This window comes from Dermacentor andersoni, chromosome 5 (genome assembly GCF_023375885.2).
Source record: "Dermacentor andersoni chromosome 5, qqDerAnde1_hic_scaffold, whole genome shotgun sequence".
Taxonomy (NCBI): Eukaryota; Metazoa; Arthropoda; class Arachnida; order Ixodida; family Ixodidae; genus Dermacentor; species Dermacentor andersoni.
In genome coordinates this window covers 141,031,399-141,103,487 of record NC_092818.1, presented here as the reverse complement: position 1 = coordinate 141,103,487, position 72,089 = coordinate 141,031,399, and the positions used below count along the sequence as shown (strand labels likewise).

General features: G+C 44.0%; 1 protein-coding gene across 2 annotated transcripts; it reads left to right on the top strand.

The window, feature by feature from the left end:
- The first annotated feature begins 19,638 nt into the window (after positions 1-19,638).
- Positions 19,639-57,986, top strand: LOC126531273 (uncharacterized). Of its 2 annotated transcripts, XM_055071062.1 has the most exons (7): positions 19,639-21,373; positions 22,681-22,769; positions 30,389-30,625; positions 35,736-36,544; positions 43,258-43,568; positions 47,062-47,211; positions 48,906-57,986. In XM_055071062.1, the coding sequence occupies exons 1-7, from the start codon at positions 20,471-20,473 to the stop codon at positions 49,134-49,136; spliced, it is 2,730 nt and encodes a 909-aa protein (XP_054927037.1). In that variant the 5' UTR covers positions 19,639-20,470; the 3' UTR covers positions 49,137-57,986. The 2 variants fall into 2 exon arrangements, with proteins under 2 accessions (XP_054927037.1, XP_054927038.1); XM_055071063.1 differs by lacking the exon at positions 30,389-30,625.
- Positions 57,987-72,089: the final 14,103 nt, after the last annotated feature.

The window sequence follows — 72,089 nt, the reverse complement described above, 5'->3', positions numbered from 1 at the left end:
CTGCTTTCTGTATTTTTTATGCGCACCAAATACTACCACGTCTGCAGCGTATGTACAACTTCTTTTACATTGTATGGCCAAATCAACCTTTAAAACCTTGATTCAGCCTGCACCACTCAAGGTCAAGAAAGAGGTGACAACAGTGCGTATACTGCAATGAGACTGTCTGTCTGATGTTCACTACAGGCGCTGCTGTTGTTCCACCGCAGTCAAGCAGAGCTTGTTGGGGAAGTCATACGCTACATATATATATGCACACGTCGTCTATAGGGTGTGGCGCCTTGCTTTCCACACACCAGTGGTGGGTCCCGCGAAGAGGGAGAAGGAGAGAGAAGGACGCACGTGTCGTAAGCGAAGCGGAAGGCATTTTGAATGCAGCCGCCGCCAAGCACCGCAGCGCGCAGAAATCGACAGTGCGGTGCAGGTCAAACTCTCACGGGGACATATCCGGCCTCCTCCGACTGGCAGGAAACGCTAGGAAATAAGAAGAAAAGAAAAGTAATTCGGCACGTCGGGCTCGCTTATTGCGTGATGCACACGTACTGGGAGATGAGCTGTAACCCCCGATTCTGATTCAGTTTCCCCGCCGCGGCGATTTGTTTAAGCACCGCTGCAGTCCGTATTTGCATATTCGCAGAGCTGTGCAATCAGTGTGTACACGTAATGCTCGCGCTTTATATATATATATATATATATATATATATATATATATATAACCCTTCTTAACGTTAGGCTCCAGTACGACATATTGCTGTGAAGTAGATAAATTCCGCGGCGTGGCATTGCAAGGTGAGGTTGAACACACTTTGATAAAAAATTACCTTAGGGTGCTACTGGTTCAAGATACCGGTTTTACCACACTCGTAGCCCGTGCGCGGGCCGCTGCTATGACCGTGCAGTTCCAGCCGCCTTGCCAGTCCGCTTGCGTATGTGACATACGTGAGGTCTGTCTGGAAAGTTCGTGTTAAATATAAAAGCTGTTAGAAATTACCGAGAATAATATTTTGTTTTTAAAATAGTTGCCATCTGAGTCTTTGCAGGAAATCCAGCGGTTCTGCAGCAAAATAAGATTATACAATAGAACTCTTGATTTGTAAGGCTGCGCCTGTCTGGTCGTGACCTTTCTTTCATTTCCTTTTTTTTCAATTTTCTTTTTAATTCCGCGCTCGATAGAAACTCATTACGGCGAAAGAGGATATTGAATTAAGAAAACAGTGAGGAGGATTAAACGGGGCCTGACGGAGGTAACCCGATTAAATGTGAGATTTGGAGCATTATCTAAGTGCCACTGGATGACACGGGGCATTTCATGGGACTGAGACTTCCACAAATCTCACAGCAGAAGTTAACAAGATGCAGATACCTTAATTATTATTATTATTCATTTTTAACAACAAAAAAAACGCCCACTACTGCCACCAATGTCAAGAAATTGGCGACTTGGAACACTTGTTTGAATGCTTTATTTAGACAATACATTGTCTGGGATGTAGGGGCTAAAGGCAGATGCAACTGCATGACAGAGGCCCCCTATCGTTCGATCCGGCTGCCGCGGCATGAACATCGAAGAACTTGACATCCTGCAACCTTCCTACACGCTTGTGTGCGACATATAATGTTCCTCGGAGGTCCGAAGATAGCGCGTAAAGAAGACTCACGCCTTCTGCTCGCATGTCTACTCGACACTGACTACTGTGCACTGTTGCGAATTGTTTTTTTTTATCTCTTCTTTTTTTTTCTCTTTTTTTTTCATGAAAATACGGCACCACCAACGTAAGGCGAATGTACTGTCGGCTTTAAGAGATTATGGAACACGGGATTTGCGAGAGAAAGGAAAAGCCCGATTCCCGTCTAACCAGGGTACGCGTGGCCTGGAACTCAGACTTTCAGTCTGTACTTCAGTAACGCAGTGTTTTGTGTGTGTTGGTATGACATGATGAGGCTTATGGCGCACGAGGACACAGGGAGATGTGGTACACGCAGGTGCTGATTTATACAACAGTGTTTATTTATAGTCGGTAGTAAGGTTTTTGCGACCGACACCGTAATCTATTCAATTGGAGGCCTCAAAGGAGTAGAAAATCACATTTGTCGTGGAAACCGTGAGCCACGCTCTTTTGTTGCCGGCTGTAGATTTGAGTATAGCGAATTCCGCGGGGATTTAGGCATCACGCCTGCAAACTCTGAGGGGAGTGGCATTTGTATATGTATTTCGGAGGTCAGAGCAGACTATGCTCAAGCGGACGGAGACCTTGTGCACTTTGCAAGGAGACGATTTCTCACAGTTTCGCGATTCACTCAGTGCGAGCAGCCTACCACTGTCTCAGTAATTGAGTTCACAGCTGGAGGACTCGTTCAATATCAACAGATATTTTTTTTCCTCCTATACCTTCCTACCAGGAGGCCAGGTACGTCGATCCCGAAGATTGTGCACCCTATGGTGCAACGTGGTGCAATTCTCGCGTGTCGTCTTGTGGCCGCCGTTGAAGCCGCCCTCCAGACAGGATTGTCGCGCGCGAGCCATGCTTAGTCCAAGCGAACTCGCTCAATTTCCCAAAAGTGTGCCATAAGGCGGCTTTGCCTCAACATCTCTATATTTGTGGCGATGCACCCTGTACAGGTGTATAATGCGGTGTGGTTAATTCTTTACTATATTGGTGCTAATTACGCCCGTACTGCTGATTGTACCTATTATGCGACTTATTCTCGCTTGTGTCGTTGAGAGATACATTTTGATTCCTCTTGCGACTCGCTATGTCGGTCTAGAGGCGCAAGAGGGCAGTTTTTTTTTTCTTCTGTGGAAGTGGTTACAAGATACCACGTCCTAGATACACCAATCCCTATGAAGTCAGTTAAGACGACCTTGTCTCCAAAAATTGCGGCAGAACCCATTTCACGATTAATGTCAACGTTAATGCGATTAGCATTGGAGCAATCTTGCGACATACGGTATTGCCACCTCCAAAGCACGTCATGTATGAGGCGTGTATGGAGCCGGGCTCCTCTCTCGCGCTTCCCATTAGAGGCGTTGCGCTATCTAGAGCTGCCGCCTCGAAGCCCGCTCATGGCACATATGTGAATATATATACAAAATTGTCTGAATATATATGACACGGCTTAGATTCTGCCCAACATGGATAACTATTAAAGGATTTTTTTTTTGTAATTGAAAACCGGCTCATACGCAGCGGCGCGTAATCAGAGAACGAAGTTAGCATCGATGAGGTTCATCAATGAGCTGTGCATGCCCAGTGGTACATGCACCATGTAACCGAAGTTTTTCCGACCATCGCTTTCTTGTCCTGTCCGCTCAGCACGTCAGCCCGATTCTCTACCAATTAGACCATGGACTACACACTGACCCAAATTGGCGGGAAAACGGTCAGAGACATGATACCGCAAAGTGCGTTAAAGTATCCTAAGAAAGCTAATCCCATTAAAAGTATTTTACCACACTGAAAGCTGTCTTTTCAAGGCCGTGGTCCAAGTATCGCCCCAAGTGACAATGGATGATTGCCCATAGCCCCAAGTTTGAAGCGAAGCTGTTGCCTTTGCTGGGAATTCAGGGGGCATTCCAGAAAAACTAGGGCTATGTCTCCGTCCGCCACACCACACGCCCTACACAACACGGAGCTTGCACAATGTATCTTCCAAATTTCGCGGTATTTTCACATATACATTGAATTTCAGCCCAGGGTCTACGGTATGCAGAAGGGATCTTTCGAACGCTTCATGAAACTATGCCGCAGACGATATCGCTGAGAAATTTCGTCATATGTTTCTAACCTCGTTGTTTAACAGCGGAATGATGTATTCTTCTCCATGGTCGTGTGCACGTTTTACCAATTCGTCCACTCGTTCGTTTCCAATTACACTAGCATGACTAGGAGCCCAGTGAAGTGCAGTTTCATGTCCTCGGGATCCTGCAACGTGCGTCAGATCAGCAGTTCTCGCGATTACCTTGCTGTGTGCACTTTTTTGCCCGAACGTTGCGAAGCAGCTCAAGTGCCTGCTGAATCTGCGCAAACTACCCGTTTATTTGAAGCTGACTAGCTGCAATAAAGCTTGTCGCTTGCAAAATCGCGTACTGTTCTGCGGTCGTTGGTGTGGTAACGCGACAGTGTTTAAACGTGTTTGTACTCTTAGAGAGATAAAAAAAAGATTAATGATCGGAAAGGTGGAGAGTCCGGCCTGAGAACCTTGTCTCGTGCCTGTAATTCCACAACTGGGTTAAAGGGTTATAGAGAGACACAAGCAAAAGCACGAGCCATCTGTGTGCACGGGTCACCTGTGTGCACTCGCTTTGCGCCGGCACGTTGGTAATACATTTGAAGCTACGCTAACTGTACCGCAACGATTGGTGAAACTTCACACTTTCTTTTATTCCTATCGTTCAATGAATCATTCAATGAATTAACAAGATCATGTGGCGACGCCACAAATGGAGCTGTAAATTGCTTTTCTCCCCTAACCGAAGTATAGGTCTGCATCTCCATAACGTTAACAGCGTCGGCGGGCAGGTGCAAGGAACACACATAGATGCACACACACACACACACACACACACACACACACACACACACACACACACACACACACACACACACACACACACACACACACACACACACACACACACAGGCACAATACATGAAGTCATGCAAAAGTGTGAAAAATGTACGGGCTGGCCTTAACGAGCTGAAAGTAGACCAGCGCGCGTATATGGTAGCCGCGTAGGTGTGTATACACGGCACCGGCGACCCGTCCGCTGCTCCTGCTGTCGTTGAAGGGGCGTCGGGGAAAAGGCCCGAGCGGAGGCGGACCAGACAGCCTCCGGTGCTGCGAGCCACTTTATGAAGTGTATACGGCGGCCGGCGCCAATGACGAGCCTGACCACGCATCGCTGCGATGACCTCGAAGCGCGCCTGGCTCCCCTTCGGCCTCTGCAACACTTCGCGCCGACCGCTTACGTAACGGTGGCCGTTGCAGACTCGTATGCGGGTCGCCTCCGCGATTAACGGCTGCTGGAGGGAAGTCACGGTGGGGATACGCACTCACGGAAAGGCGAGATTTCGAACTGTCCGACCAGCAAGAATGCGCGTTACGCGTCAGACGAGAAGCACCTGCAGCGCACGTATAGCGCAGTATAGATGTGGCGTGTATCCTATGTTATCTTACCGCGTATATTCACTGCACTTTACGACATGCCGCACCACTTCAGCTATCTGTGAGTGAGTGTTGACTTGCAGTCAGCGAGCACAAGTCCTAAAGTATACCAGTATACCCTGTTTGGTTGGCACTTAGTGTAAGAGTGGGTGTTCGTTTCTTACACCTGTTTGTCTTTTTACTTTTCTGAGACTATCAAACATTTTTAAAGCGAAGTTCGCCTATTTTGCCGAGTCTGCCCTAGCTGCCCGGCTGGTGTGTGTGTGTATATATATATATAATATAAACCCTTGTAGCTGACCATGCATGCAAACTTCTGATGTGCCTAATAAAAATACAAGCTCCTACATAAAGCCTGAACATATTATGTCGCCTCACAGGCATCTCTGGCACACCAACCTGTTATTGGAATGTATAATCATACTTAACGAATTCTTTCGTTCATTCTTGGCCAATCATGTCCTAGTGGGCAAGGATGTCCCACTAGGATTCCTACATAAAACCTGAACATTTAATCTGTTCAGTGAATGTCAAACTACAACGTCAAACGCACACTTGAAAGATGCCTAGCGCTGTCCGCTGAAGGTCTCCTGATTGCTACACCTCACCCCCCCAATTCGTGCTTAATAAGTGCACTGCTGTGAGCAAGCAGGGGGATCACCTAACACGAGAAATAATTGGAGGGGAGAAGACTGCTCAGCTGGGTGATACCTGTGTTAGCACCCCGTCGATAGCCTTACCGATTAAAGAGCTGAAACTCCTATGACATGTCATGGGCAGCTTTGCATTTTGGCCTTTGAGTGATGCATCGCCAAGATTGCGCTAATACCGTGTGATTATGGGTGCACCTGTATGGCTGAGCGCCGTTTTTCGAACGAACTGTACTGAGAGTCAGCGCTGCGTGTGTCTACTTCTGTCCATGCTGTCTGTACTTCGCGCTGCACCCACAGTCATGTAATGTCGACTCACAGATTTCTCTAATGCGCAACGATCCCTTAATAGATTGGTATAGTTATATTTCACGATTCATTTGACTTGCTTTATTTATTTATTTTTTTATTCAGCCATTCGCAATGTGTGACTAGCGGTGCGCCCATTGTTGACCAATTCTCCAGAATGGGCATGCCTCACCGTGACACAAGAGGTACAGAATCCCTGAATGTTGCTTAATATATGTGTCGTACTTCTGTGTACATACACCTGTTATCGCCATTCTTCCCTCGACAAGCATCATTCATCGCCTTCGTCCTCGCCACGTCGCTGCGCAGACGTCTCACACTCTGCATCCACCTGATTTGGAATTTGCATTTCGCCACTGCAGCATATCAACGATGGAGTGCATATCGACCAAAATTGCATGACAGCAAAGTTATGATTTTTGTGGTGGAGAAACGTAAGCGTTGCATGAGATTACAGGTTGCGTATAGGGTGAAGGTAAACAAAATTGTACGCATCGCCATTAGTTTTAGACAATTTTATTAAACACGCTTTACTATAAAGCTTCGCTTTTCATAGATTCCAGCATGTACATTGAACTTTCATAACCTTTTTTTTTTTCTTCGTCTTGTGGTTTGGGCTTAACAAGACCCGGTAGTGGAATAACAGTCGGTTGGGCGTGGTTTCGGAACTTCAGTGTCGCGACTATACGAGCGTAATTAATGCATGTGAAACAAAGGGGTCATGATTTCGCGAAGTTTTTTGTTCGTAAGTGCTGTTTACCATTGGTTTGCCATCTTCGGTAACAATATGCCCAGCGTGCTGATAAGCTGGAATTTGTTGTTACAGACTCTTCTAGCGAAAATACTTTTCTGTGAGTACAGACCAAGTATAGTGCTGTGAGTGTCATTGCGCCCTTTTCTTATTCTTTTACGCTACTTTGTCTTCTTATAACCGCGCTGCACTAATTTTTTTTTTGTTGGCTAATAATGTAGGGTAATAAAAGAAAATTTCCCCTCGACCTACCGTTTTCTCATTCTTTTTCTCAGTATTCTATATCAACTGTGATGGTTTCTTCGTCGCTAAAGCAAATAGCTTTTGTCACGGCAGCCGCTATCGTGAAGGGAGTATTTTTATCAGCTGAAAAAGAAATGTCTCTAAAGCATCATTTTTATCATAGGGGTACACCCACATGATAAGAGGTCTAGACTCTGCAGGCGTGACCGCGGCGATTCGGCCGCATGTCGCTGCTATATCAGCTTCCACAAGCAGAAAAGTCACGCCAGTCAGGCATACATTGTGTTCGAGTTGCGCCCGTACAGAAGCGAAGGATGCCGTGAGCGTCGCGACACTTGCTTAATAAAGAAAGGCTAGCCCTGTTTCCCCTCGCAACCAAATCCAACCTTCATTGTCTTTCTGCTGACATATAACTCTCGTTTTATGCTCCTGCGTAAACAACCGCGCCCCAGTCTACCCCTTTGAGAAACCATGGGGGCAATGTCCGCGACCTCTGCCGTCTCTATAGGATATACGACTGTAACGAACTACGACCGGCTGTCGATAAGACACAGAGAAAAGCTTCAAGTAGACGAAAACATGGTTCCACTGCTTGAGTAATGAATCACAGACCCGCCGTGGTTGTTTAGGGGTTTTGGCGTTGCGCTGCTAAGAACAAGGTCGAGGGATCGAATCCCGGCCGCAGCGGCCGCATTTCGATGGGGACGGAATGCAAAAGCTCTCGTGTACCGTGTATTTGGTGCGCGTTAAAGAACTCAAGAGGATTAAAAATTAACCCGCAGTTCCCGATACGGCGTGCCTCATAAACAGATCGCGGTTTCGGCTCGTAAAACCCCGTAATTAAAGAAAAGAAAAGACGCACGTTTCAGAAAGGACGCGTACTGTATATTGAGGGGGTTACTCTTTTTGGTAAAAGCGATGCTGATCGCCACTACAGCCGTTGTCTGACAAATGAGAAAGTGTGCCCAACGCGAGATTTCTTAAAGTAAAATTCTGTTGTTACTCGAGAGTTGTTGTCATTTTATATTTTGAGCTTTCCGGCATGTCGTAGTGTCTGGTCGCGAGTCCTGAAACAGGTATAAGCTGACTTTAAACCCGTGAACTCTGTACACATCCGTCCCAGCATCCGGCCCGTCACTCATTCGTCTATAGAAGAATATCAGTGTGTTGGTCTACAGTCGAACATCATATTTTTTTCATCACTAATACTATACATTTTCTTTTATTCTTGCTGCGCTGTCAGTCCTCTTCGAGCGTATGTGATTACTTTATCAAACGATAAAAAGCACAACGACGACCTGGATTACCTCTAGACGTTCGTCATAACACTGAAGCGCAGCCTTGAGAGATTTTTCATGGGAAACACATTCGGCCCCGCGAGCACGTGCATGACCGATAGTGGCACAAGTGTGGACAGAATAGATACGACGAACGACATGTCGCACGAACTTCCACATCCAAGTTATGTTTGCATCAGGTTACAACAGCTTTCAAGAGTTTCCAAAAGTGTCAAGCAGTCGGAGAAGCCACCTTTCCGACGCGCCAGATGTCGTGTGTCGTGCTCCACATCCTCGCGCCCCGTGCGCCTCCGGCTTGCATATGTGACAGTACGTCGTATATGTGTATGTTGCATATGTATATGTGTGTATGTTGTATATATGTTGTATATGTGACAGTGACGGTGTCGTGCATGGCGAGCGAGGGGCAGACGGTAGCGGCGCGCTGTGCTTGCGCTGATCTATACAGACGTCACAAGCGGGACCCCATTTCCAGCATTGCTTTGCATGGTGTTAAAGACAGACAAGCGTATTATCAAGCGTGGGCTGCCCTCCTTTTTTTTTCTCTCTCCTCCTTTGTTTTTGCGGTATAGCGATTTGTAGACGGGCGAAGGCGCCCCGTGCATGGACCCAGCTCCAAAGCACACCGTGTTATGCGCGGGATGTCACCGAGAGTTAGATAAAAGAAGATAAAAATTTTTACGGCACTCGTAACAGTCTTCCCTCCGAGATGAGCTGCGCGGACGGGCGATGACACGCTGATGTCAGTACAGGGACGTCTGAACGATGGATCAAACAGAATATCACTTTGCGTAACTATGTTACTGCTGGTGCCACTTTACATATACTTAAGAGGCACTAACTTAATGCGTAAATGCGTACAAACGCTTAAGCTCTTCTCCTGCCTCACCGACCTTCTCGGACCAGATGTCTCACCCCGACACTCCTCGCAAAAGCAAATCAGTGTGCCTCCTTCTGGTGAATACAAGGAGCATTCGCTGACGACGAATGAATAAACAACCCAAAAGCAGTTATAAAACAAACAAAGAAACGTATTTATACACGCGTAATATACTTCTTATAATAGGCAAGAACTATTTAAATTTATTCTCCTCTCGGCATAAAACTTCGCCCAGCGTGAGATATTGTCATTTCAAGTGCATCCATGCAGCCACATACGTGTGTAGGATTCAAAATTTGCACTGCAAGAACAGCGAACTCTATTTCATTGTATCTCGGCAGAAAGTCAGCTGACGGCGCCAAAAATTAAACAGTCTCACAACTAAATCTCAGTAGTTACCCTGGTAAGGGTTGCTACCCAAACCGCGCAATGGGACCCGTTCGTTAGGAATCGAATTGTAGATAACGAGCAACCCATCTCACTCGCAAACATACAGGGACGGTAGAATGGAGCGATTCCTCTCGCTCGATTATATTTCTTTATCTTCCGCCGATGACGACCGGCCGATCGTAAAAGCTAGTAAAAACACGTAAGCGGGGCACCGTTCGGACCACTGACGATGTGCGAAAAATGATAAAAAGTGTAATAGAATCGTTACACTATCCCGGCCCTGGGACCCGCGTTCTCAGCTGATCAATTTCGACGGATGCTTCATCTTTCAACCTATGCTGTCCATATTTAACCTTACCCCCGTGAGCAGTAGTAGGAGAAACACGCTCTGCCGGCAGACCTATCCTTCTTTCTACTCATTAAAATATCCTCCTCTATCTTAATGTTCTGTATGCCTAGTACACGAAGACGCCTCAGTGGAGCTTAAAATGGCTTAGAATGGCTAAGCCATTCGACGGGCCACAGACAGCGGTATCCCCGAATATTGATCTTCTGAGATAACAGCCCTTGGTTTCAATATGCGACGAACGAGCCGCTCATGACAGAAAGTGAAGTCAATCGCACGCTTCAAAGCGCGGTATGTGCGCCTTCGTGCTCTGGTCGAGCAACCCAGTTTCGCATCTACGAGCGAGAGAGCGCGTTCGCCGGGCCCACGCATGCCGTATTGCAGTAGAAAGAAAGAACGAAAGAAAGAAAGAAAGAAAGAAAGAAAGAAAGAAAGTAAGAAAGAAAGAAAGAAAGAAAGAAAGAAAGAAAGAAAGAAAGTAAGAAAGAAAGAAAGAAAGAAAGAAAGAGAAGGCGATTGTGCGTAGTACGTCCGGCCTCCGACGACCACGGGAGCGGGCTATACAGCGTCGCCATGCCTGTAGACTCTGTTCGGTGCAGTGAAACGGATTCGACGGTGGTGTGCCATCCTGTACCACAGCAAGCGTGTGACACATGGCTCGAATGAACAGGGCAGGAACTTAGTCCTCGAAAGATTATCTGGGAAGTGCTTCCGAAAGATTTAATTGCTCATGAGGACGCCCTAGAGGTCACCCTACGTGGTCGCCACAGAGACTCGCGAGTAGTGAATCGACAGCGCAAGAGTAGAACGTATTTCTCCGAATAACGCAGTTTTCACATTAAGTCAATCTCATGAAACATTGGGCACGGTCCTCTGCGTGCCGTTTCGATAATAAGCGCAGCCGGGGGTTAATTTACCTACCGCAGAGCACCAAGCTCCCCCATCAAGCATCTTCGTTCCTTCCGTCGCGTGCAAGTGACCGCACACAGCCTACACGCTACCCCGCTGCTGTGGCGGTTCAGTCGGGTCCTGCGAGCTGCTGAGTATGAGGTTGCGGTTTCCATTCCCGGACGCTGAAGCCACCTTCCAATGAGGGCTCGGCGTATGCCAAGACGCTCAGTGAACGCGAACGGCTATGGCTATTATGGTTGGCAGGTGCACTCTATTATGTGCAACTCGACAGCGGAAGACGACAGACGCGGGCCAAGACGACTCGACAGCAAGCGCAACGCTTGACGACGTCGTCTCTTCCAAAGACCTCCGCAAGTTTCATCGAAAGCGAATTCCGTCTGCTCCTCCTCATCGGAAGCAGGCCAAAGCCACTGAGCAATCGTCGCGGCAATAAAGGTTCCGCCATACTGCAGCGAACTATTGACGGATGGAAGTGCAGCTACACGCCCATATAGCGGCTGCAAGGTGACCGGAAAAGTGTCGCTGCTAGAATACGGGGTCGGTGGTTTGCAGCCCGCGAACTACCCACGGAGGTTATCGTGAAGACATGCGTGGGATTCTCGACTCGAGCGTTCGAAAGGCCCTTCTGTTAACCCTCCCCGGTCCACTGATTTCGGCAGGGACCATAATTCATCACGAGGTATACTCGACGTTAAACTGAACAGGAAATAACTGAGCAGGACGCCTGTTACTAGTACGAGATTCATTCATAATTCATAAAAGGGGAGACATTGAAGAATAAAATGACTATAGGCCCTTTAGCTTGCTTTCAGAATTGTACAAAATATGCACCAAGGTAATCTCCAATAGAATCAGGGCATCGCTTGACTTCTGTCAAGCCAAAGGACAGACTGGATTCACGAAGGGGTATTCTACAATGGTCCAAATTCATGTAATAAATCACTTAATTAAGAAATTTGGGGACCCTGCAACCAACGTCTCTATATGGCTTTCATAGAGTACGAAAAGGCATTTCATTGAGTTGGGACACCATCAGTGATGGAGGCATGATGCAGTCAAGGAGTACAGGAAGCATACGTGAATACCATGCCAAATATCTACGAAGGCTCCACAGCTACCTTAATTCTCCACAAGATAAATTTGCCCCCTAATGAAACGTCCTGCGCACACCTATGAGGAGAGACATTGCAGATATTGGACTTAATATTAACACCTTCTTGTCATCGATTACAAGAAAGCATAGTACATTGTGAAAGTAGTGGGATTGATTTGACAGAAGCATCACTGCTAACCGGCCTAGTTGGAATTGATTTATCGTGAAACGTTCCGCAAACAGACGAAGGTGAAGAAAGAAACACAAGGACGAGCGCTCATCGTTGTGTTTGTTTCTTCGTCTCTGCCTGTTTGCGCAAAGTTTCACGATCGATTTGACTGTGACACGTTTGTAGTTGCAATAAGCTGGAAGGCTGCGTGCATGTCACATTGCCATCCGCTATCGAGCCGTTGATCTTTCAATTTTTTTTTTACTCGACATTATTGTGAAACTTGGAAAAGAAAAAGAAACTACATCTTAACAAAAAATAACACGACGGCTCTACGACCCTATATACCACGGCAGGTACTACTGTAAGGCAGTCAATTACCTTACGATTGGCAACACTGATGAGAAGTAAATGCGTATTCTTTCATGACCGGTACGTAATTAGCGCCAACAGCACTCATTATACAAAAACAAATTATTCATGGATCTGTACTGTCATAAACGCGGAATCTGCCGGAACCAACGCACAAGCTACACACCTATAGCAAGCACATGTAATGAGTTCTATCGCCAATTATCCTTTTCTTTCTTTCTTTTCTTTTCAGCGGCACACGAGGCAGGCCGGGAGGTTATTCAAGCAACTGTCTCCTCCGACAGTTGTGCCCCATAGCAGTCCTATGTAAATGTGCTAGTGGCGCACTGTTCTTTTTTCTTTTCTTATTTTACAAATTCGCAGATTGGCGGTCTCCTCTCCACAAGTGGCACACCTTCGCCCACATTTCAGATTGAGTCGCACGCCCACTTGTATTGTGCCGTGCGGCGCGCAGTTGCCTACGTATGTCGACCCAAGCTCGCGCGTGCGTTCGCACAGTTCGTTCAAAATGCAACTACATAGAACAGGTGCGCCGAAAGCCGCGGTGCGTGTCAACAGGCGCACGCGCTTAACCTGGCCGGCGGTCTCTCGCCGGGGCCAGCAGCGCTAAGCGAAAGCGGCTTGCGTGCAATGACCACAGCATATGCCTGCACGTCGTACGCGATCGCGGCAGGGCGAACGAGGAGGGCTGCTGGGACAAGGTGAAACAGGGGACGCAACAATGTGCCGACAGAAAGCTGTAAATTGCGTGCATTTACTGCGCAGCGCGCATGCATGCATAGACGCGCATGTATACACGCATGCGCACACGCGTGCAAGCAAGCAAGCGTGCACACTCCTACGCTAGAACGACAGCGGTGCGTCGAGCGAATTTCGCGACCCAAGGCGGACGACCTTTGCAGTTTTTTTACCGATCATCATCATTATTATTTTTGTTGTCGGCGTTTCTTTTTATCTTTTTCTTTTCTTTTTTGCTGTCGCCGAAAGCTTGCATTCACCGTGGCACAGTGGGAAAATTACACTACCCATTCGTACAATGAAAAAAAAAGAACATTCTGAGGATGTTCTCAAATAACCAAAGCGTCCTATATAGTCCCGCAAGGGGCGTATGCATACTGAGGACGTCCCTGGCACGACGTGTTATTTTTTTCTACAAAATGCACCTTAACTGTTGTGGGAGCGTGCTCTGAAGCTCCCGGAAAGAACTGTACGCATTTATCCAGAAGATGTGACTGGGCATTTTTTGCCACGTTTTACGGAAAACTGCAATGCGGCTTCGTTTTTCCGATAACATGCCCTAAATACATTTATATTAGTTATTAAGTGGATTTAAATAATTCGCAATAAGCGAGTATGACGTAAATCTAGACGTCCACAAACAACGTACTGTTCGACAGACTTCCATCAACGGCGACCGTTAAAAAATAGGGAAAAAAAGAACGAGAGAGAGAGAGAAAACAAAAACAAGAGGCACGATGATCGAGAAAGGCAGGTGACAGTTGCCCTCAATAGTCCTGCTTTATGTTAGCTAAACTCAACTGCCGCTATAGGGTCGAGGATGCTAGACTTTTGAGCCCTCGTGTAATAAATTTCGTTGAGTATCGACATCTCCTATTCCCTTGGCGCATAAATTTGTTTCACACTAAAACAATTTGCAGTCATTTTCTTTAACATTTATCGTTACAGGGCTGGTCTTGCGAGCACATCTCCTTTCCACTGTGCCCATTCTGCGGGGACGATAACACAGTCAATTTTTTCTTACGTTGTCACCATTTTTATACATAATACAAACACACACACACACACACACTTTTGAGGCACCGTTTCGAAGACTTGGATTGAGATTTTTCCATCCCAAACATTCTTTCTCTGGGAGCCCCCTATTTGGACACTTCTTGTGCACTACTCAGCCGCGAAGGAATTTCAGCTTCTTTCAAGGCGATTTTTTCTTCGTGATTAAGTATTGGTACATTAGGTTATATTTTATTCCCTTGATTCTTCCCCACAATTTTCGTTGTTCTTTTTTAGAAAGAACTAAGCATCTTTTGTAATACCATCCATCTTCTGTAATACCATCCGTTTGTGTCCTTTCAGTCATACTGTGTCCATGAGGAGATGCAACCTACATTTGCATGTTCCAGTGGGCTGTCCAGCAGGCCCGAGAGACGGCGACGAGGCAAGGCCACGAAGTCTCGCTTATGGGAGACCTGAGCCCGGGTGGTTAAACTTTGCCGGATTTAAAATAAAGTTGTTTCCATCCATCCATTGCCTGTTCCGGCTAGTGACATTACAAGAATATTAGAAGCAGCACTGAATGTAAATGCAACTCTCTGCTAACCAAAAAAAAAAAAGCACAATTCGTAAATCGGTTTAATACGGAGAGTAATGCAAAACAATAATATTTTAAGAGGTGCACTAAGCTTGACGAGAAGTTCGACGTGTAGCTCTGTAACGCTGGGCTGTGAATTAGTATTAATTTGTCTTGCGTCAGAAGACTTAACTCAATAATAACCAGTGCATCTGCTTGCAACAAATTTTTCTGTTTTTTTTTTATATAACGTATCATCTGTAAGAGGTGAATATCCATAATCAATTATTATGTGTAAATATGTTTTTTGCTTTTTCCCCACGAAGGTTGCGCCATGTTTTCAGAAAAAAAATGGAAAAGTTTGGAGGCCGTACGGGTGACAGCAATCTATGACATCGGTGAGTGGATATCGGGGAACACCGATAATGCATGTGACTGGTATGAAGAAGTCATAACGATTAGAAGGCTCTCATATATACGCGTGCTCAGGCACGCGCAATAATGCGAGAGAGCAATAAAAGAAACGGCAAGCAGAGAGCGGGTTGAAATAGAATTCGCTAAAATGCATAAGTAAATCGTCGGAGCAGCATCACTGTTGAACGGTGTAAAAGCCAATCTTTCACTTCGTTTTTTCAGAGTTAAAATATAAGTTACTCCAATTCAACTGCAATGGCATTTAAAGTTATATACATTTGTTGGCACGGATGTAATGGTTAGTGATTTCAGCAAATCATTTGATCGGTATTTACGTTTCGGATTTTTAACGAAACTTAATGAACTTGGTTTTCCCGATACATTAATTGGCCAGCCTCTTACTTGGAATCACGAAAACGGTTTGTTGACTTAGACGGTCATTATTCTTGCTATCTTGTACTGAATTCTGGTGTACAACAGGGAGGCGTCCTGAGTCCATTAATGTTATTTTTAATTTACGTTAATGGCAGAACCACGCGTATAAAAGAAGGCGAAGCTGTTTAGCACACGACAGGGAAGTGACACATAATTTTGAACAAAGGTACGAACTCATTTATTGTCTTGATGGGTGGTCATCGTGACGAAAGGTACGCACACTCATTTATTGTCTTGATCGGTGGTCACTATTTCACTCGCAACAGCAATCACATTCTTTGATAATGTCGAATCGATGCACGTACGCCACTGGGTGGTTGGGCCGAATCGGCGTGGCATTGCAAGGGATATGTCTGCAACACGGAACGCGTGAACTGCTCCTATTTCGGTAACGACACATCCACATTGAAATCACCGACAACGACAACATGTGTGGTGTCATCGCAGCTAATTCACGCAAAGTGAGTAGCCATGAACCTTACGAAACTATGAGTCATTGCATTTTTTGCTTGCTTATGGGGGTATGAGCCATTGATGATGACATGTTCGGTATGTTGTATGCGTGATTAGAGGGAATTTAAGCACTGTTCACTTCACTTTGCCGAGTGTATACATATATATATATATATATATATATATATATATATATATATATATATATATATATATATATATATATATATATATATATATATATATATATATATATATACTATGCCTCTGCCCTACGGGCTATGAGCCATTGCATTTTTTGCTTGCTTACGGGGGTATGAGCCATTGATGATGATAGTTTTTGTTCATGGAGAACAAAAATGCATGGAACCCTAGCCATACACCCCCGTATGAAAGGAAATATGAATACTTACGGGGGTATGAGACTTTCAGTTGACTTTAATTTACAAGTTATGCTAACCGGTACATTGGCGTTATTCCTTCACCCTTTATCACCTTCGGCTCAATCCCGCATATTACCTGCAACCGTTGTCAACTAACAATACCCGACATATTTCATCATCATCATCATCATCATCATCATCATCATCATCTTCCGCTAACATTATTTATGTACACTGCAGGACGAAGTGATCTGTGACCTGTGATCTCCAATTGCCCCTGTTCTGCACCAACCGATTCCAGCTAGTGCCTGCGAATTTCTTAATTTCATCACCCTACCTAGTTTTCTGCCGTCCTCAACTGCGCTTCCCTTTTCTTGGCATCCATTCTGTTACCCTAATGGTCCACCGGTTATCTAGCCTACGCATTACGTGGCTTTCCCAGCTCCATTTCTTTCCCTTAATGTCAATTAGAATGTCGGGTATCGCTGTTTGCTCTCTGATCCACACTGCTCTCTTCCTGTCTCTTAACGTTATGCCTAACATACTTCTTTCCATCGCTCTTTGCGCGGTCCTTAACTTATTTTCGAGCTTCTTTGTCAGTCTCCAAGTTTCTGCCCCATTTATCAGCAGCGGTAGAATGCACTGATTGTACACCTTTCTTTTTATTGATAATGGTAAGCTTCCAGTCAGGATCTGACAATGTCTGCAGAATGCCGCTCCAACCCATTTTTATTCTTCTGTAAATTTTCTTCTCAAGATCAGGGTCCCCTGTGAGTAATTGACATAGGTAAACGTACTCCTTCACAGACTCTAGAGGCTGACTGGCGATCATGAACTCTTGTTCTCTTGCCCGGTTGTTTATCATTATCTTTGTTTTCTGCATATTAATCTTCAACCCTACTCTTACACTCTCCGTGTTAAGGTCCTCAATCATTTGCTGTAACTCGTCCCCAAAAAATTACCGCAGCCTGGTCTTCAGGGCTCTCCTTTGGTTTCTGGAAGCAAACTGAGCTGTCGTGCTTGCTCTAAGAGCCCGTCTTCCTATGTAGTGTCAGCAGAATGGTCCTGCCAACGGCCATTCCTTTTATTCTCTTCTTTTCTCTCCTATTCTTTTTTTGCGTTACAGGTGCTCAGCCATACTCATTCCAGGGAAGCAGAAAGAGCGCTTCCTTCCTCTGTGCAACCGCACACTTCCCCTCTTTCATTATTTTCCATTTAGTGTTATGTACACTGTTGTATTATGCAGGTATACGTATTTACTACTGAAATGTACTTAATCTTCTTTGTCTGGGTAGATCATTCCGACTGCTGCTTTGGCTGCGCAAATGTGACCTGCAGTATTTTGTATATAAATAAGTTACCTCGCCCAAATGACACTCGTGTGTAATAAATTTCGCTGCACTCTGCAATCGAGTAGTGGATTTCACAATTCGTAGAAATGTGCCGCCAGGACAAGTTCTGTATAACAATGCTGTGAAGGACGCTTTATTGTTTAATTTTTACTTGGGCATTACCATTAACCCGATCTTGGGAAGTTGAAATTACGGCGTACACACTTGGCGTAATCACTGTTAGCGGACGACCGAGCGCCACGTCGAGCGCCACGTCTGGCGCACTTGGCAGCTGGGACAGATATGTTGCATTTCATCACATTACGCTGTACTTCAAAGTCACCGTGAACTTCGATATAACGCACAGTTTGTTGTATGCATCGTTGCCGTAATCATTATGGAAAGGCAGTGCGCGCAGCGTAAGTTCCCAAAATATATTCGCTTCTCTTCTCCGTGATTCTGTGCTAAGCAGGAGTTCCTCGAGATTTGCGAGTGTTACCCGTCACAACACGTTTCCCGTTTCCTTCGTTCCTCTCACGTTTTCTTCAAGTACACTGACCAGTCTTGCTTAAAAGCCGATAATGCTGCTTTCTTTTTGTTGACATTGTGTGACAGTTAATTTGCGTACTTTCCTGAGCTGCAGTGGGAGCCGGAGACAGTGGAGGTTCTAAGCAGGATGTCCCAGCCCTAATAATTAAAACATAATATAAATGATATGGGTTGCCGATGAGTTAAATCTTTTCACAAACTCGAGTAGCTGGCACTCACTGACGTAGGAAATTTGCAGGCGAATCACGTATAGCGCAAGACCGCTGGGAGAGGCCTTCGTCATGCAGTGGGCATAAAAATAGACTTATTATTATTATTATTATTATTATTATTATTATTATTATTATTATTATTATTATTATTATTATTATTAACTTGGACAACACAAACAAACTTGTGAAAAGATTTAACTCATTGGCAACCCCGTACCACCCATATTGGGTGGAACATTGGACTTATAGAACATCCACTGTCTCCGACTCCTTTCTTGAAGTCAAAATGGACAGCCTTAATTTTGTCTTTCTCTTCTTCTTTGGTATCGCGGATGTGTCAATGCTCGGGAGAACGTTATCTGAACTGAGCTACTGTGCGGGTGTCAACGTGGCACTAATCAGCTGATCTGGCGGTATGTGCCGGCGTAAAGAGGCTCTCGAGTCTGGATACTAGGTGCACTCCAAAATTGGCATCCTTTCTTTTCGGGTTATAGTCGTTCGAGCAACACCTCCGCCGCAGATTGCAGCCTGTCCGATAAAAAAAAAAAGTGCCGCCCCGTCAAGAGGGAGACGAAAAAAAGAAGCAAAGTGGCCCTTCGCGCTGTCTGCTTCACTGCGCGCTGCCGACGCGAGCGCCCGGCGCGGAGCAAGAAGTGGCGCCGCCTTCAGGCGGCCGTGGGAAACGTCTGCTTCATCACTTCCGGTCAGTCACCCTCCCCGTGTGCCCCCTCCCTCCCGCACAGCGCATGCCTCGCACTCGCAACCAACCGGGCTGGGCGGCTGTGCTTGCTTATGGCTAGCGCGCCGTGTGTTGGCCTCCGTCGGTGTGCTAGCACACTTCGCAGTAGCAGCTAGTAGCAGCAGAGTGTCGCACACCCGTTCCCACTGCGAGCCCAAGAATCGATCGGCATCGGGCATGCATGTGGAATTCCTCGGAGGAAAGGCGTTTCGATGGAGCCGTATCTGTGAGTATCCGACGAAATTGGGGCCGTCCGTCCTGCTGTCCATGTTTGCTGATGCGGCACCGCGCCCGCGTTTAATTATTAAAGGCCCGATCGTACGGGTTGTTAGAAACTGTGGGCCTTGCGCTGCTGCTTTGCTGACGCCTCTGTTGATTCAGACCTAAATACCACACTGGGCGTGTGTATGGGCTTTTCGTTGTTTCGGTGCTCGCGTCTGGCGCTCGACAATGAACGCGATTGTTTCATTATGGATGAGAAGTCGTTTTGTATGACCGCGTACTTGTTAAGCTGTTCTACTTCGCTCCAGGAAACGTATAATCGTCTCAGTCTTATCCTTGTTGGTGTGGTTAAGTTCCTCGTTTACTCGTCTTTCCTCTCTTAACCAGACAACCGGGTGCGTGCTCTCATGTGCTTTTCAAACAAGACACATTGAACGTCTGAGACAAGCGGGCCGCACGTAATGTGTCGCTGCTATTTTTCAAACCGACCCAGTTGGTCCAAATGTTTCTTTTTGAACAGTTATTTCGTACGCCTTCGCGCTACCGGGTTACGCGAGACCGGTCCGAGCCGCACACAACACAATCTGTCGGCGGCTTCACGGCGGTGATCCTCGGTTTCTGCCTCATTTCGCGCAGATATGATTGTCGCGAGACTCCTCTATGCGCGGTTCAGCAGGTGTCGAGGGCGTCGTGACAGTAGCAAGAGGAAAAAACAGGGTGCAACAACTTTTTAAAGGTGCAATCGAGTGTCTTCGGCGTGTTTCATTTTCTGACAATCATTTCGGATTTTCGGAGGACTGCATGAACGGTGCTTTGTCGGGTGGACGCCTTTCGCCAAGCGCCGGATGATGAGCTGTCCTCAGCTGGCGGAAACCGAAAGAAGGCCTCCATCTGCCGCCGCTCCCAGTGGTCCCAAGCCCTACAACATCTTCGAAGACCTCGAGGTGTTCGCCCACTTCGAACACTATCGCAGCGAGAGCTACGCTCAAGCCATCCACCTCATGTCTTCGCAAACGAGCTTGCGCTCCGACTCGAGACACTCCTATGCGTCGTGCGCGACAACGCTCAAAGAACTGTCATTCAGCGCCCCCTCCTCGCCCAAGGGCATTTACAGTGACGAAAAATCGTCCACGCTTCCGTCGACATCATCAAACATCGCATCGTTCCCAAGCCCAAAGAAGTCGAGCAGCCTGAGCCTGTCTAGCTTCTTCCGAAAAATATCACCCCGCTTTCACAAAAACCGAAAGTCAAGGTCGAAACCCTGGATAGTAGTGGAGTTTTCACAAAAGGAAATTGAGGGCCATGGTGTGGACCAAGAGAGCATGGCTGACAGTGATCAGTCTCTGGAACTTGCACTTCAGGGCAAGGAACAGTACATGGCTTCTCAGACAGCGAGCGCAACTGGCCACCTATATTTCTCAGGGAGCGGAAGCCAGTCATCCCTAAACGCATGGGTCAGGGCAGGGAAACCTAAGGCATTTGGTCCCTTACATCATGACACACAAAGGGTGTTCGCAAAGAATTATGGCAATGTGATTGCCAAGGCACGTGGTTGTCACAGCCAGGAATGGCTACAGGGCTCCAAGGTGTCATCAAAGCCATCAAAGGCATCAGCACGACCTAACCAGTGGCCTGCGTCATCGTGCACTGGTTCTCGCCACAGCATTGGGTCACTAATGCCAACGGTAGTGGTGAATTCTCCAGGGACAGTTCCAACGGTGCTATTGGAAATGGGCTCCTCTGAGCAGGTACTGGCATGCCTGCAAGCAAGGCAGCGAACCAGCCTTCCTTTGAACATGCCTCTTGTGACAAGTTTGTATACACCCTGCACGATTGTTATTATTTTTTAAATACTCCTGCACTCTCTCCATGTCTGGTTCTTCTCATTGAGTGGCCAAGTTTCCTGACTAGCATGCTGTATGCCTTGGGTTAAGCAAAAGCATCGTCTCTGGGCATGCTTATTACCCCTTTCAGAATTGTTGGGGAACACATGATCAATTTGCAAACAAGTCATTTCCTAGCCTGCGTACTTGGGCTTGGTCCCGTCTTGCCTGTATTAGTTTGCAAGTGACTGGTTTATTGCTTTGACTGTGTAATGAAGTTTGTAGTGTTGGTAATAAGCAAGAATGTGAGCATCTTGTATCATTATTTATTGGAGGAAAGTGCTGTGTTGATAAAGTTACTGCTTCTGTTGTGTAGTGGTTTGTGTAGTACTTTATCTGCAGGAATGTAGAGCATCTTGCAACTCTATCTGGTGGGAAGAGATTTTTTCTGCCAGGAGACTGGATTTGGGACCAGTGAACACTGCTTTGTATGGTTATCAGAGTGTTAACTTTGTGTTCCCACTAGTGGCCCGAGATCTGTGGCTTGTGTGTCGAAATAAACTTGATTTCTGGTGACTGTTGCATCAGTCAATATTTATGGTGCACTTGCCTATATGCTCGGCATGGACAAAATATGAATGCATGGATAGGATGTTATCCACAGTGTGCATGCCATTTCAACTTGCTTTTACTGCTACTTGTCACAGACTATTCACTAATTTTGTGAGTAAGATTTTGTTTGATGTCCAGACCACTAAGGAATTGTTGGGTGTGTAATAAAGAGAAACTTCTAAACTCTTGAGTTGCTAATGTATTACCCACTATGCTTTAAAGTAGTGGTCATGTTGAGACAGTGTATGCTGCACTTTCTCAAGCATAATGCAGTACTGGAAAGAGAAAAAAAAAGGTTTGTCCGGTGCGAGTCACATTGCTCATGTCCGTTTCCACTTCTCTAAAGAAATTTTGTTCACTGGTGGGCCTTTTATTAGATTAAACGACGAAAGTTTCTGAGAAACATACAAGAGCGATTTAAATTTGACAACACAGTGTATTAATGAAACTGTCATTCACAAAATTTCAAACAATTTGTGCCTCCATATTGATGTACTGGGAAATAAACTTCAGCATTATACACAATACAGGCTTGTTGTACGCTAACCTTAACATGTAGTCACATTTGATGTTCACAATTTGATTATTTACTTATTTATTTTATCTGTGTTGCTTCGCAGGAGGATGCATCTGAGCAGTCATTTGCCATACCTCACAGTCTGAGTGCTGGTACTGGCAGTGTCCTACTTACAGGGATTCCAGAGAAAAGGTGCGAAAATCTTGCAAGAACTCTTTGTTGAAGTACCTTTTTGCCACCTACTTGTGTGTTAGGTCATGCCAGCAGATGTCTGCACATGTACATACCTTTCACACGTGCAGCTGGCACATGCCTATCTGCAGCTTCAAAGTCCTCACTGTTAAGTGGAATTAACCTTAAAAGCATCCACTACCCCTCAAAACGTTTATTCGGTGACTTTAGTCTGTTATAGGAAAGCTGAGTTTAGATTTCTTTTTCATTTTGTCCTTAATTGCTACACTCAGCATACTCCAAATGCCATGCACCAGCAGTATTTACTTAGTCATTATAATGTGCTGCTGCTTTGCGTAAGGTCATAGGTTCAATTCCCAGTCATGGCAATGAGATTCCAGTGGGGGAGTAACACAGAAACACTCCTGTACTTTAATCTTTTTGTATGTTAGAGGACCCCAAATGGCCAACACATGGAGTTCCCCCAGTATGACATTTCGCCTATGTTAAGCTGTGAAAGATGCTTTGCGACTTTCAGCACCATTAATCAACCAATCCAAATACTGTGGCATTATAGGATCATGTTTAATAACACTAGATAACACTTCATGTACTTTGCTGTTTCAAGTAGGGGGTGGGGAGGGGGAACAGACATCTCCAAAGCAAGGATTGTGGCACCAGAAAGCTACTCTGCTGAAGATGCTTCTACACATTAACAATGGCAGGTTGAAAGCTGACACGTTTCAGGGGTGGCAGCCGGGCTACAAGCCTTCTGAATATTCATTTTTGGAGACATTTATGTCTGGGATGTTAGTCTGATGTTAAGTCTGAGATGTTAAAGGACTGGCTGTTTCCCAAATTTCTTGGAACATGTTGTACTTGCATATTCCAGAGGTTTGTGGTAGCATAGCTTTTCTTCTGCTGCATATAGCATATAGGAAACCCTGTTGCCCTAGCTGTTTCAGTCCTTGTCGAAGTCAATTTGTGCTAAAATCTTCAAGCATGATCGAATAAAGGCCCTGCTGCACGATCCAGCTATATGTATACCATACATCGTGGTGCATATAAACAGAAACCTGAACTTCATAAATGTGCTTCTGATGCAACAGAAACAGCTTAGAAAAAAGATGTAGAAAAAGCCTGTTCTACTCAATTGCACCAGGGTGGTGCAGTAAGTTTCTGTGAAAACTTCTGACACTCAAGAAAACTTGAACATAAGGACAGAGTGGACTGCACCACTCGCACCCTTCCCCGCTACACTGCCCAGAGAGAGAGGGATACAATTAATTAAACAACTATCTGGAACTTATACAGCCATGATTATAACAAGAAGTGGTTTTGCAGCGGTATGCTAAAGCACAACATAGCAGCCAGAAAAACCAAACTGCATCCTGTTTCACACGTACTTGGTAATGCTGCATATGTGAGACATCAAACTAGGAAACAGTCTAGAAACATATAAGCATTTCCACTTTAGATGCCTGATGCGATGCTTCAGATAATTCTGGACAATTCTGGGGCTACACACTCTGCATGGCATGGTGAAAAGGCAAGTTTTATATTACTGTGCTGTGTGGATTTTTATTCCAGTCATGTTTGAAGTAAAGAAATATAAATGTATGGAGGCGCCTGCATAGCCTTTTCCTTTTAAAAGTACTCCAGCTGTCAGGCTGTCTCTAACACCGAATTGTTTCAAACAGCTATTGTTTTAAATGCTGTCCCAAGCGAAACCCGTGACAGTTGCTGACTTTGAGGAGAAAAAGGAAAGAAGGAATAAAAAATGGCATTCCTTCTGCTGTCTGTTTACCATTGTGCAATGTTCACAAACAGTGCCAGTCTTTGGTTTTGTGATGGGTAACTTCCCAAAGCACAAAAGACCAGTGAAAGGCCAATGTGGAAAAAAAGGTAGCATTGCATTGCAAAGGTTGAAAAAGGTAGGGTTATGCAGTTAAACCAAGAGCTGAAGTTTAGCTCATCAGGGGTGTACCCTCATGTTTAAGTAATTAAAAAGAAACAGTATTTGTTATGCGCACCAAATGGACCAGCAAAAGATATTTTCAGTACACAGTGATAATCATTTATCATTTTAAGTGATTAAGGTGAACTGCTGCACTAGTTCAAGTTTGCAAGCAGCCATTGGGATCTTTGATAAATATATAACATTCAATATAACAGATCGCCCTCAGGATAAAGCAGCCTGCCATGTTTTCTGTGATGTTAAACTGGCCAGCCGAAACTTCTGTGTTCTTTTTGTGCATTGCAAGCCAGTAATCAGTATTTATTTGCTTATGGCTCATGCATCCTATACAGATAATGCTGCAATATTAAGGTTCCACTCACAGCAGCAAGCTCAGTGGTTGCTAAGACCATCTCACACCTTAAGCAAACATAATGGTACTGTACTGTGCCAAATACTGGTTTATAAAAGCAGTTCTTTAATGCAGTCAGCGTTACCCTATGAACTGAAATGAACCTTAGTGCTTCTTCCGCTGCGTAACTGCTTTTAACTTGCTGTTGTACAAACATTGATGTTAATAACCGCTTTGAATTGTTCCCGCGAAGCAGTGCTTGTCTTCAATATTACCTAACTTGATTTAGCTGTACTTGCTCCTTACCTAGTGCTGATACAAGGTGACAGCTTGATAATACCAGTCTAGTATTTCTGGACAGGTGCAACGCATATTTTGACTTAGCCACTACACTGTTGACGCATCAAACATATTTATTGACAGGATCCTGAAACAAGCAAGGAGTTCTGGTGTCAGTCATGAGCAGCTTTCATTACCAGTCACTAGATCTCCAGGATGACTGCACAGTCTCACAAATGTGGAACACACCTTTTCAATTGTGGGTTACGGAAAGGTTTTAACAAATCTCAGATCTGTCACCAGTGTCCTGGTGTTGTCCGTACACAGCCACGTCTTAATCCTGAAACTTAGTAGTTGATGCTTACTAGCCAGCTTGGAGTACTATAACATAATTACGAATTTTAAAAGTGTTACATTCGGAATGGCGTGCTTTAAGTCAATATTTGACAACTGGTTTCACCTGATCTAGTCTTTGTCAGGGGAAAAAAATGAAGCCATTATAAGCACAAGTGTTTCCCAGTCCTGGTGCTAGAAAGCTCTATAGGGTGAGGGGAATCATTTTCTTACCTCTCTAGGGCTTTCTGCTGCATTCTATAGGGACCAGAATGCAAGAACGCTCTTTGACCAATCTTTGTTGCACATTAAAGGACCTTGTGGTCAAAACTAAAATGGGTTATTTTTACTATGACCCATTTCATGGCACCTACATACCGAATAAAAAGAAATAATAAAACCTTTCTAGCAGAGCAGATGCAACAGAATGCCAACAAAATGTGCCAGGGTCAGCTGCAGTGATGAACACAGAAGTTTCATTTCTTTTGACAAAAACAGTGGACTGCACGGCATGCATATTTAGGGTGTGGGTGGCAGTGACTATTTTGGATTCTTGTTGGGTTTTGATTGACCCAAGATCAAGATAACCTCGCAAAAGCTATGACACTAAACGTTTGTGCTAAGTATATGTACAGTGCTTACAGATAGAAATGCGATACTCGTAGTGCGTGACTGCCAACACTTCTTGGGCCACCGGTGGACACTGGGTAACTTTAGCTGGAGCACTGGGGTATGCTGTAAAGGCATGAGCTTTTGTGATGCGTTATGACCGCATTTCATCCCCCAGCGATCACTCAATGCTCACCGGTGGTGCAAAAAGTACCAGCTCCCATGAGGTCCTATTATCGCATTTCAGTTGTTGAACATTGCACCATCTGTCACAAATTTTTCACCAGGCCAAGGCCTCTCCAGAAATCTGAAACACACAATGTTATTGTGCTCATTGGTGATGATCGCATTTGTGCATACATAATTTTTTTTGAGGCATGGAGACCTTTCTACTGTCATATCAGCTCGGTGCCGGAAACAGAAGCACTGCCCTGCATGAACATGTCCAAAATAGTCTCGAACATTTTTGTGTGGGAACTCTTGAAATGTATAGTGCTTTCATTATTCCTTCCCCTCACACACTACCAGTTTTTATTTTCGCCAATTAATATTGCCTTACACACCTGCTGTGTTTTTGTGTTTGTAAACTTTTACTGTTCTCAGTACCTCTTGTGCAAGCTGTTCGGCATGTTGCGTTCTTAAGGTGTTTGGGCTTTCATTGAGTGAAGTGCTTTTGTACATGTATAACAAGGCATGCTTTAACCATGATGGCACTAGCTTGTTTTTAGCAAACTCTATTTTGTGAACAGTGTGTTCTAAAGCAGCTGTTGTGAAGGCTTGCACCCATCTGAACACTGTGTATGAGGCCAGTGCAAGCCATCATTACAGCAATTCTAGAGGACTTTCAGTGCTGCTGTTTTCCCAACACAACACACTACAAGTGTGCACCTTATGCTGGATTTGTTAGCAAAGACTGGGTTAAATGAAAAGGCAGTGCATTAGGTACAAAAGGGTTATATTTTAGTGAATTAATTTGCACTGGTGGACACTAAAATTGTATGACAACTCTAACGGCAATCTACCAACTAACTTTCTAACTTAATGCTTAACTTTTTAACTTTACTATTTAAATTATCCTGTAGGGAGCATGTTGAAACTGCAGAATTGAAGCTTGCCAGTGCTCAAGGCATGTCCACTTAGCAGTTATAGTATTGAGACTACCACCAGTTTCTCAATATTCGTCTGAAATGTGTACCATGAAACACATTGTTGTTCCACAAGGTTTTATGCATGTAAGGAAGGCATCCTGGAAAATTGCTTAGCAGAACACCAATGTGTAGTTAAAGTATAAACTGTGTGGCCAAAAGACAAAGTACTACAAGAAAACTTGAAAGAAAGCCAAAAGTCATGAATGGAAAGGAAAATAACAAGAGTAATATTAAAAGATGTGAAGACAGTGTCAACTAAAGATCATGTGCAGGCAGATAATATTCTAGTTGACATTAACATGAAGCGGAATTGGACTACAAGGTGTAGAATTGATAACTGGTGGTTTATTTGTGTAACAATGGGTGCCAAGGAGAGGGGGACGACACTTGAGGACAAAAAAAGAGAATAGCAATAGTCTTTGTCCTCTAGTGGACTTAAATAGGTTGATAATGTTTAAGCTTTATGTGTTGCAGTGGCACAGAAGCACTTAAAGGGGCCCGGAATCACTTGTCGAATATAGTTTTTAAGAATGCTGCCGATCTGTTAGCGGGGCTCCTGTGAACACATGAACCAAATACTATTGCATTGCATGCAGCAGGGTATTTACAATCTGTCAAAAGCAGTGAACATTCGCCTGCGTTTGCATCTGCAATGTCGTCATTGAAAGTAGCTGGTCTACCGACGCTACTGACACGTTATCAGTAATATGTAATTGCTAATTTTGAGTTAAGTAAATGAAAAATACATTTGTCTGCAATCTCAAAAAGACAGCAAAATAATTTCATTTTTGCACGGCATGTAGCTGCGTCTGTTGTGCACGGCCTCCAAGATGGCAGCGGCGTGCTGCATAGCGTAGCCTACTGCAGCCGCCACGAAGTGCCACAGCGATTCCTTTCACCACTACGACACTCAACTTTTGGCCAGGGCTTTGCTCTCTTGCCTTGTTTGCTGTGTAGCTTCCAGCGGACTAGCGCAGATGAAAAGAGAGGAGCTCAGTATCGATGCAATAACTCCACTTTAAGTGGAAGAATGCGAAAAAATTCTGCTGCGTAAGATTCATGGGGCGATGTACTTTAATAGTGAAGCCATTCTACGATTAGTTAGAAAGGTTTTTCTGGGTCCCTTTAAAGGGAAGTGTCATGTAATTAGCAGAGAATCATGCCAACCATGTAGCGTCCTTTGAGTTTTGCTCGTAGGGCAAATGCATGGCTATAAAGATATTGCACTGTGTGTATCTGTTCATAGGTATGCACTGAGAAATGACAAAGAGGTTCAGTTTGATATCTGTTCAGCTTGCATGTTCGACTTGAGTGGAGTTTGTCATGCTTTTGTTCTTCTGAATATTGTACAATTTTTCAGGTTTCCTGCATTTTATGAGAGCAAGAGTATAAATCACATTCTGTAACACATAAAGAGACAGTGTGATACTATCATCTTATGTTTAAACACAGGTTGTAAAATAGAAGCAGCTAAATGAAAATGCAGAAATGCTTAAGCACAAATCATTTTGTTCAGTAGTGTCACCTGTATCATCTCCTTTCTTACTATTGTCTTTTCCTTTCCCATGTGTTTCTTTCTTTTTTGCCTTTTTAAAATGCACCTGTGTTGCCTAACCTTTAGTTTGATAGCTAAAGAGTGTTGCACATGGATATGTCATAATGCAGCTAAATAATTGTGCAGACATAGAAATGGGGTACAACATTCAGCGGAGTTGGCATTTTCATGGTGAAAACAATTATGGATACAATTATCAGCTTCAGCCGTGGGAACTTTCATTGAGGTGGGATATAAAAATTGAGCTGAGGAATATAAAGATTGTGTACCGAGACTTGAAAGCCTAAAGAACTTCACATTGTTGACATCCCGTATATCCAAAGCATTTCTCTTGGATGGGAAGATCAATCAGCTACTTAAATTATCCCTGTCCTGTCTGCCCTGTCATTATTATGGTTACATTTCATATATGCTGAAACACTGTATAGAGTGGTCCTTGCTTTCTTTGTAGCTGTGCATTTCATCCTCCGAGTGCACACTGCAGGCAGTTTCTGCAACTTGCAGTAGGCATGATTCAAGGCTTAACAGTGTATAACAATGACAGCAAAAAACACAAGAAGTGACATGTATAAGTGCTAGCTCCCAACCAATTTTTATTTTACAATCACATGCGTGTACAACGTAAGTGTAGCATCAGTTGGACTGCCAAAAAGAAAATAGCATAAGAATAAGTTTTTCTTAAGGGCTCTTCGTCTTTATGCCATCTCAGCAGTATGGCATCGCAACAGAAGATGAGGCAAAAAAAGTAACCTTAAGTTATCCCTTCTCCCAAATAGGTACTTGTTTAAGGATGATGTTTAGGCGAGCATAATGATAGTACTGCAAACAGCTAAAATCTTAGTTTCCTTGATTGTGCTTTTTATATTGCTGAATTCTTTTTGTTATGTTGTATGTATGATTGTACGTATAATGCATGTGATCCTGAAATAAAATTTGTTGGAAGCCAGTGCTCATATGTGCCCATTTCCAGCAATGATGTTTTATTTGCTGTATTCATTTACGTGCCCTTTAGATTATGTCTTATTCGTTAGATTAATCTGCCGTGGTTGCTTAGTGGCTATGGTGTCGAACTGCTAAGCATGAGGTTGCGGGATTGAATTCTAGCCATGGCAGCCGCATTTCCATGGGGGCGAAATGCAAAAACACTCGTGTACTTAGATTTAGGGGCATGTTAAAGAACCCCAGGTGATACAAATTTCCAAAGTCCCCCGCTACGGCATGCCTCATAATCAGATCATGGTTTCGGCTCTTAAAACCCTTTAATTTAATTTTTTTTTTTTAGATTATATTGTGCCAACTCCCCCATACCTATGTACTTTTGCAGTAGGCATTGCTGCACTGTAAGGTAGTGTAGTGTGATGTTTGGAGCTGAAAGGATGGACCGCTCTTGCGGATGCTGCGTGACAGGCGGGCGCAGCCCCCCCAGTCTCTGCACCTCCCAGGACCGGAGGGGGATCTGCAGGTGCCCCCGATGGAACAGTTGAGCGTGCGGGTGCCCTCAACTGAGTCAATAGGTGCCTGTTCATTGGATGTGGATGCAAGCGAGTCATCGGCACGACCGATGATGACCAAGGAGGCATCGGAAGTGACCCTTCGCAGCATGGTCATGTCCACCCGCGACAGCTCATCTGTGGCAGTGAGAGGGTCAGTGAAGGCACCTATTAGCTGCAACAATGGTCCCACTGGCAGGGTCCTACTGACCCGGTTCTGTGGTGTTTGTATGTGTGTGTGTGTGTGTGTTTGTGGCCCACCTCTGTCCTTCTTTCCACCTCCACTGTCTCTGAGAGGCACTGCACGACTACACCTTACCTCAACTGCCCATTAGTGCCTGCTGCCTATCATGCATACCTACACTTTGTTCTCAATACCTTTGTTGTACAGCTGAAGATAGGTCAACATAATTTTTCATGTGTGCGTGCATGTATGGTTTGATGCAAGCCAATAGCATAGCCAGAAGCTCTCCTCTTATTTAAAGAGAGGGCCCAGGCCACTGTGAGACAAGAACACTTTTTTATCTGGAACCAACTAAATTTCATTAGGAATGGAGGGTGCCATGGGCTCAGTTTGTCCCCCATTCTATGCCATTTATAAAAGCACTTGGCTCGCAGGAAAGTAATAAGCAATGTGCAACACACACAGAGCCCTAGAGTTGGCTCCAGTGTAAAAGGACACGTAACATTGCTGAAGGGGAAGCTTCTCTCTGTAAATTGCAACCGACCCTACACAGGCAACGATTTGGGACACTGAGTTAGAGGTTGGCATGTTTGCATATTGTGTATCCAGAAGTCTCAAATGTGACCACCGTTATTGGGGCACTTTCATTTCATATAACCCTATGGGAGCATAGGCTTCAAATTTCAGGTCTTGCGTGTAACTTGGAAGTAACGATACTGTAATAATTTTGGCTGTATACTGCTTTTTGCATTCATTAAGGTCTTTCAAAGCAGACCTGTATAATACATTACTTTTTTGCAACAGCTTGTAGTGTAAAGTCTGACAGTTTTTATTAGTTGCCTGGCAGCAGGCTGTCATTTGTATTGTTCCGACTACAACAGCCACCAAGAACAGGGGGCAAAACTTTCACATTATTACACCTTCTCGAAAGTCTATGCTCTTTTACTGCTCTCACCCGTAAACATACTGCTAGAGTTCCACTTTGCAGACATGTAGAGAAATGTGTACACACTTCTTTTACATTTGCTGATTAAATTAAGAAGTTTGAATAGTCTTCGCATGGAATTGTGCCTCCACAAAAATGCTATGATGCTTGATGTTTCACCTTTTCCAGCACCATGCCTTTTTCTTCACACTAAATTCTGGCATCTTGTGTGCACCGTCTTGTGTTGTCTGGGAAAATGCACTTGCACACTCTTTGCATGCTGGTGCTTGCACCTTGTATTGGGATTGTGTTGTTATGACTTGCACTGTGAATGTTGCACAGCCATAGATATGCTACACCATGTACTCTCAGTTTTAAGATATTATTTATGGTTCGCTCATTTGTTTAGATGCACTGACAGCAGTTCTTCTAATGGTTTACTTTCTTAAGGTGATGCTAAACAGACATACGTTAAGCTAGACTTGCAGACTACTCCCCTGGATTTAAGAATGCATAATTATTATCGTGGTCACAGGCTTGGCGACTCAGAAAGGATGCGCAAACAAACTGCAGTAGGCAACATCACCTTGGCCCTAACCTGCTGCTTTGGCTATGATAATAAGGCAGCAAACTGGGCTAGTTGGCAATACTTAATTCAGGGCAAAGTGCACAGCTTGTAGCTCTGAATGATGCCGACTCACGTAACTAGTAGACAGTAAAAAGACAACACTGGGTTATTCTGCTAAAAACGAGGTGGCCAGTACATTTCCCCACCATGGAAGCGACATTCCGATGTGGGAGGCTAAAATGCAAAAATGTTTGTGTCTTGAGTTTTGGGTGCACATCGAAGAAGCCCAGGCAGTTATAATTAATCTGAAGCCCTCCACTGCTTTGTTTTGCATATCCCAGGCTTTACTTTGGGATGGTAAACATTGCCGATGTATCAATTGGCCAATAACATTTCTGCATATGCTCCTTGCGGTGTTGTAAGTTCTGGCAGTTTGTTCAAAGGCCTAAAGAACTGTTTATCAAAAGAAAGTATGTTTCATATCAAAGTGAAAATAATATGTTCGTTCCATGAATGTATGCAAAATTTTTCTGTACAAAAACTGTCCATGTGTAGGAAAAGCAGTATGTTCGATGGCCTAGGTTACTATTTATCAAAAGAAACAATTATATTGCATTTTAAAGTGAAAAATAAAAGGTTTGCCTCGGAAATGTATGTGAAATTCTTTTGCACAAAGACTGACCACATATGAGAAAATTACGTAATATTCGTGACACCATGGTGACTTCACTGGTACCTCAGTTTCAGCATGAAATTCATGAAGGCCAAAGTTAGGTCTTTGTTTTCCGTTCTAACAACTAATGTTTGCTCCAGAGGAATGCATATATAGTAACTGCTCCAGGTGTTTGAGGATATGACGGCAACTTCACAACCAGCAAAGATATGTCGGACAAGAATCAGATTTGTTCAAAAATTTTTAGATTGTTTCTTTTACTGCTGTTTTCTCAGACTGTTGAATAAAACCTTCTTTAGCCTCAATTATTGACTGAATTCGGCTTCGATTACTGCTGTATGCTCAGATCAGATATTCCATTGATGATGGGTAGTGCTTCCACAAAGCATCATTAGGGAGTTTTTAGCATTATGTGACTGTTTATTGGTTGCCCTCTCAGTGACACTTCCCATACATAGCAGTGTAGCAAGCTTATATTGGGAACTGGAATGCCACATTGTTGGTGATGTAGCTGCAGAAATTTGTGCCGGCCTTGTGGGTTAAAAAAATCAGTTACCTAGGAGTGGCACCCAGTGACATCATGCACAGAAATCTTGGTTGTTGGCGTTGCCTCTTGAAGTTTCTCTGTAGTGACCATAATTGGCTTTTCAACGTTCTCGCTCATCATGGCCTCCACCCGCTGGAGAAACTTAACTGCCTGAGTGGTGTCCTACCACTGGCAGCTCAAATTTTTCTTTCTCTGGAATGATAATTAGCTATAAGCTGTTGTCTCTTCCCAAAATGAAAAAATTTGGTGACGCCTAAGAAGGCATTTGGCGACATTTAAGAACGTGGAATCTCCAAGACTCTGTGGTCTGCATGTAAGGTGACTAGGACAGTGTACAGCTTCATCTCCTGTGCTAGAATAGAAGCTTGTACCCTGGAATAACTGTGCTAGGTGTGTGACGGAGGATTTGGTGAAGAGGAAGTTAAAGCACCTAGACAGATAGAATGAGAGTGTTAATGTATATTGTGGTTCAGAGCCATGCTCTCAAGTACCTTGTGTACCTGATAGCTTTGAAACTAATATGTGAATCTAAACTGGTGTTCCTCTAAGATCAACTGTTAAGCTAAATGCCCTAATAAGCTCAGTGCTTGGGAATTTTCGCCTAGTTTCTCATGGAGCCAATATACTTCTTTTTCAATGAACTTCAGTAAAGATGAAGAGGTTTTCAAGGTTCAATTCATTTTGTCCTAAAGGAAGTCTGCTGTGTATTGACAGCATTGGGGCTGCAAAAGAATTTTTCCCAAGTTGGCAGGCTTCTCAGTGGCCAATGTGCGAATTTTTTTATGGGTAACATGTACTGTTCAAGCTTCACCCACAAGAGTATGAGAATTCATTATCTAAAGCATGAACTGTACATGCTAGATTTTTTGTTAGATAGCAGCCACTGCTGTTGCACTGTAGATGTCGAAATTGTAGTTCAGTGACATGTAGGTCAAAGTATTCATTTTTCTTATATATTTCGGCCAGCAAATTTAAATGAAGCTATAAAATTAACAGCTGTAATTATATACCTTGTGTCATCATTGTTGAAAGTTCCTTTCTTCTTTATTTTTTTCCTTTTATTTTTCACTGCTTGTAAACCAGACTGACGACAATTTGAAGTTACGAGTGTGATTCTATATTGGTGTCATAGCTGCATATTAACATGGGTGTTACAAAAACTAAACATTTCTTTGGTTTTCTCATAAATGTGCACTGACTGCTTGTGATTCCACTGCATGTTGACTGCAAGACTTTCTTGTCTTCTGGTTGATGCAATCGCTGCACCATGTGCCTCTCAAATGCAGAACTTTTCCGTGCACTGTTTTGTGTTGCACTTTGTGCTGTCTTCACTGCCTTAGATGATTACTTAGTGCCGCCATATCTCTCACTCCTTTGTGTATAACCTTCCGCCGCTTTCTTTGTGCATGTCTTGTTTGTTTCAATGTTTCTTGCACTGACAATCTGCAGTACTGGAGAACCAGTATTGACCTTTCAAAGTGCTTCCATCACAAGTGCTATACCGCAGTCACACGCTCGTTTTCAGTCACCATTTGTGAATGATTATTAAAATCCACAAGCTCCATTGGCTCCCTTCCATGGGCTCACACAGATGAAGCAATTAGGCACGCGCATTTCTATGGATTTTGTTTTCCGTGGCTATTGAAAGCGAGCACGTGACTGCAGTATTAGTCGAGTTAGCTTATCACTTTTCTTCATAAACAACCACCATGTCCTTTGGCTGCAACAACTTTATCCATTAGCCACTTCTGCACGATAGACTATCCATGGGATGGGATGAAGAACTGCACATGGGGCATCATCCAATGTAAATTTCAAATTTCCCTGTGGCATTGCTAGTGTTTATTCTCGTCCTCATATATTGTGCTCCTTTCAGACCGGGTAATGCACATTTATGCTTCAGACAAGTTATTCGTGCCTGTGTATAGAAGGTTTAACAACAGCAGCAAAAATAAAGAAAATGAAGAGGCTAATAGGCAGGAAAACAGCAAGGTCAAAGATATCAAATGCTAGTATAGGGGATATTCTAGTTGAGAATAAGTGGAAGTAGTGGAGTTGGGCAGGTCATGCAAAGCATAGAACAGATTAGTAGTGGTTTTATAATGTAACAAAATGTGCCCCAAGGGAAGAGAAAGTTAAGTGAGGCTGGCAGAGGATTAGGTGAAAGGTTGAGATAAGGATTGCAGGCATGGTATGGGCACATGCATGACAAGGGCAGCTTCGTTGGATACCTCTGGGAAAAGGTAGTTAACTTTACACAGGCTTATGATGATGATGAAACAGTGAGTCTGTTGACACCACAATGTGCACTCCCATTTGTGAGTAGTGCTCAGTATATGGCTAACTGCCATGATGTTTCTTCCACAGAGTACTGGACAGCAACGTCACGCAGCTGTCGAACGGCTGCTGGAACATTGGTGGAAACACTGTAGAATCATTGTCTACAAAAGTGCCTGAACACCGGCCATCTTACCTTGGCATCAGCTGTGCTATCAACGGATACACGAGCTACAGCCAATTCTGCCGCAGCCGTGACAGCAGCCCTGCCCGTCCGAGCCCCCGCACGTCAGCTCCACTCGCCACAAGCCCAGGAAACAGTCTCAAGGTGGAGCCCATCCTGGAAATCAAGGCCAGCAATGGCCGTGGGGAGCTCACCAATGGCCGCCACCATGGTCCCCAAGAGACGGCAGCAGCGCCTGAGCCCTGCATTTCCCTTGTACAGCAGCGGATTGCGGCTCTGTATGGGTCAGAAGCAGCAGAGAGGGTGGCGCGTTCACGCACTCGAACGGCCAAAAGCCCACTCAAGCTGGAAAAGGCCATGTCAAAACGCAGCCCATCCTGCCCTGCGCAAGTCATCCGTGGTCGCTCCAAGAGCCCACCTGTGTTCAGGCACCTGACACGTGACTTCAAGGAGCACCTCCGTTTGTCGGAAGTGTCTGCCTCGCCCGCCGAGAACTTGCCAGGGTTCATTCCTGCGTCGACACGCCTCCCTCTTCCGAGCTCGCCCGAGAAGCGAGCTCCTTTCTCGGCGACAGCATTACGCATCTGTGATGTGGACAGGGGTGACAGTAGTGCGCTAAAAGAACACGTCCTGGAAGAATCTCGGCATTGCCAGATTGTGAATGGCAGTGGTGCACCAAAGCTCAACGGGAACCACGCTGCTGCTGTTGATGAAGGTAAATGACATGTAGCGTGCCTGCATGATTTATTGTGGCCCTTGCATGGTCTGCCATTCTAGATGGCACACCTTTCAACACCACATCTCTCATGATACAATTGAATCTCATTATGATGAAAACACATCAGACACGAAAATGCGAGCTTATCAGTACTAGCGTTTGCTACTACCTTGGGCAGCCTTAGGCAAACTCTTTCATAACTGCCAAATATTCATTATTCATTATAAACATGTCTTATTGCTTGCTATCGGCAAGAAATATGTTACTTTGTTTTATTGAATTAATTTTTTTCTGCTTTATATCAGCGTTTCACCTGTAGTTTCATAAGTGTTACTGATACCGAATTCCTTTCATGTCACTTATTCCATGTAAAGTGTGTCAGAAAGAGAAGTTGAAGTGTCTGTGTGATAGTTGTCATATTTTAGTGGTATATTTAAGTTCTCAAAAAGACATAATTGTATATGGCACACTTTTGACATCTCTCCTTCATGATATTCTTGCAAACAATGTCGACTCAACGTAGCACTTACGTATGAGTGCTGTGTTTTGGTGAATGGAAATAGCACAGTGGAAAAAAAGCTATGCAACACCTTCTTCATCAGCTAGCCCAGAATGTATATTACTGATGTTTCTAGATTATCATTCTAGAGTTTTCTACTACCTTGGGTAGCATTAGACAATGTCTTCTAATAACTGTTAAATAGCTTGTTGGAGGTGAATGCCCTGTCTGCATTGTGAAACAAGAAATGCTTAAAAGGAGGAACTTCTCTCTGGCACAGTCAAGTAGATGCAAAATTTCTGGACATTTGTGAGGTCATCATGTAATGTTGTCATCTAGTGGATGAAAAGGCAACTGCCCTGTCATTTATCCTGCCGCAACAACCGAGCACACTTGCGTTCCATCCTGCCATATACTGCCAATCACTTCTGCTCCCTTCCATACCTCTCGCCATACTATTTCATTGTGGTCTGTGGGGTCTGCTCATCCCTGCTCTTGGGACAAAGGAAAGACAACGCAGTAGTGCGAATAATCACAAGGGCATTTATTGCACCTTTCATAGACTAATGCCTGCTAGCCGAATTGCTATCCAAAAAACATGCTGATGGGTGCGCGACAAATCGCGGAAGTCTGACTCACCGTGACCGGATAGTGAGCGAATATGTTCGCCCCATGCTAGACACTAACGCCTGGTTGTCCGCGCATACGGTCATGCAAATGATGATGCGTTCGAACGATCGTGTTCGTCCATTCTGCTGTAGGCCTCGCAAGACGGTCTCGCAGAGCGCCGCCCCACTTGCCGACCCGGAGCCAAAAAGGAAAAACCTACTCCCTGTCACGCCCAACCAACCCCGCCGTTAGGTGGCGCTAGCAGCGCCACACTCGCATCATCTTTAGTGATGCGCTGCACCCAGACCGATCGCCGCCGGCACTAAGCAACGCGGAGAAGCCAGATTATAGGAGACGCGAGATATGCGGGGAAAACAACACATAAGGGGACACGCAAGAGTCGCGCATCCCCACAGGTCTTATGCAGTCGTCGCATTGCATAGCACCATTTAGCAACATCTACAATGAAACGATGTGGTCTGAACAAATTTGGTAGGAGTTTATTTATGGGACATCATTGTCTTTTGTATTGCACATCCCCTCTTCCTCTTTGTGGTCTTATGTTGCGCAACAAACTTGCACTTCATACAGTAGACATCTGTTAATTCAACTCTGGTTAATTCGAATTTTCTGGTAATTCAATCCCGACCGAAGGTCCCGCCCAGTACCCATGCTGTGAGCCTATGGGCCCAATCTTTCGTTATTTTTATCTTAAAATTGGCCTTCACTAGATAACTTGAACTTTGCCAGTCGTCACATGCGTGCCTGAGCCCTGTGGTGACCCAAGAGAGACTCCTCTAATGGCAGTGTCTGTCACAGCAGAGCTTAGGGGACAGTGGATGTGTTGAACACATGTCATCTCCCATCGTTAACGCCTATATTTGGCCTGCTCTATAAAGATCTTCAAGCGATAACCATAGCTCACAATTTCTCATTACAGTATCACCCGATGCTAATGCGCGCCTTTTAAGAAAAGGAAAATTTCGCCGAAAATTGCCTTTGCTGTGTAATCAAACACGAAACCAAAAATTTGGAGGACGCTTAAGCTTCGCCTTTAAAAGTGGAATGCAATAGCATTCAAAGATCCCTGACTGCTTCTCACACTTCCCGGCAACTGAAGCATATGTAACCGTAATGTTTACCTGGAAACGCTTGCCACGGATGCTATACACGAAGGCGAGCTTTATGGTGGAGCCACGGCCTCTTGCGTGGACTGCGATGTGGCGGAGGCGAGCGCCAGCTGGAGTTAATATGCAAGGAAACAGGCACGCTGACTGCTCCATGGTCCCCAAGACACCCATCGCGCCGGCACGCCCCAAATGGCGGACGCCACAGACGGTCTGTGAACGCCACTGCCGATTTGTGTGTGTGAAGGGGTTTCTTTGAGTTTTTGCGTAACAGAACTATGTTTTCTCGTATAGCCAAATTATAGTCCGAGAGCTATCATGTCTGTAGGTTGTGTGCAAGTCATAGTTTACAATTTTTCTACGTATTTTAGCTTGAGAAATTCAATTAGTTCAGTCAATTTCTTGCATCATATGGAAGGCCTGGGTAAATGTGGTTCGAAAATCTTTTTGCCGATGCGACGTCAGGTGCCGGACATGGTGTGCCGAATTTTCTGCAACACAGGCTCTTTAATGCTATCACGTTAAAACTGCCTTTGCAGCACTCCTTATGCTTTACGCCATAGCACTGATCTAATGCGGCGAAGAGGACTTTAAAATTGTGCTGAAGCTGACTTTAGAAAACCGGCCGCCATTGTGCAACAGATATTTGGCCCTTGCCCATTTGCTAAAAAATCGGGAGCGTGTTAGATCTATACTTCATTTAGCAGCTTTAATTTAGACACATGGACAATGGGCGAACACTTGATTTGGGGACGTGTTAGAATCTGACAATTACTGCCAAATGAATCGGCAGTATGCTTTGGCGCTTTTTCTGCATCTTGTTTAATTCGACCCGCCATATAATTTGATTAATTTCGTCGGTCCAGTCAGGGCCGAATTGACGGAAGTCGACTATTTGCTTTCCATGGTAAAATAGAAATGAGAGATCTGGGGAGGTACTCTGTAAGAGTCCACCTAGTGGACTGTCCATTTCGGCCATTCCTGATTGGCTAGGGCCTCTCGTCTCCTCGCTCGTACAGCTGCATCCAATCAGCAGCGGCTGAAATGGTCAGTCCACTAGGTGGACTCTTACAGGATACCACACCCCACCCCCCCCCCCCACCCCCCCTGTACACCACTCATCAGTCTATGTTGGTTACTGTCTAAGGGGACGTGTGCATGCATGCACATACACTGGAGAAACCACATGCCAGAATTTTGTATTCGCTCACATTATGCATTGTTGTACCAAAGAGGGGCACTGCAGGTTACAGTCTGGTGCTTCTCACACTCAGGCTTCATTTCTGAGAAAGTTTCATTTGTCTCCAGGCATGCCAATTTGTATGTTGCCACAAAGCAGTGTTACCACACAGGCAAGCAGGTGAGAGATTGCAAACACCAGCAAAAAGATCGCTTAATTTGGTGACTCTATGCCCAGAGAATGAAGAAAGCTTTGCAGCTATAGTTACTACTGTATGATCTGCATTAAGCAGATACTATTTTATAATACACAGATGTAATTTTATTATTTGTGGATATTATTATACTTCTCACCATAAACACATTGCAGTGAACATGCAGGCAACAGTGAAAGTTGAAAACAGTGAAACAAGAATGAATCTTTGTGTTCTTGCTGCATATAATTCATGTATACATGGGCCATGTCACAAACAGTTGTGCAGAGTCCTGCATTCCTCTTTCTCTCTTTCTGATATCCTGGCTGCATGCTTACGCTGTGAGAGAAATCTTTCGCTTGGCTCTTGCATTCTGAAAATTTTTCACCATTAAAACGTAAATAAAATGGTTTGCAAAGGAATGAACCATCAAAGATGGTACTATAATTACCCAGTTATTCTTGCTCTCTCACATTGGCATTAGGGTGCTTCATTCAATTACTGTACCCAGAACAAAGGAGTACTTAAAAACTTAGTTTCTCTATCTGAATGGTACTAAACTGAAGCAGTGACGTTGCCTGGCCACATAACACAATGAAAACTGGACATATTGAGAAGTTCAGTTGCTTAGCTGACCTTTTACTATCCTAAACAGGAAACTTGGGTGACTTATTTCGGTTTTTTAGTCACGTGTAGCACAGAAACAGAAACATGATAATGTGGGGCCAGGATCAGATGCAAAGGAACAAAGCCTTATGGTTGTGGCACTATTTATTTGGTTATACTGTTGCTCTTTTGCTACTAGATGGTAAAAGAAGAGCACACAACATTTGAAATAAACAGACCAGAAGGGCGTATCTGAAGGAAATTTGTGTGTGTCCTTCTCATGCGTTTTCCTCCCGCTTACTGTATATTCCATTAAACAGGCCATGGTTCCAGTGTACTGAGCTGTCTCTTCTGCTATGAAGAAGGTGCACTTCTTTGTTACACTTCCATCAGCATCAGCTTATTTTAAAGGCACTGTAAGACAGAGACCCTATACCAGAAATTTGAGTTACCCCTGTCCTATATCAGCTAAGCCGATCCTGTGCCAGTGCACTTGGTAACACAACTCCGTCTAGTCTTCTTCCACCCTCGACTGCATTTCCCTTCCCATTTGGCCTCTATTACGTTGCTCTCTTGTGGTCACACTGAGTTGTCTATTCTGTCCATTACATCTTTCACTCAGCTTCACTTGTCATCCACACCCTTCTTTTTCTACCTCAACATTTCACCTAGCTTGCCCAAAAGTTGTTCAATGCCTTCATGTTGTTAAGAAACACGCATCAATGTATTCAGTTTGTTATCAGCTGCATTATGTGTGAATCTGGTTCTTGTGGCTCCTGGACAGTGTCCCCACTTTATTACTTGCCTTCACTGGCTCACTGAAAACCTCCTTCATTACGGTACATGCAGCAAACTTTTACAACGAACTTCACATCTCAAAAAACAAGGAGTGGCATGATGCAGAATCTTTGCTGACTTGCGCTATATGAAGCATAAAAAAGAGGCAGATGCCACCGCATGTTCCCTGTGTCACTATCAGTGTGACCAGATAGTGCAAAACTGTTTTATTATCTACTTAATGGACAAAGTAGCAGTTTTTGGTATTTCTTATTGTTTGTTAATACCGAAATAACTTTCCAATAACTAATATGTTTAATATTGCCCCCGCAGTTTTCATTGCAATAGTTCGCTCTGAACCAACAGTCGGGGAGGGGGGGGGAGGGGGAGGAGAAGAAACGAAGTGCTGCCACCTGTGTAGCACGGCTAGTATTGCTGCTTCCAGCAGTTGTTTTGAATGAAAGGGATCAATTCTATAGTGGCGTTACTGCTCGCAAGAATGAAAGAAAATCAAATGGGCTTCCAATCCACACATTTCACATGGAGGCGGACAGTACCACTGCGGTAAAAAAACAAGGGCAAGATGGCAGTTTCATTGCAGAAAATTTGTCCCGCTGTCAAACACGTTCAATAACTTTGGCAACATTGTGTCGAATTACAGTTTGTTAGAATGTCTTTCCATCGCCAATTTATGCGAATTATGTGCAGAATTCTCCTCTATTACATAACCGAAATGTTCTGTCGCTGCTAAAAGCACATTTATTTCAGAACTTAAGAGAATCGAATTTGCCATGTTGACAGTGAAAGTCTGAAGAGAAATACACGATTATAAAGCATGCGAACGCCTGCTTCTAGAGACTACTGCATGATTTGGGATTGTCTCCCAGCTGAGTAGTGCAAGGAGCACATCCAACATGGCCACATCTCCTTCTTTACATCTTTGAGAAAGCAGGTTGTTTGATACCAGTTCACTTGAAGCTTTAGCTACTGCAGCATGCCTCCCATCTGGGCATTTTTTCTTCTCTATTTGTGACACTACATTCAAATATAGTACTTGCACCAATCCAAGATAATGCCACATTTTCTTGAAAACATAATGGGCACCATACAACATCCAATAGGCAATCATGTTGAATTCCTGTTCGTGTTGTGAAACTTGTATGCCATTACAAGCGGACGAAACGGAATCTAAAGCATGAAGCTAGAGCAATTCTGCATGTGGATTGGCTCACGTTCATTGCCACGCGTAGGACGCTCCTGGCGGTAGTGCTTGCCTGACCAAAATATCTCGCGAGGCCACATTAGCGGCTGGTGCCAACTATTCTGATGCAGGCTACCTTGCGGTCACCAGTGGATGAAGTTCGTCGCTTGGATGTTGTATATCACTCCATGTACGCCAGGCTTTGTTTCTGTAGTGCTGGCCATTCAGGTCGCCATGTCGTCATCGACACTTGTGTAGCTGTTTATGTCCCCAGTGGTATCATTTGCTTCTTGTGCAGCTGACCTTCTGCAATTCTGTTGATCCAAGCATTCCGTTGAGCCATTTGTTACTGGTGGCTGCCGAAGTACAGCCTAAACACATGATGATTCGCATTAAGCGAATGTCTTTCGCATCAGGTCTATGGAAAACCAGCCAAACGTCCACACATTATTTTGCATATCTTGAAATTCAGCTCGGCAGGGTTCATTCTTAACAGGGGATTATTGTATTTCTTTCAGTTGACAAAGCATTGAACTTGCCTGTTCAAATGATGCCCACGCAACACATGTCGTCATCACTCCTGTCGCCCGTGTGTGCCAAGGCTCTCTCGTCATCAGACCTGCCTGTGCGGGAGGGCCACACATTCCTGGCCACTCTGTCAAGCACACAACAGGTCCTTGAGTGCCACATCAGAGATGCCGAGCAGGACCTGAATGATGCTGCCATCTCGGAGGACATGAAGGGCCGGATACGGGCAGCGATAGGCAAGGCCAACCTCCTCATCACCAAGAAATTTAAGCAGTTCAAGGAACTGTGCCTCAAAAACATTGTGAGTGTATTGATATTCTTTACTACTTTTTGCTACACAAATACCCATAATGCCCACACAATATTTCATATAAAAGAAAATCAGAACTTGTTCACCGTAATTTCTGGCCATGGAGTGTACATTCTTACAAAAAGCAACTATGAAGTATTACTTGAGTAAAAGTTAGTTGCTGACTGACAATTTGAACACCAATAATATGGACATGCTCAATTATTCTAACAGCTTTGTGGCACCTCCACTGACCCCACAGACTTAATATACTAGGACGATAGAAATTTCAAGCATCTTACTGTGTGCCGTTCGATGATTCAGGCTCCGCCTGCATAACGGCATGCTAATTTGACCAATGATTTGAGCAGAAATAGCTATATTTTGGCTTTGATATGTCGTTAGCATAGTAGTCGGCGATGTTGGTGGTGCCTCCATATAGCCGAAACTAGTGAAGCCTAGTCAAGGCAGCACTGATCACACCCAAATCGCAGGACAAGCCAAGCCTATAAGTTGCATTTGTGCGTTCATACATTTACGGCTTGTCATGCAAGTTTTACGTGTTTGTTCAAGCAGTTTCAAGTGGCACAAACACCACCCTTGGATGTTTGCACCAACTAGGACAGCGACAAGCAACAGAATTTGCTGTCACGAAAGGCAATCCACTGCTGTCGCTTGTCACATTACCAGTTTTTGGCCACCCAGAAAATTCCGCTTGTTGCCTGGAAGTCTGTGCAGTGGGTTGCGCTGGTCATAATCAGGCAGCTACCAGGCAACATGGCAGCAACTCCCCTGCTTTGATCTGAATTCACTCTTGCCACTTGCTCTCCATCGTCTCATCTTATGCTGAGGACTAAGGGTTGAGCTGTTCGTTTTATGATGTTAGGCCTAAGACACCACTGAGAGCCGCAAAAGTGTTTCCTCATTTCTACTTACCACATTACGCCATGGCATTTAAAGCTGGCGACTTGGAAAGCACTTTTACTGCCGATGACGTCATAAAACTAGTACAGTTGAACCTCAATATTTTGAACTGTGCGGTGATTGTTAAATACTTCGATATAGCCAGAATTCGATATATAAAATCGCGTGAATAATGCGTAAAAACTTCTACAAGTCAATCAATGAACCAAAGTGCAATGGGGGGATCGTTGTTCGGAGCACGCGATCAATTGCGCCACATGCGATTGGCCAGCCGCGCTGATTTTGGGCGGCTGAACCAAATGCTCACTCCAAGTAACGATCCCCGATCGTGCCCCAGTGAGCTCGCGCTGCTGCGTGTCTTTATGGATGCAAACCGTCATTCCTTGTGAGGCGCAGCAGGCGCAGAGCACGGCACCGAGGAGGAGTAAGTGCAGCAAATGCAATGCGTCGTTGATGTTGTCAAACTAGCCAAGCTGCCACGTTGTACGCTGCTACGCTCAAATGGTGCCCTCGGCACTTTTAATGTGTGCAGCTGTTGTGGGCAGCATTCGGTCAGCCCATCGCACCATCGCTATCTTCTGAGAGTGTTGCGGGAAAGCTCACCGCCTTTGAACAGAGCGCACGTGGTCTGGGGTGACGCAGTTCAATACATCCATTTTATGTCTGACCCCGTTCGAAAGAAAAAATTAAAAATGCATTCGATTTTCCAGTTGATATGAAAAGTGTTCGATATATGCAATAATTCAATGTATCCGTGTTCGATATATGGAGGTTTGACTGTATATCTTCTACACTCTGGTTAAAATGCTTGTTTCACAGCATGTTTATGACCCTTAGTACAGGCATGCGATTATATTTATAGGGACCGAGGTTAAGTCTATTACAACAATGAGTGAGTCGGTGAGCGAAAGACATGAGAACTCTTCAGACCAATTTCAGGAATAGAAGAAGCTCTCTTTTATTCTTCTTCTCCTTTTTTTTCTAATATCGAAGCATGAGGCACAAGATACATGCGCCAGTGGGCGCCATATATAGAAGGCGGCCAAAGAAGAACGATGGCTGCCAGGAGGTTGCCCCCCTTTCAGGAGAAGTGGTGCAGTGGTGCCCAACAAGCAGCCTTTGATGCCTGGCAATCGGGTAGATCTGTTGTTTCAGCGGTTGTAAAGTCATTCAAAGCAGATAATGATGGCAAAGTTGCTAGGTAGGCTGGTTTGACCCTGTCTACCGCCACGACTTCTTCACGTACGTTGAGATCGATGGTAACAATTTTTTCTGTCCCCTTGAGTACTTAAGACGGCCGTCATAAGGAGACGTAAGAGATGGTCGGATGCTTTCATACCATATAAAAATGTGGCTCGCTGTGGCTTGTCTTTGCTGACAGAAACATTACTAGAGGATGCAACTTTACTAAGGCAAGGACGCAAGTGTGCAAACAGGAAGCGGAGCTGCTGAACATAGCTGTCTGGATCAGCCGTGGCAACAGTAGCTGGTTAAAAAAAATCATGAAGCAACCGCAATGTTGTGCCATATACCAGCTCTGCAGTTGTGCAGCCGAGGCCTGGCAGGCCATCAAGGTGGCTTTAAGTTGATGGTGTAGCTTATTTTGTAGGAGTCGCTTATCATGTATTATATATATATATATATATATAATAAAAATATGTAGCTTATTTTTTGGCTAATTCGATATTTCAGACGTTCAGGACTCCCTGTCGAGACTGGAATTATGGGTGGGTGACTGTAATCAGTAATGGTTTCTTGAACCATCCAGAAGTGAAAACTCACTCCAGCATATCAGAAATGCTACTATAGGTTTCCTGTTCAATTTCCCAGCTGTAGATAATAGTTTTGAGGTGTCGAACGAAGCGTATCAAAAATGGCTTTGTGGGGTAAAAGACAAGTGATAGTTTAGCATGCCTTTAGCATGTTGCCCTGTACAAAAATGACATACAAATGAGCTGGCGAACAGAGAAGTAAATATCAAACACGGGAATATGTACAAAACAGTAAAAATAATGTGATAATATGCAGTGAAATTAATCATACAATAGGTTACATCCTCTGTCATCCTTCACTATGTTGCCTTCCCTTGGAATTAATTCTGTAGCTCTAGTACTAGTATATAGCAGCTTTTATTCGAGAGCTTGAATTTGGGGGGATTTCATTTGGTGAAAAAATTAAAGTAATTTGCGCTGAATCTGGCCAATTCATCATGTCGCTAAGGGGTCACACTGTGGGACTTATAAATCTAGGAAGTCTAGTGCAAGCAGTTAAGGAAATTGTAGGTCTTCACTAGCATTACAAAAATCAGGTTCTCGAGAAGATTCAGTTACTCTAAGTGCGGCACCAGTTCTCGATTCTGTGCATTACATGATCTGCCCGATCCCACCCCTCTGGTCAGCTATCATCTAGCCACGTTTTATCTCAAATCGATACTGCCATATTTCTCTTATCATTATGATTAATTAATATGTTTCATTCCATTGCTCACTATGTAGTCCTGACTGCCTTACTTTTTCAAATTCACAGATTTCAATTTGCATGTTGATATATGTTTTTTTTTTCTTTCTCTCTCTCTCTGTAGGAACAAAATGTTGATGATCCTTTTCCAACCACTGGATCTGACTTGGCTGGCTTTTGGGACATGGTCATGTTGCAAGTTGACAATGTACACATGTTGTTTGAGGAGCTCAGCATGCTTAAGGCAAACAATTGGGTGGAACCCTCTGAAACAGTGAGTACAACCATGTGACTATTGTATTGTTTTAAGCTACCACACAAGCGAACCAGACATAATGCATTTCATACAACAGTGCTGTATGCCAGCCTGTAAATGTGCCATATTTTTGCGCATACATCATACGCCAAAAAGAAACCTTGAACACAAGGCAAAGTAGCACCCGATAATACAGTCTTCAGTGATATGCTTTCCTTGCTGGAGCATGGCTGAAGCCCAGCTTCTGTGACACTGTGGGTACACTCAGCATGTTCACATATATATGCTTTTTAAGCTACTTTTGTGCACTCCGTTCTAGCGGTCCCATGAAAAACTTGTAGGAGTTCTGCTGTGCAAGTTAAGTGGGGGTGCAGTTGATGTGCAAATTTGGCCTATGTCTACAAATTCATTCAGAGCTTTGTGCTCCATGTTGTTGCTGCAAAGGCAAAGTTCATACGTTAAGGCATTTCACATTGCCGTAAAGCTATATTGCACTTCAGGAGAGAGCACCACTTGCTGAAAATGACGATGACTGAGCATGCATGACAAGATTGTTTTTGCAGCTTTGCCTTGTGTTCACAGTTTTTCTGAGATGCTCTTGTAATGATTGTAATCTTGCTTTATGTCGTTATTTGTGCATTTAGGCTTTTATTTCTTTATATAAGGGAAGAAGGGGTCGTTATTGGCAATGCAGGTTATACACACAAAAATACAGCACGCACTATAAAGCAAAAGGAGGGCCCGGACATGTTCTAATGTCATTTGTATGCTGATATAAGTGGCCACTTTTGCTTAATTCAAGCAGACTTGACCTCATCAAATTTTTCACTCACTTGTGGCGCTTTTCTTTTTTCCTTGTCCCTTTCTTCAAGGGACACTAAAGGGGTATAGTAAGTTAGGCTGAATTAGTAAACTATGCTTCTGCAACAGCAAAGTGGCCCCTCTTCTGTGAAGAAGCTTAGTAAGCCAGAAATGACGTGGGAATGTTTGGTGATGCTGCGAATGTTTGGTGATGCTGCCCTAAAGTTCCCACCTTCCATGAGGTGGATTTTGACACTTTACTTGAATTTAGTTAATTGCATATCACTAAGGAAGGACTAGTTTGCATTCTAAATCAACCAAAGACTTGGCCTAGCAAGCTTCCAGAACTGTTCGGCACCAAAATGATCCAAATGCGACAAAATGCCTTGAGATTCGGGACGTCACGCTGACGTGCAGGTGTCAAAATTTCGGCACCATGTTTCAAGAAAAGTAAATTTTATCCTATAGTATACTCAGATATTCTGCACCTATTTAAGGAGAATAGGATTTTGAATAGGACATTTTACTAGTCCAAGGTGATTTAGAGTAATTCCCCAGTCAGAAAGGCAAGTTTAGCTGTAGAACACACTTTCTGCAGCTAGTGCAATCAATCTTTTCCATGTGACATCCTGTGAGTAACACTAATGGCGAAGTGCACTTGCTCAAGATTACCTTAGGTTTGGCCGTCTGACAGGGCTATAAGTGGCACTTTAATGACCCTTTATAGCTTGGTCCCGTGATCTAACAGATATACTTGGTAGGAAGTATTTCATGTCTTTCAGTCTCTATTTATTAGAGCCACGCTGCTTATCTTAGATTTATTTAAAAGGGCCATCAGTACATCTGGGCCAGAAATATCTGGCATAGCTCTGATCATAGGTCCAACCACTGTACTCACTTGTCCTTTTCAGGAGAGCAAAAGAGCAGTAGTGCCAAGACCAGCGAAGAAAGTGGCTTCTCGGTCTGTGCCAGCAAGTCCAAAGAGATCCGAGAAGGCCGAAGAAGCAGCCAAGTCGCGGTTGGAAGCACGCAAGCGGCTCATGGAGGCCAAGCGGCAGGCTCGGCAGCAGCAGCAGTCGCAGCCAGCCATGGCCCGTGACGAGGACATTGCCATTTTTGTACCACAGGAAAAGACCAACTGACTGCCCCCAGGCTGTATTGTTAGGCAAAAATAACACACAGGAAAGGGCTCAGCTCTGCTCGGTTGCCTCTCAAATAACATGAAAAGGAAAGCCTGCCTCGCACACAAGTGTTTCCTGCATGCAAAACTGCGGCACCTGCATTGTGGACTGCTGTTGCCTGTGAGTGTTGCGTGCAGCACATGATGGCGTGGCACATTCTGACAGTCAATGTGTGAGGTGCACATCTCACCACAAGACTGCAAAAGCAGAACAACAAATTGCAATGAAAGCGATTTGTTCTTTCCACAGATGCCACAAGTGGTTATCATTTGGGCTACAAACTAAAGGTGGTCGTCAGCTATTTGCCGCTGCCCTAGGCCTAAAATCATGGTAGCCCAGTTGTGGGAAACATTGCATCGCATTAGCCAATTCAAATGACATGATGACCTGTATGTGGCAGAAGAGGCCTATGTGGTAATTGCAGTCTGTGCACTATATCACGCAATATTTTACATTGGCTAAAAGCCATTGCCAATGCAAAAACACACAGTCTGGCATCACAACCTTCGCCTGGCCAACATCACCATGCATAATTTGTGTGCAAAACACCACCTCTATGACTTACAAAACAGAAAGTACTTGAGGTATAAAATTGGATGACAGCCTAAGCAAGATCATTTGCATGTTCTTTCTACCCCCCTCTGTAGAAGGCTCTGCACAGCTCTCTTATCATTGTCAACACATCTATAGTACTTCACTCCACACAGTTTTCTTTTTATTTCTTTCCCCCTCCCCATTTTCAACGACACATTTACGCACAAGGTTACTTAGGAACATGGATGTTAATTTTAAACATTCAGTTGCACTGATTGAAGGAAAGCTACTATGCTTACAGAGTTTTGGGACATAGAACTGAATCTCTTGAACTGTAGGGATATGTACACAGAGCTGTACAAAACGAGGGCATGTATTGCAAATGCTGCATATAGATGACATTGTTGCCATTTTAATGAGCGCCAGCTAGGTATAGCAGACTATTGGCTTGTCTAGCAGCGTAAATGCGTGTTTGGCGGATAGTGAATTTATTTGTAAATTTTCTACAAAATTTCTCTTGCCATTATTTTAATCAACACAAAAAATATTTGGCAGATTCCAACTTATTTTGAATGCTGCTCTCCATTAACAAAAATGGTAACAGTAATTTTGAGTGCTTGTCTTTTTTAAATTAAGATTCCTTCCTGGACATTTTATTTCCCAAAACACGCGAGTTTTTTCTGTGATGTACTCGTAGAACGCACACTTCTCAAGCTTAAAGTGGGACACCACAAATATTTACACTTCATTAGACGTGGCTCTCTATTTCTGAGACTTCAATGTGTTTATTACATTGAATCATAGTTCACAGATGATAGTTTTTGTTGAAATTCTTCTTGGTGGATGTTTAGCTGCTTTCAGCAGATATTGAATGTTGTTTAGTAGAATATTTTAAGGAAAAATCAATCTATTACCTGTCCTAAATGCTGTCCGATTTCCGTTTTCCTAACCTGGAGTTTTCACTTTTAGAAGAGGAACAGCTTCATTGTAGATCTTGCTCAAATTTTGGGTGATAGGAATGTAATCTTTACTTCCCAAAGGAAATACAGAAAGCAGCGACAAAATCCTACTTTCAGCGAGACATGTTTGCCACTGTTACCATAGGCATTTCATCATTAATGTGAATGTTGTCGTGGGAGCTGTCATTGTTTAATTACTGGGCTTAAGCATTCCACTGTGTCCTGTATAGTCATCAGCACAAGATTTTAAGATTTTAGAAGCTGCTGTTCAATTTAAATCAGTCCGGTACTAGAAAACAATTAAGCCACAATGCTACTATTGATTATTAAGTCCTTTTTAAAAATTTATTGTTGTGGCTTACATTAATTCAGCGTCAGTAGCAATAACATGGAAAATATAATAGCAATCTTCATAGGCATCATTTGTGATTGATTTATTGATTCACAAAGAAGTATCGACACTGGCAAATGCTCTTAGATGGCCAGCTGTCAATAATGTGACATTGTTGTCATTACTATTGCTGCTCGTATCGATTCTTGTGTCTTAAAGGAGCCCAGCATAAGTTGTTTTCCTGTCTATACTATTGTTGGTGTATTTGTCTGGTCGTTTCACTACTTTGATGGTCATGTAAACTAACAATGAAACTGTATTAAATGGGCAATGTGCGTTAGTAACGTTATTTCGATAACATCATAAGAGTGTGCTTAACGTCCCGATAAAGTTCAGGTACATTGTTAAACGGCCTTTGAAGCTTCGCCAGAGTGCTCAGAAGTGACCGGTAGAATGTGCCATGTTTCTTTCATGCTCTAATTTTTTCAGAGATTGCGTTTTGCAGTGCATCTTGTTTAGTAATAGATTGTATTGCTCACTTCTTGCTTACTTTGTTCCTTGTGAACCACAAGTATATGTGATCTCTCTAAATGCCAGAAGAAAATTATAATTTTTTTTGATGAGAAGAACAGTGCACCAAAACTTCCACCTTTCACCAAAACTGTTCTTTGCCTTGTAGTCTCTGGATCGGGCGCATCACCCTATTAGGACAGACAGTAACACTGTTCCCTTCACGGAGAAAATTGATTTTCCGGTGCAATATTGTGCATGGACATCTTATTTTTTTTCCTGATTTATTCCACTTTGAATGCAAACGTACTGAATGTAAACAAGATATTAAACAGTGCACTGTGAAATTACATTTCTGTGCGAAATTTCAGCACAAATAAGCCAGCAGTCTTGCCACAAAAACCATTTATGCAAATTACACGAATTCTTTTTTCTCAACACATCTGATAGCTTACTGATCTTAAAGAGACTGAGGTACTTGCGCATGCTCACAAGGCAGTCTGGTCATTAGCCTAGCAACCAACAAAACTACGTTTTAGTTTTGAATATTCAAGACTTCTTTTTTAATGTCTTCAGGGAAGTCTTCAAAAGCCATGACTTTGATGATATGACTACTATTTGAAATTTTTGGTAGTCGTTACAGCTGGTGTACTGCTGATTCTTACTTTGTTGAAGTAAGCAACGGTTGACATTGCAAGACCACGTGAAAAGTCAAGTTAAGGTCTGTAAACGAGTATTGGCACTACATTTTCGATTTGTCATTATTTTTTTTTTTGCATCAAATGAAAGTCTGGGATTTCCAAACCACAGAATAAATACTGGCAAGCCTCAGAACCCTCTAAATGACTTACTGCAATACCTCTTCTATAGCCAGTTTGTTTCATTTCCACTGTGTCGTGACGTCAGTACGCTGAAGGTAGTCATGTGGCAGCAGGACATTGCGAGGTTTTGGCGCCCACTGCGGCTCCCACGTGACTGCATTCTGCGTCATGACACATTAACCTCCTGGGGAACAAACTGGCTCTAGAAAAGCTAATATATTAAGTTATTTAGGGCACTCTGAGGGTTGGCAGCATTGTTTCTAGGATTTATAGAGGTCTCGCACCTTCATTTAGTGCAAGAAAAATGAATGGACAAAAATATGTCAGCACTCCTTTAATATGTTGCAATTGGTTGCTGAAAATATTTTGCATGTACATTTGGCTGCAAAGTTTTGCAGAACATTTGATTTGGAAAGAAACCGAATATCCGCAAAACGTGGATGCATGGCCTTGAATTCAAAAGTTTCAATCTAACAGTTTTTGTAACTTACACAGTGAACCATGAAATTAGAAGTGCCAGGTCTTAGTAGAGCAGGAATTCACAATCGTCAGGGAACATATGTCCCCCAAAATTTTGTGGCCAGCTGTACCTGCAGATTCCAAGTGGAACCAGATGTACAATATAGTTTTGTGCCGTAACCTACTGCAGTAAACTTTTGATGCATTTTACATAGAGCTTTAAAGGTAATCTATTTAATGCATATGGGTTATCACAATTTATGGTTGCAAACATAATGAAAAAAAAATGCTTGAATGCGCAATGAAAGCTATGAACACTGTGTTCATTTTGGTAACTCTGTATGCAGAATTATACTCGGAACCTCAGTTTGATGCAACTGCAATATTTATTGATAAGCAAGTTACCTTTCCAAATAAGCAAACTTCAACGAGGCACCTTTGTTGTAGAAATATCTTGTTCGTTAACCTCACATCGCGATCACACACAATACCTGACATGTCTCCAATGAAAATGTGCCGGAACCGCTAAGCAAACGAGCATTGCTAGTAGCAATATACAAGTAAGGCTGCCATGCAATATGTATATGACTCACTTCTATCAAAAATACAGACTACTCCTTTTAAGAAAAATTCTATTAAAAGAAAGTTGCAGCTATTTTCTTCCATGTTCAAGTACCTATGTGTAGAACTCGGAAATGTAAAGCTCGTGGAAACCACTGGACTGTCTCAAAAAAAAATTCGTTCTCTCCCTATACAGACGTGTGAAATGCAGAATTGATCTTATTAGGCAATTGTTGCGCCTTCCTGAATCAAATTTGTTGCATTTAGAAGAAAAGGTTTAATTCCAGCGACACTTACAGCAGATCTTTTTATTTAGCTGAGAAGTTTTCTTTTTTGTCATTGTTATCAGCAACTTTTAAAAAAATACACTTGGAGTTTACATCTTCATAATGTCACAATAAAACAGATATATCACAATTCTGTAATGTGCAGAATGCAGCTTACAGAAATGTGGTATCAATTCTTAATGCGGAGTCAGGAGTTGGACTCTGTTTTTTATCAGAGAGTTTTAGATTTTGCATATGCAAAGTTAGGGGACGCAAACTGCCCGGTTTACAAAACTCCAGAAAAGTACAAAAGGATGCAAGCCGGGCTTGGTGTTTTATTTATGCAAAATCTAAAGCTCCCTATAATATTTGCATATTTTCAGCAATTTTTGTTTTGTTTGAAGACCAAAGTCTACATTTTCTCCAAACATCCACTAAAGTTTAAAAAATTTTAAGCAATCTTTATCAGAAATAATTTAGTGGCCAGCTGATGAGAGACTTTTGGCAGTTGATGTGTACTTGAATAGAAAAATTTGATCTGGCCCCAAACTAAAGCTTCCTTTCGGGTAAGCCTAAGTCTCTGGTACAATTCAGAGCTCTTTGTAGCCTCCAATATGCCCAAAGCACATCCGTTAAGCCGAACTTCGGAAACTTTGAATGCATTTCCACAAGCCCTTCACATTCTTCTTGAAAGGAGTTTACTGTGGAGCTCAGGACAGCATGACTTACATGGATGTCTAAACTCTTATGACCCTTCATTATGGGCTAATAAGAAGGGAAACTGTGTGTTTCTATCAGCTGCTTATGGGTGATGTGTCACACGTGGAACACGCTTAGTTTTCCACTGCTGATTGCCTTTTACGTGAGCACTTTTTAAAAAGATCCAGAATAAAATATTGTCAAGCAGAATTGTGGTATACATTTCAAGCAACACACAGAGATTTAGGATAACAGATCACTGATGTGCGGGCTTATACTGGAGCACATATCCAACAAGTGGCAACTGCTACTATTACTAGTGGCAACATCTTGCGATGCTGCCTTCGCCCATATAGTGCACTATGTTGAATAAATAAGAGTGCCAGGTATACATGACTCTTTGTGCTAAAACTGCTGACTCTTTCCTGCTCTAATTTGGTACAGAGGCAATATTCACTGCCGGATCCAAAGATTGGATTCTGCTAGCCCCCCTCAACATATAATGGCATTTCCGCACTCACAATACAGAACATGCTGCCCCCTGCTCGCCTTGACTGCCCTGGACCTACCCTTGGTAGCAATTTTCAATGAGTTTAGTTTAATACCATATTTGTAGGCAAATAATTACAGGTTTCATCCACAATAAATCCAAAGCACATGACTTTACTCAAAAAATTTTTTATTCTGCTGCGTAGGAAGCGCCATCTGTCATGGCAACCTTCAAAACACTATGTTCACCACAGCTGCGAAGGATGGCGCTTTCATTCCGCTGACATGTTCTCTGAGGCGAGTCACTGCAGTCAGCAAACACTTTAGATTTATTGTGGACAAAGGTGGTGGGAGAGGTGGTAAGTAATGCCTGCAAAGTATTCAACTAAACTTGCTGCAAGACGATACCTCTGAACAAAATTAACGAAAAGTAAGCGGTTTAGCGACAAGGAGTCATTTATACCTGGTGCCACTATTTATGCAACAGTTGGTAGATCAAAACATTCTTTTGTTGCACAACCTTTTCCATAGAACGAGTACATATACAAAAGTACTTTCTGCAGTGATTATGCTGCCACCACCTTGTTTCCACCACCAAATGTGTGGAATTGCAGTTAGTCAATGTTGTAGGAATTCAGTGTGCTTTGGTAAAACACGAAAAGCCTCAGCGTGGGGCCGCGGCAGCTGCATTTCGATGGGAGCGAAACGCGAAAATACCCGTGCACTTAGATCAGGTGCACGGGTATTTCCAGGTGGTGCATATTTTCGGACTCCCCCACTACAACTTGCCTCTACAGCTTGCCTCATAATCAGATCACGGTTTTGGCGAGTAAAACCCTATAATTAAACTTTTATAGAGTTCCCTGCAATAATTACTAGAAAAAAGTCTGACGCTGCGATCATTCAGCTCCCGTGGGAATGATGGTTAGTACATGGATTTCTCTGATCATCTTGCTTGTGGATTCAGACATCCTTGTGGCTTCGTTTATTACACTTTAGCTGCCTTCATTGTTCTATATTTCAAAGTAATGTATTCTTTTCTAAATGTAAAAGACTATATAACATGCATAATCGCATCTAATTGCAATGGTTCAGCCTATCAAGATTGCCAAATTGAAAATGTGCCAAGCATCTCAACGCGCTGGCTTGCTTGCGAGAAATTCACAAGGGGGTTCAATGCCACCTGTTGTTGCCTGCATCCGTGGTACAATGGTTTCACTATCTGGCTTCTGTTCTAGAGGTCCTGTGTTCAAATCCTGCCATCAAACAGTTTGAATAATGTTTAATTATAACACAGTACTTTGTTGAAAATTATGAGTTTACAAATCGCAAGGCGATTTGAAGCCAGAAGGACAAAGTTCAGGTAAATCTATGTATTAAATATCATTCTCTCACTAGCTGAACTGTGCTTTGCTTGCAGCTCCTGTAGACACTAGTGCCGGAGTTCCCTCTAGTAATTAATGTATAAAACTCTGACTTTAATGGTACATTTGACTGGTTCATACCGCGCTCCAGCTTGGTTTGCAGCAATGCAGTACCTTCTCGAACATGAATCCTGTGAAAACCTGTCCCAGAACAATGTTTAGCTGCTTCCAGAGTAATGGAAGTTGCCGTGTAATTGGGTTATCCTGTTGGATCTCAGTCACGCTGCCAGCTTGAAGGTACAAGTGCTTCTGAGCACTGTAAGATGAACCAGACGAATGTGTTCCGAGTATTGATTACGACCAGCCAAATGTAAGCCGCATGGCCAAAGCGCTCAAAAGCAACCAGTTGGGTGTGCCATAAATCTCCCATATACCAGTGGACCCTTTGTTTTGTTTGGTAAAACGCAGTGCGACAATGTGGCACCACCAACACAGCTGCTTGAATTCCATTTTCCAGTATTTCAGTACAGCCGTGTGCTTGTTGTATGCTAAAACTAAACTATGCTAAAATTGTCTTAAGCCACTTTCATGAACATATTTGGCAGGTAAGAAGAGAACTTGCAAGTAAAATCAAAAGCGAACTCCAGCACTCTGTGCGTATCTGCCATGCTTCATTGCCTGTGCACGATGACTCTGGTGAAATCACAGTATATTGGCCATAATTTTTGTAGGTGTTGTTTGTTTCTTTTCCTCCTGTTCCCATCTTTGTGAAAACAACCACCTTTTCTTAAAGCCATGCTGGGCTGCAGAGAAAAGGCCGATTTCATTTGAAAGTGCAAAAAAAAAGAAAGGTGCTCAAGGACCATTAAAAACCCATCCTTCACAGATTGTTCTGAGCGTGTTGCATATTTTTCTTAAGCCTGTATAACCAGCTCATCTTTTACATTCCGCAGGGTTGATGTTGCTATTGCATACTTTTTAGCCTCGTGTGTACTCTTCTTGCCCAAGATATTTTGTATGCGCGACTTCTTTTTTATTACATGTTGCGCGAGTATTTATTTGGATATCTTTGGCACTGTTGTCAAGTCTTTTTTTCATAGGGTGTGCCACTGCAACTTGTGAAAGCTTTTTTTTTTTCAGCAGTGCATGTAAATGAGCACGAAAGGGACCTTGTAACAGCAGTGCGATAAGAAAAGAAATTAACTAAACACTCTTGTGCTAAAATTATCAGCTCCTGCCTTTCTACATGTTGTCAAGTTGTCATGAAAACAGTACTTCAAGTTTAGCAGGTGTCATTGTATAAAGTAGTTCTTATTTATTTAGCTTAGCAGTGCTATTCAGTTTGTCCTGTTTTGCTTGATTGTGTTTAATAGTTTGTTAGTGAGTGCATGAAAGTTGCAGTGTCGCATTCGTTCTTGGTTGCAGTGTCTTCATTCTTGTATGTGATGTAACTTTCACTCACACGAACTGCATAGCTTAGGGAGGCATTTGCTGGTGTTAATGATAATGCCACACCTGCAAGCTAAACAGTGTTGTTTCATGCCTAATCGCTTTTCTTCTGAAATGGAATCTGTGCTTCTTTTGTTTCTTTTTTTTTTTTTACTGCCATGAATAATTTTACTGTTGAGTGTACCACTGTAGATAACTCGTCTTGGACAAGAGATTCCCCAGAAGTGTTGTTCTTCCACACATTATTCTCCAGGTTGAATAAAGAGCAGCGTGGTGTGAGTGAATTTCTCATGCCACTGCAGAAAGCGTTTTTCATACATGGGTATGTTGACAATTCGCTTTGCAAGGAATAAATTGCATAAATGATTATGTTGGTGTCTTTGAAAGCTTACTACCAAATAGGAAAAGAAGCACATTTATCTTTTTTTTTTGTATTACAAAAAAGCAGCAGTGGTTAGAGAAATGTGCATAATGCTTGCAAGAAAATGCACTCAATATTTTGTGAACTGGTGCCCAGGAAACTGAAAAAACATTGGTGACAGTGATGGTGGCTTTGAATCAAATGACAGTAAAACTCAGGCCTTCTTATGGGGCATCATCAAGATGTTTAGATCAACTGGACAACCAAGAATATTGGTAAAAATGTGGTTCTAGCATTGCCTTCATCTGATAATGGTGGGCTTGAGGCTAGAACAATCGTGACATAAGAATCTTGTTCTGCAAAGCCATCTTGTACAAGAGCTGAAACTAAGTATTTATGACAAAGGAAGCAAATGCAGGACAGACTGTGTAGAAAAAGGTCAACATTATAAAGGGCCACATGGAAATAAAGTAGAGTGTTGATTATGTGAAGCTCTTGGTACCTTTTAAAATTTGTTGTCTTCCAAAACTTGTATGGTCCACAACAAGCAATAGCCGTAGCATCAATGCAAAGGTCAGACATTCTGGTTTGTTTTACAATGAATCCTTTCACTTAGCCCCTTACTACTTCAATTTTTATTTTATTTAAAAAGAAAACATGGAACAAGTCTCTTTAGGCTAGGTATGCCTAAACCAGCTTCACTGATGTAAGAAAAACGATTGGTTGCAATTTTATGAGGCAGAGTTATTGAATATCATATATGATACACCGTGCAGTTACGGGTATATTTTGTGACCAAGAAAACAGACATTTGAATTGCAGAACACTTTCAAAAAAAATATTGCGACCATTGAAAAGATTGTGCATTGCTTTAAGAAATGGAGTGTATTTCTCATAGCTTCATGTCTTGCAAGTTGAATTAAAATTTAATGATGTCATCCTTGATTAATAGCTTTAATATCTAGGCCAGGTCATATATGGACTTTGGCTTTATAATAATTTTTACTTTGCATTGTCTATATGACTTCGACACAAACTGAAGGAAGCCTCCTATTTCTTCCTAAAGTTATTTGTTGCTACTGCTGTTATTAGCTCTTGGAATATGGCAAGTACCACTCTCTCTTCATTGTAAAGACTGCTTGCATTGAATCTTTTTTACATATTCTACATGAATAATGGTCCTAAAAGTATAGCCCATAGAAACATTTCATTTTGCCACCGAACTTTTTTTTTTGCGAGGAAACAAATCTATTATCTCTCCCAGAAAATCCATTACTGCATGCTGGATCACATCATTATTCATCATCAGCCTATTTTTATGTCCACTGCAGGACGAAGGCCTCTCCCAGCAGACTCCAATTATCCCTGTCTTTTGCTAGTTGATCACAAATTGCGCCTGCAAATTTCCTTATGTCATCACCCCACCTAGTTTCCTGCCATTCTCAACTGTGCTTCCCTTCCCTTGGCACCCATTCTCTAACTCTTAACGGTCCGCCAGTTATCTGCCCTACGCATTACATGGCCTGCCAAGTTCCATTTTTTTTTCCTAATGTCGACTAGAATGTGGGCTATCCCTGGGAGCTCTCTGATCCACACCGCTCTCTTCCTGTCTCTTAATATGTTACGCCTAGCATTTCACTTTCCGTCGCTCTTTGCATGGTCCTTAACTTGTTCTCAAGCTTCTAGAATTGTTAACCTCCAAGCTTCTGCCCCATATGTTAGCACTGGTAGAGTGTAATGATTGTACACTTTGAAATGAGAGTGGTAGACTCCCAGTCAGAGTTTGATAATGCCTGCCGTATGCATTTCAACCCAATTTTATTCTTCAGTAAGTTTCCTTCTCGTGATCAGGGTCCCCTGTGATTAATTGACCTAGATAAGTGTACTCCTGCACAGACTGTAGAAGCCGAGTGGCGATCATTAATTCTTAGTCAATTGCCAGGCTATTGAACATTACCTTTGCCTTCTGCATAATAATCTTCAACCTACTCTCAGCTGCTGTATTGTAAATGACATAGCATTAAATGCTTGCCTCACAGAGCCACCCGAATATATTTCTCGATCAGAACATCGCAGTAGGCGAATAAACAGTAAATAAATGGCATGATATATTTTGTGTGCTGATTGTATACATTGTTAAAACAACTTGTTTATTTATTAACCTTTTCCGTATCGTGTGACAAGCCGCGACTGTATATTCCAAGCAAATATGCAAGATTTCTCTTCGATTCTGTCATACTAGAGGAAGCCGTTCTATACATATCGCATATGATAGATACATGATGCGGCAAGGAATTAAATTTTGATTACTTTCTTGATAGTTCTTGCTCCATTGTTGTCGAGGAAACCCTTCTTGAATATGCACAACTTGCTTGTTTTTTTCACCTACTTCATGGCCAACATGCACCTCAGTGTGCACTTTTCAAGTCTGCAAGACTCCATGAGACTCATGAATTCCCTAATAGCCACAAAAAGTACAGTATAAATTAGTACTTGATTGATCTAAACATCCAGCAAGAAATCGGATGTCCTGTGGGCATACATTACATGCACAAGCAAAACATATATTTATGAATACATCTATGAAATGTCAAATTTAGGTACAAAACATTTAGATCTGCACTGTCCAAATAGTTTATACTTAAGACGTACAGTGGACAAAGCTTTAGATGTTCATAAAGCTTCCATAAAAATTATACTTCAGACAGATATTGCACAAATAGCCAGTGTCTATGGGACGTCCATAAACTTCGTTCTTTAGACATGCATAGTGTGCCATACATATAATTTGAATGTATATAATCTGTGACCAATTAAAGCCGCCTCTTCGGTCATGCTATATATGCTGTTGGGCTGCTAAGCACGAGGTCGCGGGATCGAATCCCGACCACGGCTGCCGCATTTCGATGGGGGCAAAACACGAAAACACCCGTGTACTTATATATTGGTGCACGTTGAAGAACCCCCAGTGGTCCAAATTTCCTGAGTCCCCCACTACAGTGTGCCTCATAATCGGAAAGTGGTTTTGGCACGTAAAACACCATAATTCTTTTAGTGCCTCTATAGCTCATTGTCCTTGCCACCGTCACTGATAGCACATCAGATGTTGCATTAAGACAGGGAAATTTGCTTAACATGCTGGATGACAAAACTCATGGCGATTCAGATTTGTATCATCCACTGTGGCCTGAGAGAGCATTCAAGTAAACCCAATGATTGTATCATCACTTGACTGAATTGTCATCGCCAGTTTCATGGCAGCTTGATACTGTTTTGCTGGCTGCTTATGGTAATGTTCATCTTCAACAATGGGGACTGAGAACAACATCCCACAGAGGTACAGTACTCAAATGGATAAACCCGGTAAATGGCCTGTGCCAGCGGCGACGAAAGGAATGCGTGCCACATGGGCATGCTCTAGCTGTCACTCTGCTTATGCGCTGCCCAGGCATGAACAATAACGTAAGTATGATATGCAGATGAATATCTTACAATACAACCATTTTGCTGTAACAACTTGTCATTATCCGTTGGTCTGTGGCCGCTAAAATGGCATCTACCAAGAGCCCTCCCGTCGCCCTGCCCCCGCGCTTTGCTCCGAGTCTACATCTGGTTGTTCCAAGAGTCATCGAAACCGTTTTGTTGATTGTGAAGAGGCAGTACGAACTACATTGTCCTGCAGTAGAAAATAGGGCTAGCGGTACATTGTCTTAATGACTGCTTAAGATTACACATAATTATACCGTAACAGTCATCTATACGTTCATTGTCAGGAGTGCGACTGCGCTCCTTTGTATGATGATAGTGTGATCCTTGCCAGGCATAGTTATAAGGATGTGAGGAATAGTGGGCGGAGTGGTTAAAGATGGGTGGCTCCACGTAGCCCTTCTCGATAAAGAGACGGCCTCTTTAGAAAGAGCAGTATGTTGTGTTGGCCAGGAGTGGGGCTATTGTGCATGGTACAGTCGACTTCCATCAATTCAACCTTGACGGGACCGACGACATTGATCGAATTATCTGGCTTGTCAAATTAAACAAGATGCAGAAAGAATGCCAAAGCACACCACACTTGGCAGTATTTGTCCTATTCTAACTCGCCTCCGAATCAAAGGCGCCCACTTTCTATGCGTCAAAAGTAGAAAACTAACGTCGAAATGACATTAAAGCTCCTAAACAAAGTAGAAACCTAATGCGCACCCGATTTTTTTAGCAAGAAAATTATTGCGCAGTGGCGGCCGGTTTTCTAAAGTCAGCTACGCCACACAGTTCTTTAGACCGCAGGTATTAAGGCGCCGTTCCTGCGTTGAACGTCGGCGTCCCTTAGCGTACGTACCTCGCCGTCCCTCAGCGTAACCAGCGCCTCCTCTAGGAAGAGAGCCTTTCTAGAGGAGGCGCTGGCCTAACTGAGCGAACGAGCACAGCGAGGGATGAAAGACGGCGATAGCGAAGAGAGTTCGAGGAAGAAAGCGGAGGAGGATGGTGCTGCGGAACCATGAGGCGGAAAGTGGAGGAGGAGGGTATGGCTACAGTGCACTAGAAGGTGCGCTGGAACGAAAGAAGGGGCCGCGCCGCACCCCGCATATCGCGCCAACAGAGGATCGTAGCGGTGGCGCTGTCGTCGCTCACTACTGAAGCTGTCCAGAGCGCCTGCATTTGGCGCGCGCGTGTAGTGGCCGGCGAAAGCGTGTAGTTGCGTGTTCTTAACACATTTAACGCATCCATTAGCTCTAAGCAGCGCCTCAACTGCCCGTGCATATCCAGTTGTGCACTCTGCCGCGTAGCAGCTGCTACGCGCCAGAATGCACAACTGGATATGCACGGGTCAAAAATGCGCATAAACATTCCCCGTTTAAGGCGCCTGCCGATCTAGATTGAAAGAAGGCGACAATGGGAGAGAAATTTGCACAAGGCCAACAAAAGCCGCTCGCTGAAAACTGTGTGGTTTTGCGAGCTTCACATCGAGCCGCGCTACATCATAAGCGATTCTGGTTACTGTGCTTTGATTATGCGACCTCCGAGGGCCTGCGTTCATCTCTGCCCGGAAGCCGAGTTGAAGGCATCTGAAGACTGCGGCGATCACCTCACAGACAGTGCACAACATCCCGCGGACGTCCGAAAAAAAAAAAAAATCCTGACATCCCACGTCATATGAAAGACGTCCCGTGCATTCATGGGAGTAAGTATCATCGAAGTCCCAACAATCAACAATTGCAGGCATTATCAGGATGTACGTGTTGGCAGAGTTAGCCAGCAGCACGCATGTTTTAAACGCGTACAAAACAGCCCAATACGTTGTGCATTTCGTTGTTTTTATTTTCGCGACTAAACCAAAAACGCTGATGGGCCATATATTGGTAACATGTGAAGTGTATGCGCACCTTGAGGGCAAATTACTTTTGTACAAATGAGAAATATCGAATTTCCTCCCTCTCAGTAATGTAACACGCAAATTTCGCCGGATTATGCCAATTATTTCCCCTGTTCTCGCCTTACTAGCACTTCCCGTGGTGGTGCACGGTGGTGGTCTTGGTACGATGTCTATCTTTTCTTGGGGCCTGATGACTGTTCTCAGAATTCATGCACTTTGCTCCATTCACTTGCATGTAAAGCCACCATGCGCTTAGAACAAGCATGACAAGCGACATTCATTTTACGTCCCGAGCCTGGGATATAACCTCCATCCCGCATCCAGATAACATCCGAAAAAGGTCTGCCCGGGACCTCCGTGGGACATCTTTCGGTGTTTCACATGGGAGGTTCTCTAGATTAGCGTAGGACCATTTTAGGGACATCCATAGAATCTCCTCAATACCCTTACATGGACGTCCTTCAAACATCCCTAGTATGTCTATGTGTTGTCTGGGCTCCGATATATCCGAGGCATAAACTGCACGAGTGGTTCTGCCGAGCATACTGAATAATGCAGATGTGTCGCCCGTCTCTGGATCCTAAAGCCACTGGAAGTGGTTTACTTGTCATTCCAAGAGCCTGCACTGTCTTTCCATTGTATTCTGTTAGTGGCAATGTCAGCGCAAGCAAGCGGACGCTTGCTTATGACAAAGCTTTCTATAATGAATTGTTTCGATGCATAAACAAGATCGTTCTTTGTATGCAGTGCAACGCTCGTACACTAACCTCAATGCCCGCTCATAATGTCGAAAACAAACTATTATTAAACAGTGCATTGCCTGTATAAGGATTGACCACACCCTTCACCAACATTCTTTCGACAAGATAATGTTCATAGCACGACAGCTATTTGAGGTACAGCTAACTTCAGGTGACACGGATAATGATGCCGATAGGTCAGTAGGTCTTTTTTTTTTCCCCATATTTTTCATACCCTCCAGCAGTCGCCCTCACTTGCAATTTCTCTCAAGCGCGTTTATGGAGCAGGCATTCAATGATTTGACGTTTCATTCATCAAGGGTTATGAAAGCATGTAACAAGACATGAATGACAGACAGGCACAAAGTAAGCTGCGTCAAAAAAACGTGCGCAGCTTGCACTAGTGGTGCAAGGCTAGAATCAACAGTGGAGCTTGCGATGACCTAGCTTTTAAGTGGCTTGCCTAAGTTGTTTGTAGATTTTGCGAGGTTATGCTAGGTTTTGCTAAGTTGTCTCGGCGGGCTTGACGCTGGAAGTTTTCGAGCAGTCGCAGGCCGAGATTGCTTTCTCGGCGACGTCGAGCGTTCAGGCGCCTACTCTCGCGTTCCCTGGACTGAAACTCGGTATCCTCGACTCGGCGTAGCCTCTTCTCAGCCACAGCTTCGGCGCGGTGTTCCGGATCAGCTCGGCGGCAACGCATTGCTTCTCGCTTGGCAGTACGGTATTCTTCCTGGTAAGCCGCTTCTTTTTCTGGCGTCCGGACTTTCTTCTGTCTTCCCATGGCAGCAGCACATACGCACTGAGTTGAGGAGGCGATAGGTGTCACCGCGCCGGCTGTTTCGAGCCGGCGCGGAACCCTTTTACTCGCCTGTGACGTCACGACTCCGCCCTACGCGTGTTCGGTGCGAGGAGGTTACGTGGCTCTGTGCTCTCGCAGGTGGTTGCTAGGCAACGCGAGGCGGCGCATGACTAGGCTGAGTTTTTTGTTAACGCTCCACGGCGAAACGAAAGCTTAAACAGCTCCGCTGTTAAAATAGTGACACGTGTACTTATCTTTATCGGGCAACTACGTTTCGCCGCTTAACTGTAATCACACAGCGAGGGACGCGCCTGCATGTATCCGACGTTTCTGGAAAGTTATCGACGCTTCTATCCGCGTGTCTGTTGTCGCCGAACCTTGTGTTATCAGATTTCATCGCGTGACACGAATGGTGTCGAACTTTGTGGAAGACACGCGAGTCCCATCAGTTAATCTAGAACATTCGACGACTGATCTATAAAAGCCGACGCGCTTGACCCGCTAATCAGATTTCCGACGATCACCGACGGTGTTCGCCGCTTTCGTTGTGCTAGAAGTGTAGCCTGTTTTGTGGGCACAAGTTCGCCCAATAAAAGTTAGTTTTCTCGTTCACAGTATTGCTACTGTGTTCTTCTACGTCACCACCACGTGACAATAGCGTCAGGTGCCGAAACGCATAGCAGTTCATACGCGCGGCGCGGTGCGCCTTCAGTAGTCAACTACTGCAGCGCTGCCGCTAAGGTCGCCACGAAACGCGACAGGTGGCGAGGCGCGGTTGCCCCACTCAACATTTCTAGTACACTCTATTATGGCGAAAGCGTGAGAAGACGTGTTCTACGGCGACGATCGCTACGAGATGGCACCAGAGTAGCGCGCGTCGTCTGTTCATCGATGTCCCCATCGATAAGGCATGCGGCGAGCGCGTCCACCGATACGACATATGGAAACAAAGCGCTGCATGAGCGGAGGTCTGTTTGCGACGGCTGCTGTAAATTGCGGCCACGCATCACCCATGCGCTGCCTCTCCCGGTCTCCCCATTAGAGAGGCAGTCGCGCCACACTTTGCTCTGTTTGCAACGTGCCGCACAATACAGATTGTCCGCGCCAACCAATATCTCGCGAAATTAAATATAGACGTAGAGACTGAAATAATCAGAAGAATAAGAATGAGCTGGGGTGCGTTTGGCAGGCTTTCTCAGATCATGAACAGCAGGTTGCCATTATCCCTCAAGAGAAAAGTGTATAACAGATGTGTCTTAGCAGTACTCACCTACAGGTCAGAAACCTGGAGGCTTACGAAAAGGGTTCTACTTAAATTGAGGACGATGCAACAAGCAATGATGGGTGTAACGTTAAGGGTGATAAGAAGAGAGCAGATTGTGTGGGGGAACAAACGCGAGTTAATGACACATTAGTTGAAATCAAGAAAAAGAAATGGGCAGGGCATGTAATGAGGAGGGAAGATAACCGATGGTCATTAAGGGTTACGGGCTGGATTCCAAGAGGAGGGAAGCGTAGCAGGTGGCGGCAGAAAGTTAGGTGGGCGGATTAGATCAAGCAGTTTGCAGGGACAACATGCCCACAATTGGCACATGACCGGAGTAGTTGGATACGTATGGGAGAGGCCTTTGCCCTGCAGTGGGCGTAGCCAGGATGATGATGATGATAGAGCTACGCTCAAATTTCGCATTAAGAGGAAGCTTTAGCTCGGGTCATCATCATCATCAGCCTGGTTAGCTCGGGTGCTCCTATCTAAATACATGTAAACGGAGAATTCGTTTTTCTCGGCAACCACCGCACCAAATTTGGCGAGCTTTGTTGCATTTAAAAGAAAAAAACGAAGATCTAGTGCTAGTTGGTATCGAATTTTTTATTTATGTCGTCAATTTCTTTATTAAAAAGTGGCAAAAATTGAAAATGTTTAGAAAACGAAACTATCAAGTTTACAACACTGCAACTCAGCAATTAAAAACGATATCACAATTATGTGAATTGCATCTAATAGTGCATCTATATAGGACAAAATTGATATGTTACACATGAATCTCAAAATTTTAGTATTATTGAAATACAGCTTTTGCAGAACCCTTCTACACGACTGAACAAATTCACGTAAGATATAAAATGACATATCGAATTTGTCCGCTTTCAATGATCTACTGGATGTCGTTTACAGAACCGCGATATCTCTTCTTGGCGCAGAGATAGTAATCTAAAAGCCGCCGTGGTTGCTCAGTGGCTATGGTGTTAGGCTGCTGAGCACGAGGTCGCGGGATCGAATCCCGGCCACGGCGGCTGCATTTCGATGGGGGCGAAATGCGAAAACACCCGTGTACTTAGATTTAGGTGCACGTTAAAGAACCCCAGGTGGTGAAAATTTCCGGAGTCCTCCACTACGGCGTGCCTCATAATCAGAAAGTGGTTTTGGCACGTAAAACCCCCTAATTTAGATAGTAATTTGTAAACTTCGGGGTTCTATTTTATACACACTTTCAAATTTTTGAAATTTGTAAATTACGTTCTGGCCCTAAATCGAAATTCCGCTTCCAACAGTCACTAGAATTTATCTTTCTCTCTCAAATGCAACAAATTTCATTAAAATCTGTCCAACGGTTAACCCAGAAAAGGGTTTTTGCGTTTTACATGTATTTGAATAGGCCGCGTCGGTGTTGGGCCCGAGTCAGATTTGCCGCAATGCATTTATATGATGCGGTAAAGCTTACAAATGTCGCGAAGGCGGTTTTGGTATCGTGTCCGATTGCAGCACGCAGGCAATTTCCGGGCCAATTTTTCTTTAAAAAGAAAGGTGGGGGGGGGGGGGGGGGGCGTTAGAATCGGGCAAATGGAATAACCTAGAATTGTGGGCTACCGTTATTGCTTGAAAATATTCCTAGTGCGGGCCGAATTTAGGTGTTTTTGGCGAGAGATGATGTGTGTTCAACGCATTCACTGTCCCCTAAGCTCCACCGAGACAAACGTTGCACTAAAGTGTCGCTATCCCGTTCACCATAGGGGTCAGGCGCGTGCGTGCTGAGAGATAAAGTTTAAATTATTCCGTGAATGAAAATTGTAGGATCGAAATAATGAAAGTAGGCACCGACTGGGATCTGCGGCATTGATCGACTTAAGCGAAAAATCATCGAATTAAGCGAAGTCGAACTAATCAAATTCTACTGTATATAAAATTATGAATTATCCGGGAATATACTTTTGAAGTCAGCGCATCGTGCTCTCTACGTCTCCCTTCTGTCCTTGTCCGTGGCGCTAAAATTATATCCAAAGTAGAATACTAACACGGGGGCCCAACATAGAGCAGCGCCAAAGAGAGCTATTCGCTTTAAAAGAATGCTCCTCCCACTCTTCCATAGAGCTTCTTGCCCTTTACTAAAATACACAAGTGCCAAGTAACGCGTAATGGATGATTGGTTGGTTTCCACTATAAGGGGCTCATGCGCACAACGGGGAATCGGCCAAGAATCGAGTGAGTCAGGGAAACAATTAGACAAATCTAAAAAGATACATCAATGTGGAATTTTCAATAGCTAAAGAAAGATATAACGATGTAAGCATATAGCAGGGAAATCGTCCCGATTTTATAAACCTCACAAGAGCTGCAACGTCATCCCTATGACAATGTCCTAGAGACAAGGCTCCCAAAGGTATAGAATGGTGTTGACCTGAAGGCTCAAGGATGGTTGTCCATCAAACAAGCGGTTAACAAGGAGGTCTTAAATTTTAATTTAGACCTGCTTGATGACTACCAAACGGAAAGGGGCGTGGTAATAAACAAATTGGGCGTTTTCAGATATGCGGCAGTAACTAGAGCTTTTGGAAAATATAGACTCCTTTTATTTATTTATTTATTTGTTTATGTCTTAGGCACAGGAGCTTAGGAAAGTCGTCCAAACATGCGCATTGACGGGGCCAATGACCTCCAGCCATAAAACATACCGCGACAGTGGACCTCAAATGGCGCTTCTTTTTAAAGTTATTAAATGCGTAAGCATTTCTACGCCTACCCAACGAGGAAACCTGTCCGTCACGTAAGACAAATCGCTATAAAGAAAACATGTATAAACCGAAAGTTTCTATGAAGGCTTTGTTGGAAGATTTGGTGTTGGTGGAATAAAAGCCATCTCTAGAACCACAAGTAGAGCCGACTTGGTGCATTATAGACATAATAAAAATTCCAAATTTGCGAAACTTTAATGCCAAACACGCCACATCCCCGTTGCGTTTCAATGATCGCGGGATGCGCCTTCCATCGGCGCGTTGCTTCACCAACTGAAATGCCACCGATCTACGAGGGCTTATGCGCTTCACGTCGCGCAACACAAACACATAGGTAGTCACTGACTTGATAAGGATCATAGGGAGCGATGAGGGGACGTGGGTCTCATCACAGTTGATATTGGTTCGACGCGTCTGGATAAGATGCTAAAGAGGGATAAGGGCTTATAATGGTCGGATCAATTCTGATAATGTTAATAAGCAATGATAACGGCTAAAAATTAAGGCTCGGATCGAGTCTTATAAGTTTGATAACAACCGAGAAAGGTTAGTAAGAGTTGGATCTAGTGTGATAAAGCTGATAACAATTGCAAGGTGTTTATAAGCTTTATACTGGTCGCATCAAGTTTCAAAGCACTCATAATGACGCCGGGCGGCATGGATATGGGCAAGCGGCACAATACTTACGCATACTAATGCTATCTTCGGCTGGTCGTTTCTGAGCACTCTGGAGCGCTCTCGCGAGCGGCGTTGTCTTCGACTGGTTGAAAGAGGGTGCGCGCCCTGCGTTCGGCTGGTTCTTCTCGATTGCTCTCCTCTATCTTGGAGCGCTCTGAGGCGCTCCGAGCCCTGTCGTCGGAGCAGTCATCGAGATTGAAACGTCATCGCAGCGCCGCGTCGCTGCTGTTGGCGACGGCCCACTGTAACCTTGGCAACCTAGGCCACTGCAGGCTGGCGTCTCGACGAACGTTCGTCCCGCCGGCACGTCCGCCGGTTTTTTGGGCAGCGCCGGGAGTTTGGATAGGCGAAACATCGGACGTTGGCAGTAGTCACGTGTTTTCGCATCAGCAATTTCCTCTTCCGAGAGCGAGTCGCGCGTTCGGCTTGCGCGCTTGTCCCCTACGTTTGAGCTCGGGAAACGACCGATCTACCCGACTCTGCTTCGGGGCATACAGGCGACCAGTCGAAGATACCATTAGACAACTCCAAGAGGAGTTTCTGCGTGTATTTTATGCGAGGCATATTACGAGAGCTCAACCCAGCTCCTCAGGCGCGGCGGTGTCGCCTTCAATACCACGTGACACCGTGACGTCACGACAGAGGAGAAACGGGGCTCCAACTCGCGCCGTCGCTCGCGGCGTCGCGGCGGTATATAAGCAGCTGCGCTTGCCTCTGCTAGACACTCACGAGGTGAGATGCCTCCTGGAGACAGAGCTGCTCGTTGGAATGAGAAGCGAAGGTTGCGGCGTGCTACAGAGACTGATTTTCTAGGTGGCTTTGGCTCAACTCTTGCAAGATGGGCTGGGTGGGAATCGAACCAGGGTCTCCGGAGTGTGAGACGGAGACGCTACCACTGAGCCACGAGTACGATGCTTCGAAGCGGTACAAAAGCGCCTCTAGTGAATGCGGTGTTGCCTTAGAAACGAGCTGTTTCTAAGGCTCAGGCGTGCGTCGCTTGCTCAGGCGCACATTTCGTTGCCGCGCCGAACGCTGCGTTGCTCGACGCTCACCGCGTCCAATGCGGGGCGCGTAGTCGCTGCGCCGTAGCCCATTGTCTTACACCCCTTGGCGGGTCGACGGGAACGCTGTCGCGTTCCACTCTTGAACGCGAAGCAGAGTAACGCATGAGTTGTTTCTTCGTCTAACCGAACCAAATATAGCCAAGCAACAGCAGTTCACCAGGCTAAACAGTGGTTCAACAACTAAAATAAAGGCTAGTATGCTTCGCATCCTGGGCTTAACCTTAACCTTAAAAGCCACAGCCATTTTTTATCTTTCTTTTTTTTTTGGGGGGGGGGGAACTAACCATTATTTTTTTTGTGTGTGTAGCTGTCTTCGTGGGCCAGTTCAGAAGATAGTGCAGTCGTCGCAGTGTTAAAAACCTCACGATACGGTTTCTACCGTGCGGTGAAGTAGTGCCGGACTAGACGCTGAGGCTCCAGTGGAAGACGCAGACGCTGTCGTTCGAGACGCTGCGCTTCTGATCGCCAACGCTTCACAGGGTTCCGAATTGGTCTTTGAGGAAGTGACGAGCGAAGTAGTGGTTGGATATACCGCGCTCGGGTAAGACACAGTGGTAAGGGGAGCGCCAGCCATAGCACATAGTGCAACATAGTTCGCCGCAAATAACCACCTCCCAAAACATGCTAAGTGCATTCTTGAATAGCAGCCGGGGATAATTAGTTCTTCGTAGATTTTCTTGCTCACTCAAGGCACGCGCTCCGCAGTCATGACATCTTCTCGTGCGTTCCAGAAGCCTTAAAGGCTCCACCACTCAAGAAACTTGGTGTTCACTGCCGCCCGAATTCGTGACAATTCGTAACTTCTGACAATTCGCGACAATTCGTGACAATTCGTGAATTCGTGACTTGTAAGACTTGTGCATACTATATGAACAAGCTACAAACACAATTTAAGTTAAGGCATGTCATTGTTTAGCGTTTTTATGTGCTTTTCTGTTTTAAACGTGGCGCAAATATCTGCATAAGAACTCAACTTACAGCTTCATTATAGTGCATTTCATTTGAACGCGGTGTCTCTTGGAGAGCGTCGCAACATGATTGAGGCCGGCCGCATACACGCCTCATACATGGCACATTTTAACGTTGGCAATATGGTGTGTCGCTACATTAATTGCCTCAATGTTAATTGCATTAACGTCGACATTCATCGTGAAATGGGTTCTGTCGGAACTTTTTTTCTCTAGCACTCAAGCTTTGATATTATGATTTTCTTGGTTACAAACGTATTAAAAACACATGTAAAACCATTATTATTATTATTTGTTTTTAACACAAATATACACTTAACAGGAAAGGGAAAGCGAGGAGCAGGCTGGGTAAAACCACATGTTTCTTCGTCATCAATCATATGATGATGATGATGATGATGATGATGATGATGTCCTTGATGAGATTGGCGCTTACCTACGGAGTATTTGCCAAGAAGAAGAAGTAGAACCACCTGCTTCTTG

Bases quoted from the DNA above. Each gene is read 5' to 3' on its own strand.
- LOC126531273 (XM_055071062.1), top strand. From the start codon at position 20,471: ATGATGAGCTGTCCTCAGCTGGCGGAAACCGAAAGAAGGCCTCCATCT. The intron at 21,374-22,680 runs GTACTGGCATGC...GTTGCTTCGCAG, and splicing joins AAATGGGCTCCTCTGAGCAG to GAGGATGCATCTGAGCAGTC. The intron at 43,569-47,061 runs GTGAGTGTATTG...CTCTCTCTGTAG, and splicing joins AACTGTGCCTCAAAAACATT to GAACAAAATGTTGATGATCC.